The sequence below is a fragment of the Neoarius graeffei genome, chromosome 20, assembly GCF_027579695.1.
Source record: "Neoarius graeffei isolate fNeoGra1 chromosome 20, fNeoGra1.pri, whole genome shotgun sequence".
NCBI classification, from domain to species: domain Eukaryota; kingdom Metazoa; phylum Chordata; class Actinopteri; order Siluriformes; family Ariidae; genus Neoarius; species Neoarius graeffei.
In genome coordinates, this window is record NC_083588.1 from 34,506,516 (window position 1) to 34,567,997 (window position 61,482).

The 61,482-nt window shown below is 40.4% G+C and overlaps 1 protein-coding gene across 1 annotated transcript; it reads right to left on the bottom strand.

The window, feature by feature from the left end:
* Positions 1 to 29,233: 29,233 nt before the first annotated feature.
* On the bottom strand, positions 29,234 to 58,631 carry farsa (phenylalanyl-tRNA synthetase subunit alpha). The gene is made up of 13 exons (XM_060901568.1): positions 58,456 to 58,631; positions 57,873 to 58,010; positions 53,696 to 53,794; positions 53,457 to 53,575; positions 42,328 to 42,420; positions 39,269 to 39,397; positions 38,943 to 39,058; positions 38,784 to 38,868; positions 38,469 to 38,568; positions 37,628 to 37,796; positions 37,361 to 37,438; positions 33,701 to 33,815; positions 29,234 to 29,846 (listed from the first exon to the last, which is right to left on the bottom strand). Exons 1-13 carry the CDS (start codon positions 58,600 to 58,602, stop codon positions 29,741 to 29,743), a joined length of 1,494 nt encoding a protein of 497 aa, XP_060757551.1. The 5' UTR covers positions 58,603 to 58,631; the 3' UTR covers positions 29,234 to 29,740.
* Between the last annotated feature and the right edge of the window lie 2,851 nt (positions 58,632 to 61,482).

Consider the following 61,482-nt stretch of genomic DNA (forward strand, 5'->3'; position numbering starts at 1 on the left):
TTCAAATTAAAACAAAGTGTGAAGACTTGATTACTACTTTTGCAAACCACTAGTAAAGATAAACAAATATGTGCCAGGAATCAAGTGTTGATATAGTAGTGTGGATATAGTAGTGGGGATGGCCGTGCCAGGCTAGTAATCTCTACTACACAATGAGGCCTGCTGGTGGTCATATTTGTCTGGGTCATACAATTCTATGTGATATAGCTGACCCGACCCCGGCCCCCATCACAGTCAGGAACGACAATGTGGCCCCCAGAGAAAAAAGTTTGGTGACCCCTGATTTAGAGGAAGAGGAGAGAGAAGAAGGTATCCGAGTTGAAGACGCGTGTCTCAGACAGGTTTGTACATATGCACGCCAATGTGTGGCATTACTGGCATAATTATGAACTTATATAAAGTTTCTTAATCGTTTTAGCCTATAAGTGTTGTGAGAATATTTAATGCCATATCAAGAACTGTGTACTAGGCATGCTAAATCATTATAGGCCTACTGCCGTGCCACAGCCTCTATCTTCCCCAACAAGCAGCACAGGAGAGCACCTCCTTAGCACACATTTATTAAGGCGCATTTTTAGTTTGTTTACTGTATGTTATCATACTTTATGACTTTATTTGAAGCCATACTGGAAATGTTGTAAAATAAAGCAAGTAAGAGATAATATTACAAATGCAAGAAGAGCCATTAGCCACCATACCTATTGTTTATTTACAGGGTATTTATTTTTAATTATTTATGATGTATGTAATTGCTCAGTTAAAGTAAATAAAGCATGGTCACTTGTAATATCAAAGAACATGACCGTTTTGCTGTAGGCCTGCCTACCACTCAGAGCAGGTAAGATTCAGAATAAACACAAGAAACTTGTCCTCCAGGAAAAGGCATGTTGTTGTGACTGCGTAGATTTATTAAACCAACATGACTATTTGAATTCTTTCAAAGGTAAGATGTCCCGAAGGGTAAGACCAATGGCAGGACAAAAGTGGAATATTTTATTTTGACAGTCCAGCCAAGCCAGAAAAGGCAGACAGGACAGACAGAACAACAGACAGAAGAGCAACAAATGGCAGACAGAAGAGCAGGTCTATAGGGCTACAGGAGTCATCTGTAGTTTTCTAGTGTGGGGTCTTTAAGCCAAAACTTGGTGCTTTTGTTGGCCACAAGCTGAAGGCCTGGCAAGTCAGGGTGTGTAAGAATGTAGGTATGGCACAGCAGGCCACTCCAAAAATCCACCAGAATGCAGGAACATCTACTAAATCCAAAATCTCAAACCCCCCCCCCCCCCCCCCCCACACACACACACACACTGTCCATCTCCAGCTGGACGACCCACAAACAAAACACCAGAATGCAGGGGGAAAGTGAATATCAAACTGAATACAAAACTCCCACTTACTGCGTGGTGTGCGGAAAAATTTTGCCGTCGACCCCCCCCCAAAAAAAAAAAAAATCTCACTCCAAGGAATTTTGAAAAGTTGGCAGCCCTGCTGTAGCACATGTTTAGTCCTCAGAGCATTTTTTAAGGATTTTCCACTAGGAGACCAACTGGTCTGGGCAATACAATCACAGGCCCCAGAGTCCATGCGGCTGTACTGCTGTGGCATATTCTGTGATGCAAAATGGTTCACCAATCACCATACAGACAAACACACTACAGTGACTACACAGCTATCAAGAGCAATTACCAAGCACAAATGTTATGTCAAAGACACTCAAAGTTACACAGTAATGACATCGGATTCTGACATCAGCCATCTCAGTAACCACATTTTGTTCTAGTTTTGTTTTTCTTAACCAACATGATCTTGTGTGTATATCTTATAACATAGATTTTCATTTTCCTTGTTAAATGTATACTTACATGGTACTTGGTTAATTAATTGCAACTGATTGAACCAAATGATAAGACATAACTTGGTTTAAAATTTGGTCTCCCAGTGAAGCTGGTTTGGCATTGACTAGGAGACCAAATCTGGCCACTGGGAGACCATTTGGTCTCCCAGTAACTATGTTGAAAAATGCTCTGTATGGACACATTTTGGGCGGCACAGTGGTGTAATGGTTAGCGCTGTCACCTCACAGCAAGAAGGTCCGGGTTCGAGCCCCGTGGCCGGCAAGGGCCTTTCTGTGCGGAGTTTGTTGTCTGCGTGGGTTTCCTCCAGGTGCTCTGGTTTCTCCCACAGTCCAAAGACATGCAGGTTAGGTTAACTGGTGATTCTAAATTGACCGTAGGTGTGAGTGTGAATGGTTGTCTGTGTCTATGTGTCAGCCCTGTGATGACCTGGCGACTTGTACCCTGCCTTTCGCCCATAGTCAGCTGGGATAGGCTCCAGCTTGCCTGCGACCCTGTAGAACAGGATAAAGCGGCTACAGATAATGAGATGAGATGGACACATTTTGTTCTAGTCTCTGTAGTTCTGTGGTGAGTTTTACCTGTGTCTGATTACTGGCATTTCATTTATGTGTCTCATGTTCTTGCAGAAAAAAGCCAGTAACCAAAGACAGAGAGAGAGAGAGAGAGAGAGAGAGAACTGAGCAATCCAACTCTGTGTGTATATAGAGCAGAGTGAAGTGGAAGGAAAATTAAATGACACCTTGAGTTGTCAAGCCTCCCTCCTGTTTCCTCATTTCTCAAGAGCCTTTTGACTGGTATGAAAGTTTATTGGATAGCTTTCTAAAGGGGTTCTACTTGGATTCATCTATAAAAATTGAAATCCTCTCGTCGGATTTCCAGCTGAAGACTGGAAAAAGACCAGGTGATTTTTTTTTCTTTCTAATCTGTAACTTTCTGGTTTCAGTAAGTCTGTGTCCACAATAGCCTCAGATTCCTGTTCTTGGCTGACAGGACTGAAACCCAATGTGGGGTTCTGCTGTTGTAGCCTATTCACCTCAAGGTTCTATGTTTTGTGCATGCTGAGATGCTTTTCTGTAAAGAGGGTGGTACGGTGGTGCAGTGGTTAGCACTGTCACCAAACAGCAAGAAGGTTCTGGGTTCGAGCCTAGCAGCCGTTTGCATGTTCTCCCTGTGTCTGTGTGGGTTTCCTCCGGGTGTTTCTGGTTAGGTTAACATGGGGTAACTATTGCCTGAAGGTTGGGCTGAAGTGCCCTTGAGCAAGGCACCTAATCCCCAACTGCTCCCCAGGTGCTGTAGCATAGCTGCCCACTGCTCTGGGTATGTGTGTGTGCTCGTTGCTCACTTGTATGTGCATGTGTGTGTTCACTGCTTCAAATGGGTTAAATGCAGAGGAGGAACTTCACTGTGTGTTTAAAGTGCATATCCTGGACCAATTTCTTTTTTTATATATGAAAGTATGTCCCTTTACACACTCATCCAGAAGGGTAATTTTGCACAAGGCCATCTGTCTACAGCAGAAAAAAATAAAATAACAAAACGCGTCTGGAAAAATCCCAAGGGAGTCTGGAGCCAGATTCGTGACGTCACGTGCGGATCCACCAGCAGGCTGAGAGAGCTTGCATGGTTTCAGTGCACAGCCTGTGTAGACCAAGTTTAGCAGCTAGCGATTTTGCATTAAAATATGGAATTGTCACCTGAGCTTCTAAACCCATGGATTCATGCATCAATGCTCATCTATCTATTGCTACATAAATCATATTTTTTCTAATTACTATTATGTATTTATATATTTCTTCATTTAGAAGAGTACTGGCTACTGTAGGAGAAAGATTTCATAAGCTACACACATGGAATCGGCTAAGCAGGGTTGTATATACATTTAATGTGTCTGACAGCTCCCAAGATCTCAAGCCCTGACACGCATATCCCTTGATACATGTGAAGTAAGTGTATTATCGCCCAGCGCTTTCGTGTTGTTTACTTTTGTGTGTGTCAAGAAATAACATTATCCATGTACCACACAAACACAGGAACACCTAATTTAGAGTATAGTCTCTCTTATTTCTTACCCTGGCAACAGTCAACTTGTGAATTGCTGATTTTCTCGGCTCTGCTTGGTCCTCAGCTTCGAGGGCCTCAGTGGATGCAGCACTTCGCCTTCTGTCAGGGGAGACTAACACGGCTGGCTCCTTTGGTGACGCTGACACAGATGGAGACGGTGTTGCTTTGGGCATTCTGACAGATGGAACTGTGTCTTTTTTCAGATCAAGTTGCCTCGTGAAGCCCATTTCCCACTGCAAATAGTTCTCAAAGCCGTCGGGCCTTGTGAAGTGAGCACCACAAATAATGCTGTAGTCTGTAGCATGTAGCCAGTTTTTCCGGGTGCCTCGCACAAAGCGCTCCCATTTCTCTCTCATTGTCCGGTCTTTTGGAAAACGATGAGTACTAATCCCATCAAGACTGGTGTTGCTACACCCTCCTACGATACATCTGTTAACCATTTTAATAATTACGCAATAACGTTGAAAAAATTTGCAAAAAAAACACCAGGTCGTTTTCTCATAAACAAACCAGCGCTGACGTAGGATTCAGAAGGAGGCGTCCTGCACGTGATGTCACGAAAATCAATGTTTGCCGGGAAATCCAAATGCCAAGTTTTTTCAGAGGTGGACAAATTCACCTCAAATGGCTTGATTTCAACTGAATTTTTCTGGTGTTGCGCAAGGTAAAAAAATTGCAGAGAATGCAGAATGTGACAGATATTTGACCAAAGTTTAATATAAAATAGGAGAATTACATTGATCTTGCTCCTGAATTTACCCGTGATATGCACTTTAAGTCTGTGCTTGAGTGTAGGTGTGATAAATAAACGCTCCTTCTTCCATCCATCCATTATCTCTAGCTGCTTATCCTGGTCTACAGGGTCGCAGGCAAGCTGGAGCCTATCCCAGCTGACTATGGGCGAGAGGTGAGGTACACCCTGAACAAGTCGCCAGGTCATCGCAGGGCTGACACAGAGACAAACAACCATTCACACTCACATTCACACCTACCCTACGGTCAATTTAGAGCCACCAATTAGCCTAACCTGCATGCCTTTGGACTGTGGGGCAAACCGGAGCACCCGGAGGAAACCCACACAGACACGGGGAGAACATGCAAACTCCACACAGAAAGGCCCTCGCCGGCTGCTGGGCTCGAACCCAGGACCTTCTTGCTGTGAGGCGACAGTGCTAACCACTACACCACCGTGCTGCCCCGGCTCTTTCTTCTAGTTACTCATTATTTATGATAATTATTACTTCCAAAAACCATTGTCTGTGATCGTAGCTTGTTGCTGCATCCGCAAATGCAAGTTAAACCCGTATATACACAATATCCAGAAACACTGCCGCCTTCTCTGGACCTGAGCTCTTTCACGATTGACAAGTGGAAACTTGTCCTGTGGTCTGACAAATCAAAATTTTAAATTATTTTTGTAAATCTCTCCTTTTTAGCCACATTCTCCAGGCTAAAAAGGAGAGAGACCATCTGGCTTGTTATCAGCACACAGTTCAAAAGCCAGCATCTGTGATGGTATGAGGGTGCATTAGTGCTCATGGCATGGGCAGCTTGCACATCTGGGAAGGCATCATTAATGCTGAATGATATATACACATTTTGGAGCAACATGCTGCCATCCACAAGATGGCATTTTCAGGGAAGACCTTGATTATTTCAGCAAGACAATGCCAAACTACATTCTGTGTGTATTACAACTGAATACCTCTATAGTAAGAGTCTTTTTCTTCTGGCTGCTCCCATTAGAGGTCGCCATAGCAGATCATCTGTTATGATCCGCATGTTTGATTTGGCATAGGTTTTACACAGGATGGTCTTCCTGACGCAACCCTCCCCAATCTATCTAGGCTTGGGACCATCACTAAGTACACACTGGCTTGTGTAACCCCAGGGGCTGGGTGTTTTGGCTGTCGGCCATGAGGTTTGAACCTGGAACCCCTTTGCTATAAGGCGACAATGCTAACAACTGCACCACTGTGCCACCCATAGTAAAAGAGTCCAGGTGCAAAACTGGCTTACCTGCAGTCCAGACCTGTCTCCCATTGAAAACACTTGGTGCATTTTATGCAGCGCAAAATATGACAGAGGAGACCCTGAACTGTTGAGCAGCTGAAATCCTATATCAGGCAAGACTGAGGCAACATTTCATTTTCAAAACTACAGCAACTCATCTCCTCAGTTCCCAATCATTTACCGAGTGTTATTACATTTCTTTTGTTTAATTTAGTTAAGTAATAACAATCAAACATAACTCTGGCAAATGTGGTCTATTACTACACAGGTATTTTACAAGAAATTAAACTGTAATAAATGTTCAAACATACACACTTTTTGTAATGGCCATGTAACCTGAAACTGTGCTTCTAGGAATAAATTCTATGCAAGATTACAGCCGGGGCGGCACGGTGGTGTAGTGGTTAGCGCTGTCGCCTCACAGCAAGAAGGTCCTGGGTTCGAGCCCCATGGCTGGCAAGGGCCTTTCTGTGCGGAGTTTGCATGTTCTCCCCGTGTCCGCGTGGGTTTCCTCCGGGTGCTCCGGTTTCCCAAACAGTCCAAAGACATGCAGGTTAGGTTAACTGGTGACTCTAAATTGACCGTAGGTGTGAATGTGAGTGTGAATGGTTGTCTGTGTCTATGTGTCAGCCCTGTGATGACCTGGCGACTTGTCCAGGGTGTACCCCGCCTTTCGCCCGTAGTCAGCTGGGATAGGCTTCAGCTTGCCTGCGACCCTGTAGAAGGATAAAGCGGCTAGAGATAATGAGATGAGATGAGATTACAGCCTTCCAATAAAACTGAGCACACCAGTGAGTAAAAGATTTACCACATCACTACCATGAGTGGGGCGGCACGGTGGTGTAGTGGTTAGCATTGTCACCTCACAGCAAGAAGGTCCGGGTTCAAGCCCCGTGGCCGACAAGGGCCTTTCTGTGTGGAGTTTGCATGTTCTCCCCGTGTCCGCGTGGGTTTCCTCCGGGTGCTCCGGTTTCCCCCACAGTCCAAAGACATGCAGGTTAGGTTAACTGGTGACTCTAAATTGACCGTAGGTGTGAATGGTTGTCTGTGTCTATATGTCAGCCCTGTGATGACCTGGCGACTTGTCCAGGGTGTACCCCGCCTTTCGCCCGTAGTCAGCTGGGATAGGCTCCAGCTTGCCTGTGACCCTGTAGAACAGGATAAAGCGGCTAGAGATAATGAGATGAGATGAGACTACCGTGAGTATTAAAGTGGCCAAACAAATTATAATGGGCAATTTTGTTCTCTCTCAATCATATACAGCATACAGTAACTATTATGCTGTCATTCTTCTTTATTTTTGTTAAAGTGACAGATTGACCTGACCTGAGTGAGTTTTATAGCTAACCAACTAGCTGCATTCAAATGGAGTTTAAGCAATGACGCTCTGAAGCATGATGGTTTTATATAATTGCAGTGCATTAAGATATTTAAGTGGAGTTGGAAATTTCCAAAGGAAGAACCAACCCACTTATTAAATGCACTGCTGTCCCTGATGTGCATTTGTGGAATACAGTGAGCAGTAATCCCTAAATGGACAAAGTCCTTTGCTGCTGGATTTATATTAATGCACAGCACTAATAACAATGAGATACTGATTGTGCAAAACATAGATAATCCTCCCTGCTGTTTACACAAACTGCAAAACCATGCAAAGAAAGAGGAATGGTGAGGAAAACGGTATTTTGAGGTAAAAGGGAAATTGTAAGGCTCTGTCCCTTGTAGTCTCATAGTTATATAATGAAGATGATCACTCAACTTCAACCACACAGGCAAACACATCTGTTTATTCAAATAAAAATTCACATTGTACTGGTGGTTAATCAGGCCGACACATGCTAAAGTTTTCAAATGATGAACCAATTTAAAGAGGTGCTGATGATAAGATTTCGACTGCTTGCAATAGACAGGTGAAAAGACTGAAATATGCATGACAGACAAAGTCAAGCTAGAGACCAAATTTCACTGGAATGCAAAAATTAAAATAGAAAGCAACAGAAGGTACAGGAATAGAAGAGGGCAGGACACAGTCGGGATAGGATGACACAGAATGGAGGTCTGAATAGACAAAATCTAAGATTCACATAGCAATTTAAACCTCACTGTTGACACATATCAGATCCATTATTCAAAGTGTGCAAAACCTACTCTGTATGTGTATGAAGCCTTACTGTACATACCACTATACTGTTTCAAAAGAAAATGCTATATTTGTTTTCAATATTTGTTTAATTCTTGTTCAGGGTTGTGCTCATATTTCGCTTGGTGGGTTCTTAATACCCACCATATCATAGAAGAGTTGAGGTGGTTCAGGCACCTTGTTAGGATGCCCCCTGGACAAGGGAGGTTTTCTGGGCATGCCCCACTGGGAGGATACCCCGGGGCAGACCCAGGACATGCTGGAGAGATTACATCTCTCAGCTGGCCTGGGAGCACCTTGGTATTCCCCCGGAAGAGCTGGTGGAGGTGGCCAGGGAGAGGGAAGTCTGGGCTGCTCTGCTTAGGCTGCTACCCCCACGACCCGGATCTGGATAAGCGGTAGAAGATGGATGGATGGGTTTTTAATATTGCTCTCCTAAATTAAGTTCATTTAATACCTAGCTCCAGGAATAAAAAATAATTATATTTGTCAAAATAAAGATTAAACCAAACCATTTGAGGACAGGTGTCACAAACACTAGATTGAATGTTAATGCGAGAGGTTTAATATAACCTATAGGAATAAACAAAGAACAGGATGGTGAAACAAAGCAACAGTAACAAGAAATATCTCTGATAAACACATAGAGGAAGGTGTCTAGGAGGGCGAAAGACGCGCTCGCAGGAATGGGCAAGGCTTCACACTGAGCTGAAAGTGATATGTGCTTAAATAGTTCCATGTGTTAGAACTCAGGGTAGAAAAAGTAATGATCCATGACAATGCAGATCCGTGACAGAGGTACAGTATTGCAAGTAGTGTTGATGCTTCACAGCTCCAGGGGTTAGGGGTTTAGTTCTCAGCCCCAGGTATCTGAGGTTTCCTCAGGGTTCTCTAGTTCTCTTCATTGTCCAAAAAGCATATGGTGTGGTGGATTGGTGTATGTTGTGCTGTAACTGACTGGTGATCATTAAGTGGGTATTCAGGTCTTGCACCCTGTGTTCCTACAATATGGAGGTAAACACTTCTGTTTATTATTGGACTATTCATTCATCTTCAGTGTGCACATTATCCTGGTCAGGGTATCCAGAGCCGATCCTGAGCGTGAAGCAGAAATACACCCAAGGTGATACACCAGTCCATTGCAGGGCATAATATACATGATGTACACATGTTCACACACTCACTCATAACCAAGGAAAATTTAGAGAAGCCACTCCACCTACCTGCATATTTTGGGGGAATGGGGTTTTAAAAAATGGAGAAGGAAACCAATGTAGACGTGTGAAACATCCACAGAGACAAGCTGAGGCTAAAACTGAGGACATTGGAGCTGTGAGTTGGCAATTCTTACTGTTTACAGTCAAGAGACAGTGAAGGATCATATCCCCAAACACTTAGTCAGGTGCAAGAATATAGCATCTAATTTGCAAGCTTTAATTCAACATGATCATACGGAATGCACAGGCAGAATTATGACATTTAGAACAGGCATGCTCAGCTCCTGTCTTGAATGGCCAGAGTCCAGCCTAGATTAGCAAATTCCACTGTTCTAAAATTCTTCTAATTAACCCCCTGGTAATTAATAGTGTGCTTTTGAGGACAGCACGGTGGTGTAGCAGTTAGCACTGTCATCTCACAGCAAGAAGATTCTGGGTTCGAGCCCAGTGGCCAACAGGGACGTCTCTGTGTGGAGTTCGCATGTTCTCCCTGTGTCTGTGTGGGTTTCCTCCGGTTTCCCCCACAGCCCAAAGACATGCAGTTAGGTTAACTGGCTACTCGAAATTCTTCATAGGTGTGAATTTGTGTGTGAATGGTTGGTCCAGAAATGGGAGGGTTGCAGCAGGAAGGGCCTCCAACGTAAAACTATGCTCCAATTACTATGACATGTCAAAGACATGGCAGTGACTCCACACACATAAGTGGGACAAGCTGGAAGAAGAATTAATAGTGTGAATTCTACACTAAAATGTCTTAATTCTATTGCACGGGAGGGAGCTTTGTGCGAGTTGAAAAAGTAGATGTTTACATTACTGATTGCATTATTTTCTTGTCGTTTAACCACATGACAATTCAACAATGAAAAAAAATCGACTGTCTTAATTAATCATCTCATCTCATTATCTCTAGCCGCTTTATCCTGTTCTACAGGGTCGCAGGCAGGGCTTAATTTGAGCCGGAACATGACGGAACAAGATCCGGAACCTCCGTCGTCGGATCCAGCAGCTATTTTCATTTCATTCGGTGTTCCGGCAGCTATTTAAATGGATCAGATCACCTCCGTGACCATCACAAAGGGATAAAAATCAAACAATAAATTAAATAAATAAGTAAATAAAAATTTGTTTAGTGTTCGGTTTTGATTTTGATATCTGTTGTTGATTTCTCTCCTACACTCTAAAAAATAATGGGGCCAGTACCGGTTCTTCAGGGCGATGCCATAGAAGAACCTTTTTCAGGGCTTCAAAGAACCGTTCATGCAACAGTTCTTTAAAGAACCATTTAAACCATTTGTTTGAGCAGTGAAGACAGATTTGTGTAAACATAGCCTATGTGCATTGACCAGCAAATGGTAAGAGAATGCCAGGCTCTGAAGAACCATTTCCAATGTGAATTTCGTATAATGTAATGGTTCATCACAGAGTTTTGACTCTCCATGGAACCATCCAGAGATTTGAAGAACCACTGAAGCACCTTTATTTTTTAGAGTGTATGACATCCACAAAATCTATGTGAAAGGGGAAGGGGGGGGACATGGGGTGTATACTTCCGCTCAATACAAGGGCGTAGGTTTGGTCTAAGCTTTGGTAGGGACATTACAACTTACTCCCCCCCCCCCCCCCCATCCACCCATAACTTGATCATACATCACGTGTACACAACCACACTCATACTCAGCGGAACAGTTCAAGAACACTTTACTTATTCCTTTTCCAAATTCAGCATACATTTTGCATTTTGTCCTCTTATGCAGTTAAGAGAAAAACATTCCAGGTAAGATCAAAACTATTATTGGGATCTTCTGCACAGCAAACACAAATCCAGATTAGAACAAAGAAATAACTTCTTGCACTTCAGGTAAATGATGCAATCTCTACATTATTGGGATATTGTGCATTTAAGAGAAAAATATCCAGAAAAGAACAAATAAATAATATCTTGCACTATATAAAAATAAATAAATAAAAATCTCTGTATTATTGCAGTGTTTGTTGCATGCTTATGTGCATCTGTGTTTATCAACTGGCAAAACTAAATATGTAAACATAAATGCTTAGAACTTTTACACCCATCTAAATGCAGTGTAATCTGCAGATTTTTACAGGGGTATGAATATGTCTGTAATGTTATTTAAATACACCAAACACATTAGTAGACCTATTCTACATCACATTCAGTGTCACTGCTGACCTACTTATGCCTGTTCTTAACTTTACACCTCACCTGACCACCTGTAGGTTCTGCTTCCTCTGTCGAAACCTCCTCCTGGTTGGCACTACACTTCTTTGTGTCCTCATCTCATCTCATCTCATTATCTCTAGCCGCTTTATCCTTCTACAGGGTCGCAGGCAAGCTGGAGTCTATCCCAGCTGACTACGGGCGAAAGGCGGGGTACACCCTGGACAAGTCGCCAGGTCATCACAGGGCTGACACATAGACACAGACAACCATTCACACTCACATTCACACCTACGGTCAATTTAGAGTCACCAGTTAACCTAACCTGCATGTCTTTGGACTGTGGGGGAAACCGGAGCACCCGGAGGAAACCCACGCGGATACGGGGAGAACATGCAAACTCCGCACAGAAAGGCCCTCGCCGGCCCCGGGGCTCGAACCCAGGACCTTCTTGCTGTGAGGCGACAGCGCTAACCACTACACCACCGTGCCGCCCTTCTTTGTGTCCTATGTAATCAAACAAAATGTTCATGAAAAATATTCATTAACCCATTTTTAACAAACATGAGGACTAGAATATAGCCTACATGTTGCCATGATGTATTTAGCTCAGGTGAAAAGAAATTATGCTATGACTGAGTTCAAACTGGACAAAAAGAAAACTATAGTGACAAAAGCACACATTCTTAACCTGCACAAGGCTTGCATCTGTCTTCTGTTGTCTAATTTCATGCACAGAGTTTTCATTAATTAGCGACAACAACTGGCAAGCTTTATAGCCACCAGGCTACACTAGCACTAACTAACTAATTAAAACGGGAGCTATCAGCATCTTTCCATGACTTTCCATGACTTCCCGTGTTTATTGCATGTATCTGCCAGGGCTTTATTCTTTTGGCTACTACAGACAGTTAAAACTAGCACTCCAAAAAGACACGGGAGGGGAGGAGGAAATGTAACACTTAGCTAAGCCTTCACTGAACGCTGCAATAATTGTGTTGCGTGACACAGCTAAATATCAAACTTCTGGGCGCACTATACTTACTGTCGCGGTGGTGAAATAACTTCTAATGTCCCGTTTCTTTTTTTTGGTGGCAATGGCATTGTTGTCTCTTAAGCTTATAAAGTAGAACAGTGGTCAAATTCAGAACGACAAATGTATACAGTTTCGGGCCATTACGAGCCAGATGCGTTGCCGCTTTCAGCACCTGGACCGCTGCTTTCGCGTGAGGCTACCTGACTGACTGGCACCACTGATGACCATCGCTCTGTTGCAGCCAATGCGGCATGGGTCGTCATAGCTCCGAATACATCTCGGAACCTCTCATAAACAAAACGTTTAAATTAATGCTACCACTGCGTAGTATATTGAAATATTACATTAATAAATGTAGATTTTCGCTATATTAAAATAAAAGGGTAAATATTGGTAGGGACTATTTTGTATTCCCCAAATATTGATTGTGATATGTCCCTACCATCCTTATATAAATCTACGCCAGTGGCTCAATAGAACACCGGGGGTTTTGTAGCCGTTAGCTTGCGCTGTGGAAAAATTGGCAAAAAAAAAAAAAAAAAAAAAAAACAAGAAAGCTTACTAAAATGTTTCAAAGTCCCAGGACAGCCGGATCCTAAACGTTACCCTGCCTTCTACAGACATTTTACACAGGCAGCGCAGGATCCCACCCGTGATGGAGCAACCCGAGAGAGCTACAATGGGCTGCAAAGCGCCGGTGCATCCTGAACCTGCCAACCACCTGCGAACAATCCCAGTTACATAACAAATCCTTGACTATGTGAAGGGTGTAGGCGGATCGCTGCCCTGAAAAAAAAAAGTTACATGTCAACTCGTTATTACTTAAGAAAAGAATTAACCGTGTTACTTGAAAAAGAAAAAAATGGTTCACGTCACTTTTTAAAAACCCGTTATTTCTTACCCATTACTTGAATCGATTGCACTTATGGCTGCTACTTGAATCCTTGGAATATAGTAAAACTTGAATCCTTAAAATGAATTCTCCAACTTGTTTTGTAAACCCTTTATTTCTTAACTATTACTTGAATTGATTGCACTTATGTTTGCTGGCACTTATGTTTGCTGGCACTGCTTTTAAACTTGAAATATGCTTGAAATCCTAAGCTATGCTTTTAAATACCCTACTTAAATCCTTAAAATGAGTCATTTAACTCATGTCTTGTGTGATCTGATCTCCAATGGTGAAATAAACCGGTTGTGATATGAGTACAGTCTGTTATTTTAGAAGATAAATTTAATATATAATTTAATATATAGCCTAATAAAAAATATTTTATAACATAATATCACGACATATTACTGTCTGTAACTGTTCGTCACTAAAGCGTTTTCTAAGATCATAATGTCTGATTTTTTTTTTTTTTGCCAAGCGGGGCCACTGCCGGGTCGGTCGACACGTGGTAGGCCTATTGTTCAAATGCATTCTACGGTCTATTGGGCTGCGTTGTGGGTGCAAGTGCCAGGACCGTTTTATTTATTTACTTTCTTTATAATCTCAGTCAGATGCACAAGCAAGATTAAGTCTTTACTCTGCTGTGTTTTATTATGGCCATCAATATATTGTAACCTGTGTTTGATTTGTTAATTGTTGATCCAGTTGTTGCCTTAACGCAGGGGTCTGCAATGGCTCGGGAGCCAGATGTGGCTCTTTTGGTGACTGCATCTGGCTCGCAGATTAATCAGCTCACATTGAGATCAAGAAGTACACCTCCATTTAATGAAAAAGTCAGTTAGCTGTCCGCAAAGCAAAGCCTTTTGACAAAGAACATGGCAAAAAGGGAAAAAAGGTGACTGGTAGGCTACTGTACATTTCAACAGGAATGGACAGAGGAATTCGCCTTTGTGGGGTGAGAGGGTCCTGCTTTGTGTCCAATAGGCCTATACAATGACAAGATTGCATCAATGAAACAATGAAATAAAGCGGTACTTCGAAACACGCCAAGCTATGTTTGCGTCAAAATATTCAGCGGGGGACAGGAGGAAGACAGCATGTCAAGAGCCTCTTCATTATGAAAAAGAATATATTACACACAAATTGTTGGTCATACGTAAAAACGCATTTTAGTTGTATTCAGCGTCACTTTTTATATATGGCTCTCACGAAAATGTATTTGAAAATATTTGGCGTTCCGGGAGCTCCCACTTCACAAATTAAGCACTGGTCGCAGGCAAGCTGGAGCCTATCCCAGCTGACTACGGGCGAAAGGCAGGGTACACCCTGGACAAGTTGCCAGGTCATCACAGGGCTGACACATAGACACAGACAACCATTCACACTCACGGTCAATTTAGAGTCACCAGTTAACCTAACCTGCATGTCTTTGGACTGTGGGGGAAACCGGAGCACCCGGAGGAAACCCACGCGGACACGGGGAGAACATGCAAACTCCGCACAGAAATGCCCTCGCCAGCCACGGGGCTCAAACCCGGACCTTCTTGCTGTGAGGCGACGGCGCTAACCACTACACCACCGTGCCACCCGCGAGTCTGATCGCATATTGTAAATTTTTACATTGGAAATGTACAGTTTTCTCACCCAGGCCTCCCATGGCATCACACTGGAGTCCTTTGTGGTATTGTGGTCATCAGTCATACTTGAGGCCAATAGCACTACTGTATTACATGAAGTGCTAGTAGCACTGTTGTGTCTATATATTCCAGGACCATTTTGCTCAATGCCCACTTGCTGGCTCACTTTTCCCTTAGTGTTCAGGTACCTAATGTTTTAGTAATTAGGAATTGAATAGGTTGACACTTGTCAAGTCAAAGTTTAACAAATTACATGAAGGAATGAATGATAAAACTTCCTGTTCTATGTGATTTGAAAGAAAGATCTGGCTAACAGCAAGCACAGCTATTCTCTTTACCATGTATGCTATTTGGAAGAGACACAACACAATTAATGACTTGAAACATGTGACTTTAAAAATAGCAATCTGAAATTGTGTTTTCTGTCTTTTACGATGTGTTTTGTATTGTATTGCTTTCATACTGTAACCAGCTGTCGTTGTATAGAACTATACTTTACTTCATGTCAGATAACTGGTTTGCAGTGTGGTTTCCATATCCTGACTTAGTGTAAAGTCCCACCTATCTTACCAGTATTATTACAGCTCTTTACTTGAAATGGTCCTGAACCTAAAACTTTCAGCACGACAAAATCCACATGAAGGTTTCTGAGGTAGTCCCTTGTTTGTTATTTCAATTCCTATCATTCAGCATGATTGCCATCCTTCAGGCAGAGCTTTGAGCTGTTTAGTTTAAGGTAAAGGTATTTCACTGAGGCCTAGAAAGTAAGTGGAACAATCTATGGGCTGGTGGAAAGAGAAAGTGAATGAAATGGATAGAAAGGGAGACAGAATCCAAGAAAACGAGAATGGGATTTCCAGTAAAAGCCTCCAAACCCACTCATACCTCACCATTTGCCCTCAAGCTTTATTTTCGATGCCTTACTGTAATTCATCCATTATTTCCAGGTTTTAGTAAATGAGCCCAGCTCTACATGAGTCAGACCTGATTGTGTAGAAAAGCAAATAGTCTGCAAATTATTCCAAGCCCTGTATCTATGAAGATGTCTTCTGTATGAGTTGAGGTATTGAAGCAATACATTTAATGCCCATTTGTACTCTTTTGCAATATGTATAGCAATTGGGCCAGTGAAGGTTGGTACTACATTAAAATCAGCTATGTTAGCAAGTTTGAGAGACATGGTTCTCAAAGCATGGGTTGGGGACGTTCCAGTGGTTCATGATATATGTCCAAGAAGTCCCCTGGCTGTATTTTTTTTTTTAAATCACATAATGATGGTGGATATTAAATCCAGCCACTGGGGGTGCATAAGCGACCCCTAATCGGGAGCAGCCAGAAGAAGAAGAAGATGATGATGATGGTGGACATTAATTAGTTTCAAGGATGTCATGGTTATTATTTAGTTATCATAGTTGTAAGCCTAATTGACTGCTCATTTGAAATGAAAGGAGTTAAGGAGCTAAAACCCAATAAGTAAACAAGTAAAAATAACTTTAACTGCAATTTTAATAGAATCTACATCTGGATTAGTAGAGAGTTCAAGAATAAAAAGCTCTAATGGCTCAAATAAATTAATATAATGGTATTGTTTCATTGCTGAGTCATTGCTGGGTGTGTAGTTTCTGTCTTTTGGCAATGGAAAATATGAAGGTGGCAAATTGGCCTCATACCCTGCTGCATGAGCTTTTTTTTTTTTTTTTTTTTTTGGGGGGGGGGGGGGGTTTCAGTCAGTTGTGCATGTGCAAACAATGCCTGACAAATGTTGAACTGAACAGACAACTTAACAGAAGGTTTACTTATAATCAATCAATAACCTGTTGCTAAAATGAATTAAGCATCAATTTCAACCACCATTTATTTAATGTTCAGTTTTGTCCTCTGAGGGATTGCTTAGAAAGTTATTCTTCTGTACTAAAAGAAAAATTTCACTGTGTAGTTTTTGGCCAACATCAACAGTCAGACTTAATTAATTATAAAGAGATATGAAATGAATTCAGAACTCCCAAGTTTGATCGTACGCACAAGGAATTTGAGTGTCATGTGAACAGCGTTAATATGCCAAGCATAGTCGGACAATTCCAACTTCACTGATCTTTCTGAGCAAAGTGTTTTCACAGGAAATGGAATGTATCTAAACTTTTGCACTGACCTTAAACTTTGTTATACATTTACTGCTGAAAAAAAAGGCCAATTGTGGTCAAACCATGACTAAACCAGTGGAGTCGGGACCAGACATATGACAAAACCAAGAGTACGGTGTGAAGGGGAGGATTTCTTGTCGATGAAAAATATTTTAAGGCTGGAGAATGTCTTAGGGTTTGGTCTTTTTTTTTCTCACATTCTTTTTATCCTTTGGGAAATAATTATTTATAGCGCCTGGTGTGCTTTTGCTTTCAAGAGACTTCAGAAAGATTTAAATGCTAAAGATAAGTGTGTAAGAGCAGTCATAGCAGTGCATATTTTTATAGGCAAATTTTAAGTATACATGGCTGTGTGTGTTCCCTTTGACTACATGAACAATTTATTCCTCTGACTTCTGTTAAAGACGTGAAGAATAACTTCGGTTATCCAGAATCACTCAGTCTGCTTTCCAAACAATGAAGACATTGAGTTTTACACACATCCCTTTCCCCTCTATGTACATATAAATCTGTCCTATGTCTCAACACATGGTGATTGTGGACCATTTGAGCTGCTGAGTCTCAACAACCATCTCTCTCTCTCTCTCTCTCTGGTTATTCCAGACATTTTAGCCACTTTTATGTCCCGTTGCTGCTTAATTTCCCCGAGCAGAGTAATCAAATCAAATCAAGTTTATTTGTATAGCGCTTTTAACAATAAACATTGTCGCAAAGCAGCTTTACAGAATTTGAACGACTTAAAACATGAGCTAATTTTATCCCTAATCTATCCCCAATGAGCAAGCCTGTGGCGACAGTGGCAAGGAAAAACTCCCTCAGACGACATGAGGAAGAAACCTCGAGAGGAACCAGACTCAAAAGGGAACCCATCCTCATTTGGGTAACAACAGACAGCCTGACTATAATATTAACAGTTTTAACAGGTATAGCCCTCAACTGTCCTCATGGGGCCGTCCTTCACAGGAGTGGGGCGATAAAACTCCGACCAGACACAGGGCACCAGGATGGATCAAGCAGGTCCGAGGGGCAGAAGAGGCCAGCATCTCAATCCCAGGATCAACATGTAACTCAGAGGGACAGATTTGGGGGGGGGGGAAGAGAGAGAGAAAGAAAACACGTTGTTAGGTATGCCCTAAAAATGACAAGTATTAAATCTGTGTGGTAGGCTCGCAGAGACGAGAGTCTTTACATCAGGCATAACACACAACAATGGCATGTTAATATGGTAAAAAATATATCATGACCTGCTCTGGCTGGATGCTTGATTGGGTGATGGGAGCACACTCCTCAGCAATGATGAGATGCAGATGGGACCCTTAGGGCTGGCCAAGACAATTCAGTTACATTTCACCGGGTCTGGGACATGCGACAGAGTATGAGGTAAATCTGAGTCTGTCTACACTGACAAAATGTAGCATATAGAAAGCACCATGGGAAAGTTTGATTTTGTTAATATGCCATGCAGGCTTTGACTTAATTAAAGCTTTGACAAAGACAATGACATGAAACCACTGTCTGTCTCTGTCCTACTAAGAGCAGGCAAAAAAAAAAAAAAAAGTAAAAACTCTTCGATGAATTTCTTTGTTTTTTTTTTTAATTAGCACCCCCCCCCCCAATTTATAGTTTAGAGATAAGCTTTTCCTGTTCTCTTCTGAAGTAAAACAACAAAAGTTAGCAGATAGTGTCACAGGTGGAAGGCACTGGCTTAGACAGCGATACAGATAAGACCCTTTGTTTCGCTTCTACGCATCTCGCCAAAAAGTGGTTGTGCTAAACCCTCAGAGGAAGCTGTGAACAAATATGCTTTTCGCAAAGGCACATATGAAACATGTATCTATTTATCTGCACAGGCAGTGCGTGTTGCCAGTTTCCACATGCATTACTTCAGAGCCTGCTTTCAATTAGCAAACTCAACCTGCTGTGAGAAGGCGGGTTGCGTCATAAATAAGCTTGTGGCCAGAGCTGTGAGAGTGTTTGAGAGCTTCTGAAGGCCAAGGCTAAGCTAGTTTTAAAAACAAACAAACAAACAAACAAAAAAAAAAACGCATGACTGTGGTGGCCTATTATAACTTGTCTGTTTGCTTTGTTTTCTCTGACTGTCAAAAGTATTTCATGAAAACGTTTGGTGCAAATGAGTCTGAATGAGGTGCACTCTATCCGTCCAGACTACACTAGACGCCCTTTATAAAAAGAACAATACGTTTGTCATATTCATAATCTCATCTCATCATTATCTCTAGCTGCTTTAACAAAACCAAAAACCCTATGCCAAAGCGGCCCTGTGATGACCTGGTGACTTGTCCAGGGTGTACCCCGCCTTTCGCCCGTAGTCAGCTGGGATAGGCTCCAGCTTGCCTGCGACCCTGTAGAACAGGATAAAGTGGCTAGAGATAATGATGAGATGAGATGAGATTATGAATATGACAAAAGTATTGTTTTTTTTATAAAGGGCATCTAGTGTAGTCTGGACGGATAGAGTACACCTCATTCAGACTCATTTGCACCAAACGTTTTCATGAAATACTTCCAACACATTTTGTCCAGGGCGGCACGGTGGTGTAGTGGTTAGCGCTGTCGCCTCACAGCAAGAAGGTCCGGGTTCGAGCCCCGTGGCCGGCGAGGGCCTTTCTGTGTGGAGTTTGCATGTTCTCCCCGTGTCCGCGTGGGTTTCCTCCGGGTGCTCCGGTTTCCCCCACAGTCCAAAGACATGCAGGTTAGGTTAACTGGTGACTCTAAATTGACCGTAGGTGTGAATGGTTGTCTGTGTCTATGTGTCGGCCCTGCTGGCGACTTGTCCAGGGTGTACCCCTCCTTTCGCCTGTAGTCAGCTGGGATAGGCTCCAGCTTGCCTGCAACCCTGTAGAACAGGATAAAGCGGCTAGAGATAATGAGATGAGACATTTTGTCCATTTTTTTCCATAAAGAATAAATTAATAAGTCTGAATCATTTAGTTGACACTCAAACGGCATAATATCTTCAAAATGGGTCATGATTAGCTTCACCAGGCGCCACTTTTAGACGGATTAGAGTCACTAACAGATGCCTCGGTGAAAAGAGGCAAAAGCTCAGAGAGACGCCTTCCGCGGAATCCACAGCCTAATTAACGTTAGCGCCTTACCGAGGAACGCACGTGCTTCCCGAGTATCCACTGCACATGCGCAGTAGGGAAGCGCTCTGGGCGCGCGCAAGAGGCGCACCAGAGGACAAACAGCGTCCAACGGCAGCGACTCGCGCTCCTGAGTAGTTGTGTGGTAGAAGCTCCATTTATTTATTTACTTATTTTCAGACACGTTTGAAACAATTTTATCATTTAAAAAAGGATGGACATCATGCCCATTACATTCCAGGTATGTAAATGAACACATTTTACAGGTTCAGCAGGATCACTGAATTAATTTTTATTCTATATTGAAGTGGAATTCTTGGAGAAAAAAAAATTCTGACAATATCTGTAAATCTCTGTCTCTAGAGTATTGGACTCGCACATTGCAAGGAGTGAATTAGTGAAGGTGGGGGAAAAGCTCTTGGAAATAATTCAGCAGCTTCTGTGGAAAGAGAGTGAAAGGCTGAGACTGATGGCCCTGAACTTGACCAGTTTCAACATGACTGATGACCATGGACATGCCTATCAGTACTCCTTTCCTGCTGAGGACGTTTTATATGAGGAGTACAAGGCAACGAACCGGGATTTGATTCCTCTCCCCAAAGCTGTGCTCTATTTGTTAATGGCTGCTCTGGTGGTGGTCGCAGTGGCTTATGCTATAGTGGGACATCTGATCAAGGACCTGGCCAGTGATGTAGTAGGTAAGAAAACTATTGGATGATATGCAGTGCTGTCACCATGTCCAGGTTTTTATATACGGGGTGTCAAAGGGAGGGATATAGCACAGGGGAGATCAAATCTCATTAGATGCATAAGAAAGTTTATATACTGCTTGGGAACATATATGTACCATTTTGGCCCTACAAAGGTACACATAGTTACCTTGAAGTCCAATAATGAGCCCTAGGGGTACATTAGTGTAGACTGTACCTTAAGGGACAGAAATGGACTCCTACTGTACCCCTATTTCTGACAGTGTATCTTGTTTGTTTGGCAACATATTGACATTACTGTTTGGTGTTACAGTTCCTCTATATTTCCTAATGCTCATGGGATCTGGTCAAAATGGTTGGGTGTCTACATCTTCTTTCCAACCCCTCTGCTTGATGTGGATAGGGTTGAGCAGACAAGGTTAAGGGTCTTCCCCAAGGGGCCAACAGTGGCAGCCCGGTGGCACTAGGGCTCAAACACTCGACCTTCTGATCAGAAACCCAGCACCTTAACCATTGAACCACGACCACCCCAAATCTGGTCAAAACATTCATATTTAAATAAACACAATCAAGGTACAGTGGTGCTTGAAAGTTTGTGGATCCTATAGAATTTTCTATATTTCTGCATAAATATGACCTAAAACAATATCAGATTTTCACACAAGTCCTAAAAATAGATAAAGAGAACCCAGTTAAACAAATGAGACAAAAATATTATACTTGGCCATTTATTTATTGAGGAAAATGATCCAATATTACGTATCTGTGAGTGGCAAAAGTATGTGAACCTTTGCTTTCAGTATCTGGTGTGACCCCCTTGTGCAGCAATAACTGCAACTAAACGTTTCTGGTAACTGTTGATCAGTCCTGCACATCGGCTTGGAGGAATTTTAGCCCATTCCTCCATACAGAACCACTTCAACTCTGGGATGTTGGTGGGTTTCCTCACATTAACTGCTCGTTTCAGGTCCTTCCACAACATTTCGATTGGATTAAGGTCAGGACTTTGACTTGGCTATTCCAAAACATTAACTTTATTCTTCTTTAACCATTCTTTAGTAGAACGACTTGTGTGCTTAGGGTCGTTGTCCTGCTGCATGACCCACCTTCTCTTGAGATTCAGTTCATGGACAGATGTCCTGACATTTTCCTTTAGAATTCGCTGGTATAATTCAGAATTCATTGTTCCATCAATGATGGCAAGCTGTCCTGGCCCAGATGCAGCAAAACAGGCCCAAACCATGATACGACCACCACCATGTTTCATAGATGGGATAAGGTTCTTATGCTGGAATGCAGTGTTTTCCTTTCTCCAAACATAACGCTTCTCATTTAAACCAAAAAGTTCTATTTTGGTCTCATCTGTCCACAAAACATTTTTCCAATAGCCTTCTGGCTTGTCCACGTGATCTTTAGCAAACTGCAGACGAGAAGCAATGTTCTTTTTGGAGAGCAGTGGCTTTCTCCTTGCAACCCTGCCATGCACACCATTCAGTGTGTTTACATGCACATCCAAATCGAGCTACTGTCGGTAATCAAGCTAAGGGTCCCAGCAGGGGTGCCAGAGAAATCCAATCCTACGTGCACACAAGGAAATCGAGCTATTGTGTGAGGTACATTGTGCACCCGAGCCACAGGTGGCACTACACGCCCCATCGTGTTGGTACACTTCTGGTTGTCATCATGAAGAAGAGCTATTCAAGTGTATAAACAAAGTTATCAGTTCCGTGTTCACAAGAAGAACGACGACGAGGACAGCAACATCGAGATATATTATATTTCAACTCCTTAAGCTGAATGAGCATGAACTCTATCTCCTCATTGCTCCAGAAGTGCACATTTCTACTACTGTTGTCATGCCGACCGAGGCTGTTGTGTTTCCCGCTTGTGGTCTTGTCACTCGTCACTTCCGGAAGGGGCAGTGCTGAAGTAAGTAGCTCGACTACGTAGCTCGATAAGGTTTACATGCACTAAGTAGCTCGGCTACAATCGCATAATCTAGGTCGCATAGCTCGATTACGAGAAATCCAGTTCGGTTCGATTTCAGCCGAGCTAAGGTGTTTCCATGGCATTTAGAACTTCGATTTCAGTCGAGCTACGGCAGAAATTCGATTTTCTCTATGTGCATGTAAACGCACTGACTGTTGTTCAGTGTTCTCCTGATGGTGGACTCATGAACATTAACATTAGCCAATGTGAGAGGCCTTCAGTTGCTTAGAAGTTACCCTGGGGTCCTTTGTGACCTCGCCGACTATTACACGCCTTGCTCTTGGAGTGATCTTTGTTGGTCGACCACTCCTGGGGAGGATAACAATGGTCTTGCATTTCCTCAATTTGTACACAATCTGTCTGACTGTGGATTGGTGGAGTCCAAACTCTTTAGAGATGGTTTTGTAACCTTTTCCAGCCTGATGAGCATCAACAACGCTTTTTCTGAGGTCCTCAGAAATCTCCTTTGTTCGTGCCATGATACACTTCCACAAATGTGTGTTGTGAAGATCAGACTTTGATAGAGCCCCGTTCTTTAAATAAAACAGGGTGCCCACTCACACCTGATTGTCATCCCATTGATTGAAAACACCGGACTCTAATTTCACCTTCAAATTAACTGCTAATCCCAGAGGTTCACATACCTTTGCCATTCACAGATATGTAATATTGGATCATTTTCCTCAATAAATAAATGACCAAGTATAATATTTTTGTCTGATTTGTTTAACTGGGTTCTCTTTATCTACTTTTAGGACTCGTGTGAAAATCTGATGATGTTTTAGGTCATGTTTATGTAGAAATATAGAAAATTCTAAAGGGTTCACAAACTTTCAAACTCTACTGTAAACACGAAAGGTTGCAGCTGCCAGTCTTCCCACACACCTAAAGCTATGGAACAATCCTCTGTAAATAAATGTAAAAGATTATATTATATAATTTTCAACTGAAAATTCCCTGAAATAACACATTAACTCAAGTAAACAGTGTGATCATTTTTCACATTAAATAAAACCATGTCCTATATGTGTAAAAAAAAAAAAAAGTATCCTATATTACATTACAACATAAATTAATTGTGAGGGGGGAAAAAGATAAAATTGATCATATGTAAAAATCACATGTGAAATGAATGAATCATGTTTGAAGAACAAAAAATGAATCAGATGTAAAAAATATATATATAAATCATATGAAAATAAATCATGTCCAACATGTAAAAAGAAATGCATCTTGTAAAACTCCCCATGTGAGAAACATAACGTGAAGTGTGTGAAAAGCATGTGTGTGTCTTTTCTATAAAGCCTAATTTACAACCCCGATTCCAAAAAAGTTGGGACAAAGTACAAATTGTAAATAAAAACGGAATGCAGTAATTTACAAATCTCAAAAACTGATATTGTATTCACAATAGAACATAGACAAAGACAACATATCAAATGTCGAAAGTGAGACATTTTGAAATTTCACGCCAAATATTGGCTCATTTGAAATTTCATGACAGCAACACATCTCAAAAAAGTTGGGACAGGGGCAATAAGAGGCTGGAAAAGTTAAAGGTACAAAAAAGGAACAGCTGGAGGACCAAATTGCAACTCATTAGGTCAATTGGCAATAGGTCATTAACATGACTGGGTATAAAAAGAGCATCTTGGAGTGGCAGCGGCTCTCAGAAGTAACAATGAGAAGAGGATCACCAATCCCCCTAATTCTGCGCCGACAAATAGTGGCGCAATATCAGAAAGGAGTTTGACAGTGTAAAATTGCAAAGAGTTTGAACTAGGGATGTCCCGATCCGATCACGTGATCGGAAATCGGGCCCGATCACATGGTTTCAGACTCGATCGGAATCGGGCATTGCCTCCCGATCAGGGATCGGATATATATCTATACAATATATTCTCATTTTTAACACATCAATAGCTATGCGTTGGCACAGAGTGAGACCAGACCTCTTGTCTCAACACAGCAACATCAACGCGTGCAGCATGACATCACTTTGTAGCGGAGACGCTATTGGTTATTGCTGCCTGTTGCCGGCAAAGTTGAACACGGAAGCAGTTCGAAGCGGAAAGCAAAGCATGAGATCTTTTTTTTTTCGTTGGATGACAAAAGAAACGGGCTCAAACCTGAAAGGGTAGAAATGCTTGTTTTCATCAAGAAAAACGTTCATTTCCTTAATTGAAATTACTGTACACCACTGTGAGATGCGTTCTTAAAAGCAAATTACCGGCACTGTGGCACTTTATTTTTTTTTATTTGTTTACATTCCTGCCAGGTATTTTAAGGTTATTTTTTTTAATTTGTTATTTATTGTTCAAACTGCCTCACGTAAGTGCTCTGTTTGCTAACAGAGTTGTTGGATGTTAAAATAAGGTGTTAAATAAAAAATGAGGAACATCCTGGATCCGTTTCTTTCCTCGTCTTTATTTTTTATGGATTATAAGAAGTATCGGATCGGGACTCGGTATCGGCAGATACTCAAAATCAAATGATCGGTACCGGATCGGAGGGCAAAAAAACCTGATCGGGACATCCCTAGTTTGAACATATCATCATCTACAGTGCATAATATCAAAAGATTCAGAGAATCTGGAAGAATCTCTGTGCGCAAGGGTCAAGGCCGGAAAACCATACTGGATGCCCGTGATCTTCGGGCCCTTAGATGGCACTGCATCACATACAGGCATGCTTCTCTATTGGAAATCACAAAATGGGCTCAGGAATATTTCCAGAGAACATTATCTGTGAACACAATTCACCGTGCCATCCGCCGTTGCCAGCTAAAACTCTATAGTTCAAAGAAGAAGCTGTATCTAAAGCGCAGATGTCTTCTCTGGGCCAAGGCTCATTTAAAATGGACTGTGGCAAAGTGGAAAACTGTTCTGTGGTCAGACGAATCAAAATTTGAAGTTCTTTATGGAAATCAGGGACGCCGTGTCATTCAGACTAAAGAGGAGAAGGACGACCCAAGTTGTTATCAGCGCTCAGTTCAGCAGCCTGCATCTCTGATGGTATGGGGTTGCATTAGTGCGTGTGGCATGGGCAGCTTACACATCTGCAAAGACACCATCAATGCTGAAAGGTATATCCAGGTTCTAGAGCAATATATGCTTCCATCCAGATGACGTCTCTTTCAAGGAAGACCTTGCATTTTCCAACATGACAATGCCAAACCACATACTGCATCAATTACAGCATCATGGCTGCGTAGAAGAAGGGTCCGGGTACTGAACTGGCCAGCCTGCAGTCCAGATCTTTCACCCATAGAAAACATTTGGCGCATCATAAAATGGAAGATACGACAAAAAAGACCTAAGACAGTTGAGCAACTAGAATCCTACATTAGACAAGAATGGGTTAACATTCCTATCCCTAAACTTGAGCAACTTGTCTCCTCAGTCCCCAGACGTTTACAGACTGTTGTAAAGAGAAAAGGGGATGTCTCACAGTGGTAAACATGGCCTTGTCCCAACTTTTTTGAGATGTGGTGGTGTCATGAAATTTAAAATCACCTAATTTTTCTCTTTAAATGATACATTTTCTCAGTTTAAACATTTGATATGTCATCTATGTTCTATTCTGAATAAAATATGGAATTTTGAAACTTCCACATCATTGCATTCCGTTTTTATTTACAATTTGTACTTTGTCCCAACTTTTTTGGAATCGGGGTTGTAGTTACAGATTATCATTCAGAAAGAATAATTGTTAAAAAACATTCTACCATCTTACAATAAATGTATGGCTATGCCTGTATTATAAATATGATGGATTTAAGAATAAGTGACTGCAAACGAAAGCACTTTAAGTTCTTTCTCAAAGTCAGGTGAAGTCTGCCATGTTTAAGATTGAGTTTTGATTAGGTTCAGTGTTTGAAAGACTCTTGCTACAAGTATTAACAGTAAAGTATTGAGTATAACTTTCAAATGCAATTTCGCAATAACACATCTCTTTTTTTTTTTCCACTTAGACTGTGCACTTGGACCAAATGAGGATGACCTGGAGAAAGAGAATGATGGAAGAGGCACCAGCTCTAACCCTGTTGCATTGTCTCTCTCCCAAACCAATGCTTTCCACTTGTGGGACCAGGATGACGTAGTGCTCCCGCTGCCTCCGGAGGACAGCCCTCAGACAAGTCCCTTAGTGCTGCCTGCTCTCCCATACATCCCATCCTTCTTCCCTCATCGAGGACACTCGCAGATCACCTCCTCTGTCAGTAGCACCAACAGTTATGAGCAGCCCTACAGCCCTGAGTTTACCTGCTCTATTCCACAAGATCTGTAAAAGGCCATGGACAATATCAACACCAACACCTCTCACAACTAGTGTGCTTTAGGGAAGCGTGTAGCTGTAGAAGTTGAGCGATTCACATGCTGGATTGGAAGTTGATGGCTAAATTGTGATCAAGTTGCCTAAAACGGAATATCCCAATAGAAAGAGCAGAAAAATACTCTTTTGAACCATCACCTTAAACAAGTCAAAATAAATTGATTTATATCATGACTTGTTTTGTAAAACCTGTACCTATTCAAATACATTCACTGTACAACTATGGGGCATGTGACTATCACTTCAGTTGTACTTTTTTTTTTTTGCTGCTATTGTGCAAGATGATTTGTAGAAGATACACATCCATATGTTCCCAAATAAGTAATAAACTTTATCATATTCTGGTTATTATAAATAAGGAGTAACAAACTGGTTCAATTCAAGGCTTTTCCTCCGAATGACTTCTTTCTTGCGCTCTTGTTGATGTGTAACACGCCACCCCAAGTCTGACCTTTCAGTTCCAGCAGAAATGAAAACACCGAGGCAGCAAGTGTCAAATGGATGTCATTTGAAGATCTGAAACTACATGAACCTGGCGCATAACTCTGAGATTCTCAAATGGAAATCTTTGCACATCCATGAGCCTTGAGGATGGCAAGAACAGAAGTCTTCTAAAATGGAAAATGTACTTACATTTGATATTACTATAGACATGAAGTGTGTGTCAAGTTATGCAGATAATAATGTGATTCAATTCTGGCATTGGTTTGATAACCAGCTGTAACTTGACCAGTGTTTCAGTATTCAAACATTTCAAGTTCTGTAATTGGTTTATATAGAAAGTGTTTTTGCTCAAGTTGAACAGTTTTAATTAATTTGCTCTAGCAAGTACCTATAGAGTAACTAGCATCTGTTATACCACACAGTCCTCTATCATGTAAACACATCAATTTAGTATCAATTTATCATTCCACCCACCTGCTCAGGGACTACAGGCAGAAAATAGCAATATTTGCTAAAACCTGGTACAATGTTTTGTGCACTGTCCCTGTTTAAATCAATCAATAAATAATTATAATTGCAATAATAGAAACTGCACAAATACAATGGCTTTTAATCCACCCCAAATAAATAAAATTAAATTAAAAAATTGGTTACTCATTAGTCAGCACTCCCTTATCGTATGACGGCTGCCAACTGGGGAGCGCGAAGGCTAAAACATGCTTCTTCCAAAACACATGTGAAGGCAAGAAATCATACAGCTGTGTAACACACTGAGGAAAGGGCTGTCTGCTTCTTCTGCATACATAATATATCAGACAGCAACAACTGACTCGTGTCATTGTGATTGGCAACAGAGGTTGATAGTATGCCATCCCTCACACCCAAAGAGCACAGTTTAGGTTCCTCAGGTCCTGGGCATGGCTGGCTGTGCCATATTTTGGAATTCAGAATGATAGATACCACTCATGACGCTTTGAAGCATTTTTGTAATCATAGGAATGCAGACACAAAAGAATGGTGGTTTAAACAAGTTACTTTCAAAGGATGGATGAATTCAGAGTGAAGAATTCAGAGCGTGCATCACCTAAATTTGCAAAGTATTCAATTGCTAATGAACATCACCCACTGAGTAGGCACCTGCCCACACTCAACAGGATTTTGTTAACCCGAAATGGTCAGACCCATAGACCAATATAGTCAGGTATAGGGGAAAAATGCAAGTAAAATGTTTATTTTTTTTATGTCTATGAGAACTGTGTATGTTAAAACTATTGATGGATGTAGATGTTTAAGTCACATTAAGCCAAGCGACTGCTTGCATCTCTCAAGCCAACACGTCAACACACAGATTAAGCTTCGTCTGATGTTAAGACAGTGACTAATAGATTAAGTGGATATTTAAGCTTGTTAATTACACAAATAACCTATAAGTAGAATCTCATTCTCTCGCACACACACACACGACTTAAAAGCACAGACTCAATTTTTAAACATGTTTAATTTATCATTTTTACACTATGAATGCTTCCCTTTAAGCTGGTATACTTGCACTGTGAGGTGTGAAGGTAACAGAGTAGTAACATTTTTTTGTGAGACATGAGCCAGACGAAACGGTACTTAAGCACTAAGTCAGTAATAAAAGACATACAGATCAACTACTACCAGTCAGAATGCTAATTAACTAGGACTAATATTAGCTCTGAGTACATGTAGAGTTGACTGGAGTAGTTCATCTGTATGGGGAGAATATAAACTTATTTTATAGCCAACAACTTCAACTAAAATTGTGTCATAATTCTTCTACCCCCACACTCTGTCAAAACGTCTTTTCCCCAACTTAGACGCTATCATTAAGATACGGATAGTGGACCCCAGCACTGATGTGGACTGATCCAGGACACTTGAATGAATCCATGAGATTTGTGTAGGAGAGGCTTCTAAACAAACAGACAGGTTTTCTTTCCTGCGATTGTTCCTGAGTGTAGTTTAAGAGTCCAGGCGACACACTGGGCTGTCATACACCATCTGCAGGTTTACTTTGTGCCCCACAAGTTCACGGATGTTGTTGATGCCGTACTTGATCATAGTGGGCCTGTGGTGAACAGAGTGCATTCTGTAAGCTTCAATTTATACACACACACACACACACACACACACACACACACAATTTCTATATAGAAAACTTAAGTGTAGGCTACTAATCCCAGCCTGAAGCATTTAAAAAAGTAGGGCAAACAGGAGTGTGTGCGCGTGTATGTGTGTGCGCGCGCGCGTGCGTGCGTGTGTTGGGTGGGGGAGGCTGTGCAATCAAACACAGCTGGATACTGCCAAGCTGCCAGACACAAGCAGAGGTAAACACACTCCTTGATATCAGGTCAGGGTTTGAAGGGTAACCTGAACAGAAGGTGGTACAAGGTTTGGGGCATCTATGGAACACCCACCCCCAAACACAGCAGTGGGCAAAATCATAAGTTTATTATTTAGCCCATTGGACAAGTGAAAACTTCACTGTGTTTGCCCAGAGACACAATTAACTAGACTAAAAGACTAACGTAATTTAACTCAATATTACGACAAGTTACTTACATGCATTAATACATACTATGGAAAATAAGCGAGTATAGTATTGAATCCCTGAGAGAAGGCTTATTTATGAAGGCGTAGTTTATCAGATTCTCTCATCACATGTAAAAACAGTACTGGCATTTCTGGAGGGAGGCGGAAGCATTTAAAAAAAAAAAAAAAAAAAAAAAAACCTTGCGTGCCTCATTTGTATCCGTATTTGTACCTGTTCATTCCATATATTGTAGTTGTATTCATTTTATATTAGAGTTACATCCTTAAAGTGTAACTTCACCCCCAGCTCTGAGCCTAACTCCACCCACTTCATTTAATAAAAAATAAAAAAAAGTGGGCAAGCGACTGAGGGAGCAGGGAATAGTGTAAAATCCTGTGAATGATGAAATGATTAGACTCATTTAGCATATATTTGAAAATGAGCATGGTTTCACAGACTCCCACTCAAAGGCGAGGGCTGAGGGAGGTGGGCTCTACATCAGCGTTGGCCTTGCAAGGTTCAGTATGATTTAAACCAGTAAAATGGCGATTTTTTTTTTATAAAAAATGGTAATTTTGTCAAAACCAGCATTAATGTGTTTCATATAATTTTTATTTACAGCTCATATTTAAGTGTACAATACCTCTTTAATATGATCTACTGTTAGTTAGTGTGAACTAACTCTGAATAAAAACATAATAGCTCAGGTCACATATTCTGCTTTTCCTGGCTGCCCTGGCTAGCAATTTGTCTACCTCCATAACAGTTTTACAATCTCACACACTTCTAGTTTTTCTTTTCTTCTAGTTTACAGAGAAAAAAAAAACTACTAAGCTTTAAGAAAATTTTAAATGAAGCACTTCACAGTTATACTTTGTGTTTAAAAAAAAAGTATAACTGAAGTGCTTCATTTAAATTTTTCTTAAAGCTTAGTAGTTTTGTTTGTTTACTTACACACACACACACACACACACACACACACACACACACACACACACACACACACACACACCATTGTAAATACAATAGCGTGTTTAATAAAATCAATCCTAACAAAAGCAAAAAAACCAGATCAAGTCTCTTTGGCCCCGTTTATACCTGGTATCAACAGGCATCTTTATTGTCATTAGCCTAGCAGCAGACAGCTCTACTGTTCAATGTGATTTTCAGTAGGGATGTCCCGATCCGATCACGTGATCGGAAATCGGGCCCGATCACATGGTTTCAGACTCAATCGGAATCGGGCATTGCCTCCCGATCAGGGATCGGATATATATCTATATAATATATTCTCATTTTTAACACATCAATAGCTATGCGTTGGCACAGAGTGAGACCAGACCTCTTGTCTCAACATGGCAACATCAACGCGTGCGGCATGACATCACTTTGTAGCGGAGACGCTATTGGTTATTGGCTGCCTGTTGCCGGCAAAGTTGAACACGGAAGCAGTTTGAAGCGGAAAGCAAAGCATGAGATCATTTTTTTTTTTCGTTGGATGACAAAAGAAACGGGCTCAAACCTGAAAGGGTAGAAATGCTTGTTTTCATCAAGAAAAACGTTCATTTCCTTAATTGAAATTACTGTACACCACTGTGAGATGCGTTCTTAAAAGCAAATTACCGGCACTGTGGCACTTTATTTTTTTTTATTTGTTTACATTCCTGCCAGGTATTTTAAGGTTATTTTTTTAAATTTGTTATTTATTGTTCAAACTGCCTCACGTAAGTGCTCTGTTTGCTAACGGAATTGTTGGATGTTAAAATAAGGTGTTAAATAAAAAATGAGGAACATCCTGGATCCATTTCTTTCCTCGTCTTTATTATTTTTTATGGATTATAAGAAGTATCGGATCGGGACTCGGTATCGGCAGATACTCAAAATCAAATGATCGGTATCGGATCGGAGGGCAAAAAAACCTGATCGGGACATCCCTAATTTCCAGACTGTCTCAATGATTACGTATTTTCCAGCTAATGAGGCAGTTGATTAATTGGTCCTTTGTTGCCGTCTGAAATGCAAATCACATTCACATCACAAATGATGTGGTCATATGCATCCCAGACTCCTTCCAAATGTGGTTTGTGCAATTGGATCATAATGCGTCTTTAGCCCCTTTTACACATTCTATTCAAGGCGGGACTCTTACACCTTTATTCCACCTCACGTTCTGTGTAAACCGTCAGGTGGCATGGTGGTGCAGTGGTTAGCACTGTTACCTCACAACAAGAAGGTTCCGTGTTCGAATCTCATGGCCAAAGAGTTTGCATGGGTTTCCTCCAGGTGCTCCGGTTTCCCCAATAAGTCAAAGACATACAGATTAGGTAAAATACCCAGCCACTGGGTTTGTGCAAGACAGTGCATAGTTAGTGCCAGTCACAAGCCTGGATAGAATTGAAGGCCCAGTGCAAGATTAGCATGTGCTAAACTGGTTATTAACCTTCTGAAAATAAGTAATTTACAAATGCGGTCTCTGTGTTGTTCAGTCTCGGAGTCGGAACAAAGGCGGGACTGATGTCCGTTTAAGAGACAGGGGTGCAATTTTTGGACATTCTTCTTTCTGAGACCAACAAGAATTCAAACATCTCCATCCACAGTGTCTAAGGTCCGCACACACTTCCATCTCAAATTGCTTCCTATTTCTTTTCACTTTCTCCTCCAACATATTTCTGATTGCACAGCAACTTCATTGGTGTTTGAAGAGTGGAACAAATCTATACAGCCAACAAAAGCACCTCAACACACAGTTCACCCACTGTTGTTTTGAAAGCAACGTCAGTAGGCTCGAGGTATTCATATTTCTGACATGCAGCATGTTATACGTCACTCGAGACGCTGACGCTCGGTTATTTCCAGTCACACGTCTGGTCGTGTAACATCAGCATGCTGCGTAAAAATCACACACTGGCGCAACATTATTTGGTTCGGTTTATACAACAAAAGCTGGAATGTTGTGGGGTCGCCTTTATGGCAATACTGCAGAATATTTGTGTAAAAAGGGCTTTTGAGATGCATTAGATCCCGTTAACATTGATACTTAGTGCTGAACACTTAGGATCTATTACCCAGGATGCATATCAATACCAGTTGTAAACTTTGCATGTAAGCATTTCCTGTTTCAAAAATAAATTAATTTTTCCAAATGAAATTCTAATCTTTGCCATTTGTAACAGGACCTGATATCCAGTACGTTTTCTCCAACATCAGATCCACTAATTTTTGCTGGCATCAGCCCGACACGGATACTGGGATTCAGTTTCAGATGTGTGCCATCTTTAGTTAGAACTTGTGTGCATGCGTACACACACACATATATAATTTTACGTCACTAGAAGTGACTATGGGATATTGATAAGGTATATAATCCAGTTACTGGGTGGGAGACTCACCGCTCCAAAGACAGCCCCCAGGCAATGACAGACACGTCCTCTGGTAAACCCATAGGCAGCAGCATCTCAGGTCTGAAGACCCCAGAATTCCCAACCTCTACCCATTTCTTCAGCCCTAATTGTGAGAGAGAGAGAGAGAGAGAGAGAGAGAGAGAGAGAGAGAGAAATAGATTTCTGCAGGACCTACTGGGATGGAGCTTGCAGTGGTTGAAGCTTCACAGAATGACCTTCGCTGTGTCCTTTAAAAGCCCACGTCAAACTAACAAACAATTACAAGAACACGTTTTATATCAGCATTACTACACAACAGTCAAATTGGGTCGTTTCTGTATATCATACTTTTACATGAGTGTCAAGGAAAAAATGTTGAGGGAGTAGGGCTGTGCGATATGGGAAAAAATGAATATCCCGATACATTTTCTCCATTTCACGATATACATCTCGATATATTTAAATCTCCTCTAAAGGACCCCATGAAATCTAACTTTTACTCTTTACTATTTTCACTACAATCCCTGCAGATTAAATAACATTCTTGGTTAACTTTACAGGTGGTTTTCAACAACACATTTTAAATTTTCATGTTGGTGATTAATCACAATTGAATTGAAATAAGACTATTTTTATTCAACAAAGATGTGGCACAAACTGCAAAAACAATCTTGAAAATTGCAACAAAGGGGCAACACAATACAGAGCTGCTCAGAGCTCAAATCAATATCAAATAAAATCAGTGCAAGCTCAACACTGAGAAAGACATTTAGCCTAAATAAGAAAAGGGCTCAATCATTAAATTATTTTAAAAAATAGATCTCCAAACTATTAACCTGACTACTGAGAACCACTGGAACATTCACAATAGAGAGAGAGATTGAGAGAGATCTGCAAAACATAATTTTTCTCTTTGCACACTGAATGTTTTCTGGCTCTGCCTCTCAGATGTGTATAATTCCGGTATTGACTTCTCTGTAAAATGTCTGCGACCAGGCAACTCATATTTGGGATCGAATGTGTTTGGCAATTTTTGGAAGCCTGGTTTTTCCACTATACTAATTGGGATCATGTCTTTGGCAATGAAGTTAGTGATTGCATCCATTATAGCTCTCCATCTCTGACTCGTTTTCTCATATGGGGTGGCTTTGGAGAACGAGGCCACTATGGTCATTTGTTTAGCTTGTGGCCAAGTAGTTCAGAGTTTAAGAGACTCTTCATACTGTACCGGGTGAGTTCAGGTGATGGAACATATATTTGTAGTGCTGCTGCCTTTCATGATGACAGGTTATTTTGCACACTTTACAAACTGGCATTTGCTGTTCCACGTCCTCCTCGCGATATCCAAAAAAATGCCAGATGATTGACCCCTTACTAGTTCTTTTAGGAACCAATTCGTCCGCTTCCATTTTTAAATTTGTCGCTGAAATTGACAGAGCTTACACAGTAGCCTATGCAGCACCAGTGATTGCACAAACCAAGTCAGCGCTGTAAACTGAAACTAGGAAATCTTCCCGCAAGTTCCTTTCAGCACAGAGATGTCGCCCGGGATTGGCTGGCGAGTGCGTGACGTTTTATATATATATATATATATATATATATATATATATATATATATATATATATATATATATATATATATATATATAGTGATTCCACGCTTATGGGTACTGAAATGGGGACATGAACTTATTTTTAAAAATTCACCTAAAACCATTTCTTTTTTTTTTTTACCATCAGGTCACAAAACATGTAATCTTTAATGAATGATATGTTAAAAGATAACTTTAATTTTCTGAGATGTAATAAAAACATATTTATATGCCAAAGTCAGAACGTAACAGAAGTGTTGTGGACATATATATTCTCAATTTTAACAATGTAGAATTACTTTTTGAAACATAGGAAGGTGATGTTTTAGCAAATATAATTAATAAACATGTGTAGTAGAATAAACATACACATTCTTTCAATAAGATTAACATGGTATATAGCTAGATTGTAATTAATTTGTAACAGACGCGAGATGGACAATCGTAACAGAAGTAATGTAACAGACATCATTTTGGAACTCATAGGCTTGACTTTGGCATATAAATATGTTTTTATTACATCTCAGAAAATTAAAGTTATCTTTTAACATATCATTCATTAAAGATTACATGTTTTGTGGCCTGATGGTAAAAAAAGAAATGGTTTTAGGTGAATTTTTAAAAATAAGTTCATGTCCCCATTTCAGTACCCATAAGTGTGGAATCACATACATATATATATATATATATATATATATATATATATATATATATATATATATATATATTTGTTACCCTTAGGCAGCCTCTCACGTTACTGCCTGAGGGACAGGGAGAAAACCATCGGAAAATGTTTTAAACAAACGCAACAAACACGAAACAAACGCAAGTCGGAAGATGACCATAAAATACTTGATAGTTAAGATATAATAATTTTATGTATCTCACACAGAATTTTCGGAGCTATATCGAGTATACGCGATATATCGCACAGCCCTATGAGGGAGTGTATTTTTTTTTTTACATCCTTTTTAATGGCATCTTGCTAACAACAATCAGTGAAGGCTTGAAGCATGAAATTGCTTGCCTTTCTGCACCTGATTTAAATGTTAATCGGTTTTATGTAATAAAGCAAAAGGGGAAAAATAAAAAAAACAACCAATCTCAACTTGTTCATATTGCCATGTTATTTTTACCACACAAGGAAATCTCTGAACCAGATCACAGTTTGCTTCACTGGTTCCTGCGGTGTGGACAAAACAACTCGAACTCATTGAGGAAGCGTAGATTTTGTTTAGGAGATTTCTGAGACCATTTAGTTTTGGTGTATTTGTGGAAACATGCCTAATACACAGTGAGAAAAAACTGACTACAATTATTAGTCAGAATAGGACCAAAATTGGTTCATTTGCTATTTAAAACAAACAAACAAAAAAACAAAACAACAAAAAAAAACCTTAGACTATGGGGCATTTGGGTCGACAGAGGGTCTGAAAATGTCCTAGAAAAAAAAATTTCATTGTTCAGAAGTACAGTGATAGAGAAAGGTAAACAAACCATTGACATGTACTCATTTTTAGAAGAAAAAAAAAAACCCCACAGGAATGAACCAAGTGTGAAAAATCAAACAGTTACTTCAAAATAAATTAAATAATTATAAACACTAGGTTCCTTTTGTTATAATGCATTTTATATTGTTCTCTTCCCATACTGTATTTATGTTCCTTTTCTCTTTTTTTGTGACCAGACTGAGAACATTTCCTGCAGCACTTCAGCTCTGACTTTGGCTCAGTTTGCATCTCGGACATCAGTTTAGCAGCTTGTATCTTTATTAAAAAAAATAAATAAAATAAATTTAAAAAATAAAATATTTTAAAAAAGGGTTTGTGTTTATACATCACACACAATATATATAATAAAATTCTCCCAGCCGAAAATGCATAGCGCATTCATTTCACGTCCTGTAACTGGGTCGATTCAGTGTCAAATTGCTTTTTCACTGCAATTTGATAAGAGTACACTTGGAAACAGACTGTGATACCCTCTCCACCATCAGATCGGTCAGCACCAGTATCTGAGTCAAATAAACTAAGCACTGTGTAAAAGCGGAGAAAAAGATGCTTCCAGTCTTGCTTACCTTCATGATAGCTGAACACCTCCATGCTGGGCTCAGTGTAAGGATTATAAGCTGGCTTGAAACGCAATTTCGTGATTCCTATTTAAAAAACAAAAAACAAACAAACAAAAAAAAAAACCCACAGGGGGCATGGTATTTTAAATAATATGTTTGGGGGGAAAAAATCCCTGCAACTCTGCAAATAATAAAATAAATTTCCAGGAATCTCATTATTTTTTAAACAGTGGCCATTCAGCTTGTTGGAGAGGGATGGACAATAGAACCAACCCAGTTTGGTGAAGAACTGATGCAGAACCCCCATCAGGTCTCCCAGCGTCAGGCCATAATCAGCCACCACACCTTCGATCTGATGGAACTCTGCCAGGTGAGTGGCATCCAGCGTCTCATTGCGAAACACGCGGTCTATAGAGAAGTACTTCACTGGTGTGAACTTCTCCTGAATGACAGGGAAACACACACACACACACACACACACACACACACACACGCTGAGTGAGAGGTATAATACTGTACCAAAACCATTATAACAATGTAATTTTATACCAATACAGATAATGTTTTAAATCTTTTTTAAACAAAATAACAAGGCAAAAATCACTAAACATCATGTGAAAAAAATTTGAACAGATTTTCAGACCCAATAATTTGAATTTATCGTCTTAGTCAAAAATACAGTGTTGCAAGCAGACACAGTTTTAAGAACTGTGCCAAGTCAGGAATAACACATGATCTGTGACAATGCTATTATAAGTCAATAAAGTTGATCATTTTCTTATAACGGCCGATAACGTTTTAATTCATTGTATACTACGGCAACAACACGCCACCCTTTTAAACTGCTTCTAGTTACATTCAATGCTACATCCCTGAAACAAGTTAGTATCCATGACCACTTAATTTATAGTGTCCATGGCACTACTGTCAGAGCCATGCTGTTACAGATTAATCAACACCTTCTAACCAATCAGAATTAAGGATTCAACAATGCTGTGTACTAACATATTTCACACAGCCTACTCGGTTTTAACCTTTCCCTTAATCATGTGAGTGTTTTGAAGAACTGATAAACCTAAATATGTGTGGTGATGGTGTGTGTGTGTGTGTTTACCTGCTGTGCTAGTTTGTAGAGCATGCGTGCGCTCACAGCTGTTGTGTGTGTACGGAGGATGTTCTTCTGAGCTTCTTCAATCTTCCAGTCATACTTGTACCTGGCACATTGTAATATTGCGAGAACAATGAAGCAACATCAAAATCCACTGAAAACTGATAAAGTGGAGTAGAGGTTGAACCTCATTCCAATTAATTAATTAATTAATTACAGGTCGCAATATTCTGCACAAACCAACAGTACTGATTGCATTTTTTTTTTGGTGAGAGTGGAAAGGTCAGGTTATGGTATTGATCTGTAAAGAACACATCTCACCCCTGTGAGCCATATCCTCCCTCAGAATGGACCTTTTTCACCCTTTCTAGGTAGTCTTGGGGAAATTTATGAGCCACTGCCGGATCTGAAAACACAGTGATTTAGCTAAATCATCATCATCACGACTTGTGCCGAAAAAGATCTGAATAGGAATCATACCAGACAGGAAGAAGGTGTCATGCTGATCTCTAGCTGGGTGCTGCTGAGGCTGGAACAGAGAGTCAAAGTTCCAGAAAGAGCTCTCGATAAAGTTATTGGTGGGCATCTCCGTGAACCTACAGACAGCCAACAGCAGTTTCTTACATAAAAAGCACTTACTTAAAATAATAATAATAACAATAATAATAAATAAATACTAGCAAACCAATCATAGCTAATTCTAACTTTTTTGGATGAAAAGTGTGAACTTTAACACAGTATGTGTACATCAGGAATCAACATCACAAACTGTAAATGGTTAGGTTTAAATCTGAAGTGGAACTGACCCCATCTCCAGGAAGATCTGTCTGAACTGCGTCCGCACCTTCATCAGAGGGTGCAAATGACCACAGTCTGGAGCAACACCCATTGCCTCAAAGTTATATGGCTTGAACTTCTTCTCCTTCCAACTTCCACTAATGAGAGAGAGAGAGAGAGAGAGAGAGAGAGAGAGAGAGAGAGAGAGAGAGAGAGGGGTATGCATTTTTGACCCATAAGCTCAAATCAGATCAGCTGTAAGTGACAACTGGAAACAAAAGCTACCAAAGCTTTTTTTTTTTTCTCCCCCCCCCGGACACCGTAATAATTCAGTCCAACCACCGTGTGCTGAAATGGGCTGACCTGGATATGCTTATGGTCAACTAAACACAGAGGCGTTCTGGGGTGAAATTAGCTTGCATATAACAACAATCTTAAATATGAAAGCAGAGTTACAAAATGTTCAGGCCAGATCACAAGGAGAAAGAACAAGAAAAGAACAAGAGACAAGGAGAAAAAAAAAAAAACCTTTTACTAGAAAAATAAATATACTTTAAATCTTGACAATTCTTAAAAGTGAACAAAACATTTATGCCAAATTCAAAGCAAAATAAAAATGTGAAAAACAGGCAGAAGGAGAAAAGAAAATGAGTGGATTTAAAACACTTTAAAAAAAATAAAATAAAAAGTGTCCTCTCCAAAAGTATTGGAACGGCAAGGCCAATTCTTTTATTTTTGCTATACACTGAAGACATTTGTTTTTGAGATCAAAAGAGGAATACGAGACAATAGATCAGAATTACAGCTTTCATTTCTAACCTGAAGAATATCTGTTCCTATACTTTTGATCACCCTAACATTGGGTGGTCCAAGTTGTTTAACACATTTAGATGTAAATATGAGGACATGAAAACTCAAATTCTGATCTATTGCCTCATTCATCCTTTGATCACAAATCCAAATGTCTTCAGTGTGCAGCAAAAATAAAAGAATTGGCCTTGCTGCCCCAATACTTATGGAGAAGACTATATACACAGTTATAAGACAAGAATTATTAGAAATGGATTATATGTTGTGTGAAAATAACCTGTATGCATTGTTATGATTTGCACAAAAACTTTTTTTTTAATTTTTTTTATTAAATACGTCACCATTTCATTAAAGTTTACCATCATGCATAATGCAGAAATACAGTTAATCATAACTTTAGCCTTACTGCTAATGCTTTGATTCTAGCTAGTGCTGGATGTTATGATGATATCATGACACATAAGCTTTTCAAAGATAGACTGAATATAGATGATATCTTTTTGTTAAATGTTTTCATAATTACAAACTGACAGGAAGCACTCATTGTGATGTAAATGTTTTGGACTTAATCTTTAAAACTAACATTTTTACAAATTTGGTTAAACAATAAAATTAATAAATAATAATAAATAAAAATCGCCTTTTCCAGAAAGTCCAGAAATTTCTATAAATTAAAAATGTTTATAATTAACCATTATAAATTTGCTTATTCATGTTAAATTTTACCATTTCGAACAGTTTTTCTTACTGTATTGTTTTTCCATTTGTGAGCAAACCTATATACCAGGATTCGTACATCATAAGCATTATTACAGTGGAGCGCTGTTTTAACACGGTAGCTGGAATCCAAAGAATCCGACTGTCTTATGAGTGAATCTGTGTTATAACGGGATGGAAAGTCTTGCATGGCTCGAGTAAAACATTCTATGAGCTTTATTTCTTAGAGAAACCAGTTCCCCCAAGATATCTCATCTCATTATCTATAGCTGCTTTATCCTGTTCTACAGGGTCGCAGGCAAGCTGGAGCCTATCCCAGCTGACTACGGGCGAAAGGCGGGGTACACCCTGGACAAGTCGCCAGGTCATCACAGGGCTGACACATAGACACAGACAACCATTCACACTCACATTCACACCCACGGTCAATTTAGAGTCACCAGTTAACCTAACCTGCATGTCTTTGGACTGTGGGGGAAACCGGAGCCCCCCCAAGATATCCAACAAAGAAATCCCAAGAACTACGATCGTTTTTGCCATGCTGATAACTTTTTTTTTTAAATTGCTGTCAATATAACAAATAACATGTAACAAAATATTTTGCTGCCTGTCACATCCACGTGCGTTTGCATCTGCACACTTTGAACTCTTTTCTGCGCTCTGAGTAGCGCACACCTCAAAGACTGATTACATACATCTGTCCTGGATTAGAGCGATGGATACTTATATTATTTAAATAGTTTTATTTACATGTATACACACATATAAAAATGTATTCTTTACAAAACTTTTTTTTTCTAAAGCAACATCCCATGTTTGCATTGCAAGGTATTAAAAATACAAGTGTTGGTCTGCTCTGAACAATTGTAAGCATAATTCTATACAGCATAGTAGCACTGCTGAGTTAATTACAAGTCATTATAAAATTACAATAGCAGTGAGAAGAATATGAACAAATCATGTAATAATTAACTGCATATCATAAGTAAACGAGAAGCGTTTAAAGAATAGAACAAATGATTGTTGCACATTAAGCACAGTTCAGGCATAGCGCATAACACAGCACATTTTAGTCCTTGGTTTTACTGGAAAAAAAGTCTGTAACTTTCGTTTGTTGAAATCTTGTGCAGACCTGTAGTTGGACAAATTGAAGCAGGTTTCCTGGACGCGTGACATTCACCGCAGACGTATTGCTGCATTCGAACCATCTGAACGTATTTTCAAGTAAATCATCTTCCGAGTCTGAGACTGCTGAGATCCCGAATGCAACTGCATAAAGTTATATTCTGGGAGCCATGAGCTGACTGTGTTACAACAGTTTTCGTGTAATAGTGATCCATATTGTAATGCTGCTCCACTGTTTATAACTCCAACTGTCTAAAATGGTCTAGAACAGCTTAGTTCAGGATTTGAAATGATTTGAAGCATGTGGAAAAATCTAGGATGCATCTCTAATGGGGATGTTTTATTTTTATTTTAATGTTGTAAACAGTAGAAAGAATGCACCTGTAATAAACACTAACATGGTGGGGAAACAGGACCCTGATGGTGAACAGCTCACCTAGAAATCATCTCTGGAGTAAGTTCAGTCTCCTGTTTGGTGATGGTGGTGCTGAAGTTGCTGCCTTTGGTGATCCAGTAAGACTTAACTGTCCTGAAAAACCACAGAATTCAAACATAAGCACACGAAGCAGGCCAATACAGATCAGTGTTTCTAATCTAAGGGTTAATTACTCATTCTCAGAGACATTCATGGTGGTCAGGGGCTGGTTCATGCTTGTTCAGAGAATCTTGGCAGATGACCAATTCAGTTCTTAACAGAATGAGCAAGTTCATTCTGAGGTATAGTACCTACTGATCAGGTATGCCCACAAAAACATGAGGAACATTTCCCACTGAAGCAAAATGGTCCACAGCTACATCAAAAATGTCCTAAAGCTCATTCTCATCATCTCATTATCTCTAGCCGCTTTATCCTGTTCTACAGGGTCACAGGCAAGCTGGAGCCTATCCCAGCTGACTATGGGCGAAAGGCGGGGTACACCCTGGACAAGTCGCCAGGTCATCACAGGGCTGACACATAGACACAGACAACCATTCACACTCACACTCACACCAACAGTCAATTTAGAGTCACCGGTTAACCTAACCCGCATGTCTTTGGACTGTGGGGGAAACCGGAGCACCCGGAGGAAACCCACGCGGACACGGGGAGAACATGCAAACTCCACACAGAAAGGCCCTCGCCGGCCACGGGGATCGAACCCGGACCCTCTTGCTGTGAGGCGACAGCGCTAACCACTACACCACCGTGCCGCCCTGTCCTAAAGCTATTAAACTAATTACAGTGCATCCCAGGATGTACACAAATCTCAGCCTTCATTACTATGAGAGGACTTTAGCTTAAAAGACCAAACAAGACGCAGTGAGCAGTAATGCCATAGACAAACTGGATCAAAAGGGCAATCTGCACTCTGCGGTGCATCCATTTGTGATATTAAATTCACTAGAACCAGGCAAAGCCGTGCAGCTGGACCAACGACAGCTAGCCCCAAAACACACAAACAAAACACAATGGCTTTTTCCTTCCTACCAGAACGGAGCTACCTTCACCGTGCCCTTAAACTGAATGTAGAGATTTTGTCTCACTCTCTAAATGAAAACCATATTACAGCAGAAATAATGGGATAAGATGGTATTCTTAGTCTGTGACCTAGTGAACAAGTATCAGAAGGTATTTATTGATGGAGACTTCAAAGCAGAGTCGCTCGGGATAAGGGCATCTGCCAAATGCCAGAGATATAAATAAATAAGGATGTGCAGTGTAGCCAACTTGAGGGAGATTGTACGATGGTGTATTATTATATATCTGTCTCAGAAACTGGGTACTGTGGGGGTACCGCACTAAATATACTCAGAGTCAATAAACTATACGGTTTTGAATGGTGATGTCGGTTTTAATTTGAAATAAAATGATGAAAGAAATGATCCAGACAAAACTTAAATCTTTGATGTGAACATTCAGAATTTGGCAAAAATTCTGCAAATTTGTGGAAAAATGGCAGCTTGATCTGGGACATGACAAATGGTTGACTACATCGCATTCCCTTAAAAAGGTCGTAGTCCACTGAAAAGTCTACAGTTATCACTAACTGTATTTTAAGTTGTAACTTTATACACCTAAGAATTGGTGCGCTCACAGAATAATCATAACTGTAATAAAACATCACACAAAATATTTGATCACCGTTGTAACTCCATTTTCCGCATAGCCAAAACCAATACGATCGTGTGTTTTGATCTAAATGGAAAGCCCTAGGGTTAAGGTCACTACCTCACCAAAAGTAGTAACTTAAAATCACTACGCCATATAAAAATTTAGTTACACGTCTGCGATTTTGTTTTTTAAAATGAAAGCTGAAAGTTAGGTATAGAATATGTTTCTTACAGAATGTTACGATGGTAGCTGGTCTTGTATGAATTTCTGAGCTATAAAATGAGTCGTGGTCTATTTTTTACCGTAGCGTGTTATTTGTGTGCGGGGAAGGACACACATTAACAATTTGCATGTGTAGAATGGAATTTTCCACTCCAACAGTTAGAAGTTGATCGTGCTTCCATTTGCGGTCTTTGTTACGCGGGTGATCTGTTCAGACGTAATCACTGAAAAGGCGAGTTTTGACAGTTTTATTTTGTTTTAGTCTTGCAGTATAAGGCAATAAAACGTTTCTTTTTCATCTTACTTTCATATTTCATAACGTTTGCGTATTTTTGGCCAATATTTTGCAACCATGGTCAATTTAGATCGAACTTTTGATAGAATCTATGGCCAGTCATTTTGCCCCGCCCCCGCCTCACGCTCCGTCCGGTAGTGATGTCCCGTTGCTCGTGTGCCGCAGCAGAGACCCGCGCGACCTTCAGCTGGTACAGTCGCTGTTCTTTTACCACCGCCGTTATTCTCATCTTTCCGGTGTGTCCCTGATTTTTCCATTGTGTCCCATTTCGCCATATCAAATACATTTTGGGTATCAGATTATTCATATTTAAGTGAATAATCAATTCAGTCATCATAACTTGGCATTTTTAACCCAAGCAATCAAAAAGAGGAAATTTATTCAATATTTTCACTCATCTGTGAAGGAGGGGCTTTAATTCTTCATGATGTAATTGTTTTATATGTAAATCAATTTTACAAAAGCATTTGAATTGTAATAAAAAAAAATTTCCACAGTGGAGGCCAGATAAAGCAAGATACTATCTTTATTCTTATTAAACATGACAAAAGAAACATTGAGTGTTCAGTAAATGCAAAAAAAAAAAAGTAAAATTAGAAAATTTTTTTTTTGACCATAATGTCCCAAATGAGAGACCAGTTTCTGAGACGGACCCATATAACAAACAAACCACACACACACACACACACACACACGTTATTTACCAGCTGGGAGGTCCGTATCGTGAAATACCATGACCGAGGTCTTGAAAGTACTGACTGAGGTCCTCTGGGCCGAGGTCAGTATTCTTTCTTTTATATATATCAGGGCTTTACATTAGCACCTGCCAAATGCGGGTAAAATTTGGCTTTGGCGGGTAATAACTTTAGTCCCACTAGCCACTTTGGCGGGTGGTTTATTCTGTGGTATGACAATATATTTTAATTGTAGTTTTCTCTGAAGGCATCCGATATAATAAACGCATTGCAATGTAATATTATGCGCCTACAACTCCCATGAGCACCTGCATAAACATTCTGACAACGTTAGAATTGTTTAGAACGTTCGTTAACGTCTCAGATAAAATCAGTGATACAGTAACCTGTGGTTAATGAATGAAGCAACAAAGTTGCTGATGACTGACAAGTGCACTATGTGGCGGCGTATAGCTGGAGTTTCAAACCCTGCTGCTCAGGGAAAAAGGGGCAGAGATGAGCAGAGCCGGAGCAGCATTTTAAAATCACCGAGGTCCGTGATGCGCAAAGCGCGCACTGAGAAATGTTTGGCATATTTAAATGAGAGGGTGAATTACACTTCACACAAGAGATCTATTCCTGAAATTACTTTTAATGGTGTTTGAACTGAATATAATCAGTTTTGGAAAAAATCATGTATGTGGCAAGAGTAAGAATAATTTAAGCTTGTTTAATGGTTTGATCTGGCCCAAGCAATAAGGACAAAAGATACCTAACCATGTAGCCTATGGAACTAAGATACATTAAAGGAACAGTCCACCGTACTTCCATAATGAAATATGCTCTTATCTGAATTGAGACGAGCTGCTCCGTACCTGTCCGAGCTTTGCGCGACCTCCCAGTCAGTCAGACGCAGTCAGACGCGCTGTCACTCCTGTTAGCAATGTAGCTAGGCTCAGTATGGCCAATGGTATTTTTTGGGGCTGTAGTTAGATGCGACCAAACTCTTCCGCGTTTTTCCTGTTTACATAGGTTTATATGACCAGTGATATGAAACAAGTTCAGTTACACAAATTGAAACGTAGCGATTTTCTATGCTATGGAAAGTCCGCACTATAATGACAGGCGTACTAACACCTTCTGCGCGCTTCGGCAGCGCATTGATATCTGAGCTCCGTATCAATGCGCTGCCGAAGCGCGCAGAAGGTGTTAGTACGCCTGTCATTATAGTGCGGACTTTCCATAGCATAGAAAATCGCTACGTTTCAATTTGTGTAACTGAACTTGTTTCATGTCACTGGTCATATAAACCTATGTAAACAGGAAAAACGCGGAAGAGTTTGGTCGCATCTAACTACAGCCCCAAAAAATACCATTGGCCATACTGAGCCTAGCTACATTGCTAACAGGAGTGACAGCGCGTCTGACTGCGTCTGACTGACTGGGAGGTCGCGCAAAGCTTGGACAGGTACGGAGCAGCTCGTCTCAATTCAGATAAGAGCATATTTCATTATGGAAGTACGGTGGACTGTTCCTTTAACAATCTGGCATCTGTTACACCTACACACACAAAAAAAAAAATTCTGGGGGAAAAAAAAAAAAAAAAAAAAATCAGTACACACCACTATGTTTTAGGCAAAGTTATCCAAGCCAAACATAAGTTGAAACTTTCCACTCAACTTCTCAACTTATGGCCTGCTGGAAGCCTCAGGTCATGAAGACCATTTTTCATGGACCATTCAGACTCATCTGGTGATGAATGTAATGAGGACATTTAATGTCTCTCTCTACACATGTTCACACACACACACACACACACACACACACACACACACAATTAATAGATAATACATAATATACATAATACTTGCATATCAAAACATCAAATGTTTTTCAATGATAAATGTTTTGAATTGGACTTTTAATATTAGAATCAGTTCAGCTGTACTGAATGTTATTTTTCATATTATACGATATTTCATATTGTAAGGGGCTTGAATTTGAGTTCAATAAACAGAATACTCTGTTTATATTTTTGTCTGAATTGGTTGCATGTTTTCATATAGGGAGCTACCTTAACAGCACTGAATACTTGAGTGCTACTGTAGAGATACATTATACGCTGCCATTCATAATTAAATCTAGATCTTCTGAACTTTAACGTATCATGGTGAAGAAAAAAACTGCGATTTCCTGGCAACAAAGTTGTGGCTAGTGAAAAGGCTGAATGGCTAGTGACTCGGGAAAACCACTAGCCACAGTGGCCGGTGAGCAAAAAAGTTAATATAAAGCCCTTAAACACACACTAATTACATATATGTATATATATTCTGAGAAAACAAACCTCTCAGAATTTGTGAATAAATTCAGAAACATTTGATTTAAAAAAAAAAAAAAAACTCAGATATTCTGAGATTATGGTCACATGCTGCGTTCATGTACTATGGGAAGATGATATTTTCCAGTTGGGAAGTGGTATTTACCAGTGTGTTGTGTTCACATGCTTTTGTTGTTGTTGACAAATTAAAGATGGTGGACCAGATTCAGAATCAGGCCTGTTATTTGGCTAAAACAATTATAGATTGCCTAGTTCATCAGCTGGAGCAGGAATACGAGTTATCAAAAGTCAAAAGGTAAATAATGCTGAATATTTCCGGATCATGACAAGTAGAGATTTTCTTAACACATTGAATGCCACGCTCGCCGCCATGTTGAAAGGTTAAAGTTCATCTCATCTCGGCAACTCGTGTATCAAAATTTTCTACGAGTTGCCCAGTGGAAAATACCACAAGAGGGGGCGTTCATGTGTGCTTTCCATGTCGGCATTTGGTATTTACCATAATTTCCATAGCACATGAATGCACCAACAAATTTACAAGAAGAGAAAAATTCTGGCAAAGAGTGTTTTTTGTCAAGGAACCAGATTGCTTCATTTTGCAAGGCTGGATCAACATCACACCACAGATGCCACGGCTGAGTCAAGAGTTATAGGAAATGCAGCCTTTCCTCCTCGATTGTGCAATATAACAAAGCGCTGAGAGATTTTCAACTACATTTCTCAGAATGCAATACAGCCAGGTGGCTGGGAAGCATGAGAGTTATTTTTTTCTCGTAAAGTCATGACTTCTTCATCTTGGAATTTGAGTCCCCCCCCCTTCCAAAATTATAACTTTATAATCTTGGAAAATATCCAAGTCTTTTTCTCATAAAACGTATGCCTTTAATGTAAGAAATCCTGATTTTTTTTTTTTTTTACCACCCGGAATATTACCCCCTGCCTCAGCAGCTTTTTTTTTGCTGTTGGTTTTTTAAACCTACAATGTCCCTAATATGCCACTAAGACCATAACCCCAAACCTGCTGAAAAGGAATGAAGCAGTAAATTTGTAGGTTTTGTATTCAGGATGGCATTTGTTTTTGGCTGCACACAACACAACCCCCACAGTCAGCATCGGAAAGTTAATGAAAATGAACTAATTTAAAGAATCTATTCAACTAAAATGAGTAAATTATATCTTCAAATGCATAAACAAATATAAACAAGAGTGCTCTGAGAGCACAATATCTCCCGCTGGCAACTATGCCATAACTCTGGTAAAATGCGACCGAATTGAACAAAATTGCAATATGCGTATTACCGACATATAACAAAGAATCCTGTCAGGTTTCGTAAAATTCCTCCAAAAATTGAGAGAGGAGTTGATTTCAGAAGGTGAGCACCCTTCCTGGGACAGACAGACGGACATCACCACAACATAATCCCCCTTCGGGCCTTTCAGCCAGCGGGGGATAACAATTGTAAGGGAAGTTGATTTCAGAAAGCAAGCAGACCTTGATGAAATTGCCAAAGTACAAGTTTGTTAATAATCAAGGGCATAACTCTGGTAAAATTTGCCCAAATTAAACGAAATTTCAATACGTGTCATATAACAAAGCCTTTTGACAAGTTTGGTGAAATTCCTCCACAAACTGTGAGAGGAGTTGATTTCAGAAGAACGTACACCCTCATGAAATTGTCAAAGTACAGGTTATTTAATCAAGGGTCAAAACGCTAGTAAAATTTTCACAAACGAAATTAAATCGCAATGTGTATTACTGTCATAGAACAATGCCTTTTACCAGGCTTGGTGAAATTCCTCCAACAATTGTGAGAGGAGTTGATTTTAGAAGGAAAAAAAACCTCATGAAATTCTTAAATTATAATTTTGTTAATCAAGGGCTGTAACTCTAGTAAAATGTGACTGAATTTAACAAAATTACAATATGTGTATTACCGACATATAACAAAGAATCCTGCCAAGTTTCGTGAAATTCCTCCAAAAATTGTGAGAGGAGTTGATTTCAGAAGGTGAGCACCCTTCCCAGGACGGAAGGACGGACATCCCCACGACATAATCCCCCTTTGGGCCTTTCGGCCAGCGGGGGATAAAAACTCTGAATGCAGGCTCCCAAGTGGCACAACAGAAAAAAAAAGTGTTCACATCATCAGCAGAAGATACGAGTGCAACTACAAATCTCAACAATCTTACAGCTATGGCTATACTCTGACGGTCACTCCTCAGTCAATTACAGCAACACTAGCTATTCGCAGGCGTCTGTGAGCTCATGCAGGCAGAAGAGGGCAGCTGGCACTTTCCTCAGAGTCTGCTCGGCTGCCCTGTGATGCAGCAGGAGCAGTAGTTCAAAAAAAATAAAAATAAATAAAAATAAAAAGATGCAGTGCTGGCTTCATGCGTCTCTCATGAAACGTTAGCCCACACCGTCCCTGGTCGTTAGCTGCTGTGTGATAAAGGACAGCTAGCTAGTGGATGGGAATGGGCAAGTCTGAGTGCATTTAAATAAGCTGCACATGGGTTATATGGGCTATTTTTGAACTGCTATTACTCCTTGAGGGTTTTTTTTTTTTTTAAACCAGCAGATTGAGGGTAGGTCTTTTAGCATACAACCCCAATTCCAAAAAAGTTGTGACGCTGTGTAAACTGTAAATAAAAACAGAATGCAGTAATTTGCAAATCATGGAAACCCTATATTTAATTGAAAATAGTATAAAGACAACATATCAAATGTTGAAATTGAGAAATTTTGCTTTTTGAAAAACGTGTGTCCATTTTGAATTTGATGTCAGCAACACATTTCAAAAAAGTTGGGACAGAGGCATGTTTTCCACTGTGTTACATCATCCCCAATTTTTAACAACACTGTAAATGCTTGGAAATTGAGGAGACCAATTGCTGTAGTTTTGAAAGAGAAATGTTGCGCCATTCTTGCCTGCTATACACTTTCAGTTGCTCAACAGTTCAGGGTCTCGTTTGTCATATTTTGCGCTTCATAATGAGCCAAATATTTTAAATGGGAGACAGGTGTGGACTGCAGGCAGGCCAGTTTAGCACCCGGACTCTCTTACTATAGAGCCATGCAGTTTTAATATGTGCAGAAAGCGGTTTGGCATTGTCTTGCTGAAAGAAGGAAAGCCTTCCCTGAAAACGATTTTGTCTAGATGGCAGCATATTGCTCTGAAACGTGTATATATCATTCAGCATTAATGATGCCTTCCCAGATGTACAAGCTATCCACGTCATGTGCACTAATGCACCCTCATACTATCACAGATGCTGGCTTTTGAACTGTGCACTGATAACAAGCTGGGTGGTTCCTCTCCTCTTTAGCTTGCAGGACGTGGTGTCCATGATTTCTAAAAAGAATTTCTACTTTTGATTCATCAGACCTCGAGACAATTTTCCACTTCACCTCAGTCCATCGTAAAAGAGCTCAGGCCCAGAGAAGGTGGCGGTGTTTCTGGATATTGTTTCTATCTGGTTTTAACTTGCATTTGTGGATGCAGTAATCATGAATTGTTTTCAGAGACGATGGTTTTCTGAAGTGTTCTTGAGCCCATACAGTGATTTCCAATACAGACACGCATCTGCTTTTAATGCAGTGTCGCCTGAGGGCCTGAAGATCACAGGCATCCAATGTCAGTTTTCAGCCTTGTTCCTTGCATACAGAGATTTCTCCAGATTCTCAGAATATTTTAATGATATTATGTCCCAGAGATGATGTGATCCCCAAATTCTTTGCAATTTTACATTGAGGAACATTATTCTGAAATTGTTACACTGTTTGCCCATGCAGACTTTCACAGAGCGGTGAACCCCTCCCCATCTTTACTTCTGAGAGACTCCGCCTCTCTGGGATGCTCTTTTTATACCCAATCATGTTACTGACCTGTTGCCAATTAACCAAATTAGTTTTTTTTTTTAGCATTACACAACTTTTTCAGTCTTTTGTTGCCCCGTCCCAACTTTTCTGAAACCTATTGCTGACATCAAATTCAAAATGTGCATATCTTTTTCAAAAAACAATAAAAGTTCTCAGTTTCAACATTTGATATGTTGTCTTTGTTCGATTTTCAATGAAATGTAGGGTTTCCATGATTTGCAAATCTTCACATTCTGTCCTTATTTATGTTTTACACAGTGTCCCAACTTTTTTGGAATTGGGGTTGTATACTGGATTAATTAAACCAGTGTTTTGCAAGCCAGAAAGGTGAGCTGGACTGTTGTCCTATAACGCAAGGATCAAGCCCAGTGCTTGTGGACTGTGATTAAAATGTAACAAAGTAAGAAGTGAAATGGTGTAAAATCAATAGAAATAAAGCACTGTAACTATGGTATATGCAGATATAATAAATGTAGGTGTATTCATTCTACTTTATGAATAAGCTTGCGCATTAGGAAAGTACTTACTAATCTTCATAGAAATATTATTTGACAATATTTGCAATAGTAGGAGCCCTTTTTAAGATCTTGATGAAACCACCGTTTGTGAAAACTGCTTAGTAATAATACAGCATGCTTAAAACGTACATTACTTATTACAACACTGCTAAAAATGCCATTTGGCCATTCTAATTTTGAAGGTTAATACAGTACAAGGTCTTACAGTAGTACATCACTTGCTCACATTAACTACTGTATCAGCTGGTTTGATGCTTCAGAACATTAGTGCCATCTGCTGGCTCAAAGACATGAACATGCAAATGATAAAATAACACCTCACACTTCCAATATTGCCATAATTTACAATTATGGCAGCTAAAGCTACTAAGAACATCTTGTCGGGAAACTCCATTTCTGTTTCCGGTTGAGAGTGCGTAGTGCGCATTCTGGCTGCTGCTTCTCACCAGAGCTATTTATTTATTTTTGTGTAGTTTGATGTTTGTTTTTGTTTGAGTGTTTTTGTCTGCCGGTTGTGGTGTAGCTCCAGACCCAGTTTTGGGCGTCGGTTCCCTCCAGGCCTTGGTTCGCTATGGGCGATGTCTGTGCTCCTAGCTATGGACTGCAGTGAGCTCATTGCTCATTTTAACATCGTGGTTGGCCAGCGCTCTGTGCAGCAGTGCTTTAGTGCTTGGCGTGATGTCCCAAGCGACGCTGCTTGGTGGCGTCGCAGTGGCTGTGCAGGTGGTTTGGTACATACCAGCGCTCTGCATGGTGGTACGTCTGTGCTCGCTTTGTGGATTCAAGGTGTGGTGTTCTGAGTGATGTTGCCCGGCGGCGTCTGTGCTGGCAGTGTGGGGCTTGTTTTCGTGTGCCTTTTGGTGGGACTGTGGCTGCTACACTACTGGAATGACATCCTGACCTCTATTTGGTGGACTTTTTTTTTTTTCTCTCTTCTCCCTATAATTGCAAAGCGAACTTGGGTTTTGAGAAAGGCGCTATATAAATTTAAATTATTATACTTATTATTCATCCATCCATTATCTGTAGCCGCTTATCCTGTTCTATAGGGTCGCAGGCAAGCTGGAGCCTATCCCAGCTGACTATGGGCGAGAGGCGGGGTACACCCTGGACAAGTCGCCAGGTCATCACAGGGCTGACACATCGAGACAAACAACCATTCACACTCACATTCACACCTACGGTCAATTTAGAGCCACCAATTAACCTAACCTGCATGTCTTTGGACTGTGGGGGAAACCAGAGCACCCAGAGGAAACCCACGCAGACACGGGGAGAACATGCAAACTTCTATTACTATTATTAGATCTAAAAGTCCAAGCTTTAACAATGCACAAGCCTAGTGACTGATTTATTAAACAGATATACTCATTGGAATGAACTGATCAGACCTTGCTTTAGATTTTTTTCCCCCCAACAAAAGGTTCCAGGGTCAAAAACATCACAGAACTGTCGAGAGAGAGAGAGAGAGAGAGAGAGAGAGAGAGAGAGAGAGAGAGAGAGAGAGCTGTTGTCTCTAAAAGCTGATCGTATCAGCTGCACTTACACCTCTGTGAGCAGTTTCCGTTTCTTCAGTTCGTTCCTCTCTTTCTCCTCCAGTTGAGAAGACTGGCCCTTCTGCACTAGCTGTAGTTTCTGTCTCACCGTGTCCTCGATGCTCTCCACCTAGAACACGCACAAAGCACCATTACAACACAGCCTATAATCTCCACCCACACTCTACTGACTCGGAATTTTAAGTAACTGCTGTCAGAGATGCTTGTATTTGTGCCAAAACAAACCCACCGTTCTGAACACTCTGGGGCCTCCCTCATGACCTTTATCCACACGGATCCATTTGTTGGACATGGCCTTGCTGAAGCCCACTTTCCCACTGGCTAGTTTCTGTACCAAAGGGAATACACTTGAGTAATGGAACATGTAAGGAATAAATAAAGATGAGGTAAAAATTGTTGAACTTGCTGTATGTCGTTCTGGATAAGTGTCTCTGATAAATGCCTGTAATGCAATACATTATATGGACATGAGCGTTTTAGTGGGAAATACACCACTCATACTTTTCATACGAGCTACATCCGGGACATGGAGAACCAAAACCGTGACATAAATCTCTATGTCACTCGTGAGGAAATCGACGAATTGTTTTTGATAAACTTGGGTACTTTTTGTTTGTGAATGTGTTTATATAATAAAAATCACGTTTGCTTGAAGATCTGAAGTTTACCTTTTCGTGTTGAAAAACTCGAATTTTTCCATATGAACTACATCACGGATCTGAGTGACATATTTAAATAATATTGGCTGGCTTTCTTTCGTGATATATCTGATATATTCCATTCAGCTAGCATGATATTGAACGAGTTGAAGAGGAATTCAATATCATGCTAGCTGAATGGAATACATCTGATAGACCACAAAAAAAGCCAGCCAATATTATTATTATTCATACACATTCGATGGAACAATTATAGGTTTTACAAAAAGTTAAGAACGGGGGGAATTCTTTCTAAATCTTCCGTTTTTCAGGAAGCAAAACCTGGCGGCCATGTTTGTTTACAAATTGTCACAGTCACTCACTAGCATGGAAGTTTTACATCACCAACATGTCTCTTATCCAGTTTTTCAATGTGTTGGTATGTTTTCTCTTGTAAATATGCGTGAAGAACATCTAATGAAGTTCTGGTAGCCCTTCAGGTGTTCAACACGTCTTTCTCTTTCCTGGCGAGAAAAAAAAAAAATGCTTGTGCATGCACAGCAGAAAACGCTCATATTGGATGTTTGCATCAGCTCTAACATGTGACGTCATGTCTTGAAAACCATGCAACATCATAAACCATATTCAACACTCATTCTCCATTGGGTAGAGTGGCGTAATACACATAGGATAAGCGATATACTAATAATATTGCATGCTATCAAACCAAATGAATGAAACCCGCTAGAAGGGAATAGAATACATGTTTTTATCCCATCGAAAAAGTGTCCTGTATGTATAATAATTCCCGATATTTCACTCCAATGACGTCACTCCTAGTGTTTTCCCACTGATTTGATGCACGCTGTCAAAATGGCAAACTGGTTCAAAATTACAATTCTTCTGATCAACTTGTGTATTTTTTTTTGTGGATGTGTCTATACAATATAAAGAACATTATATGATGGCGGGAAGATATAAAGTCCATCTTCTCATGTTGAAAAAAAATTTACACTTGTTTGCTTCGCTCACTCATGAATTTGTTCACCACTCGAACATAAACTTCATATCATCGTGCAACCGCGTAATATCCTCCATGTAATGTAATGTAAACCATGGTTGGTGGATGGGATGTGGCTCAGTGGATTAATTTCCTGTAACAGCACATCACAAACTGTTTTAGTCCTCGTCAACCACAGCAATTCTCCAATTATTACAATCTGTAATGTATAAATGCATGATGCACCATACTTTTAACTATTTATAGTTCCATTTGATGTTATGAAACCATGAGAAGTTAGTGCTTGTTATCACTGTTACAGCAGCTATAAACAGTCATTCCCTCACCAGCTTCTCTTTTTCTCTCTCTTGAAGTTAATAAGACAAAAATGCAGCTAAAGAAAAGCTGAAAAGCACAAAGTACTCTGTTCAGAAGACTTTTCTGCAGTGGCAGACATACTAATACCATAGGTACAAAGCACCCAAGACTTCTTCCCTAAACATCTCCTTGCACAAAGTTTCATGAACAATTATACCCGTTTCTTTGTTACATGTGGGTTTTTTTTTATTTGCTTTATTTTTATTACACTTTTACAAGTCTCTCTGTTTATGACGGAGTGCATTAATATAATCTTGTCAGAGCTGCTACTATAGAAAATTAGGATAAATATACAGGTGGTTATAGAAAATTGCAGAAGCTGATTGGTCGAGAAATTCAGACTATTTCTCGATAATCACCTCATGCGACTCGGCAAAACGGCGGCCAATCGTTTTGTCACTGTAAGTGAGGAAGAATTACAAATTATGAAAGAAAATGCTGTTCCTAAACTCACTAAAGATGCTACGAAATTTGGTCTAAAATTATTCAAAGGTAAGGTGGAATTGTGATTTAGGCTATTTGATCTATTTCAAAACAAAGTATTTTGTGAGTTGGCATCGATTAGTGATAACTCTGTGCCACACTGTTATTACACTTGCATGGCACTTTTGAAGACTGAAATTTTTTTAAATAAAATAAAAATATATAAATAATAATAATAAAACAACCGGTGTATTTATACTAAAACAATTATCCATCTCAGGCTCAGTGAATAATAACAGTCAACAATGCCTTTAGCAAATTACTGTTAATCAATCAACACTTTGAAACCAATCAGAGCTGTTGTATAACTGTATTTATTCCACTTTGTTTTAAAATGGCACACTTAGAAAAGTAAAGGTTTGCCGCTCTTTACACATCGTGTAGTTTATTTCTGTATTCTACATACACTACATGGCCAAAAGTATGCAGACACAACCATTACTCCCAAATGTGGACCTTCCCTAAACCATTGCCACAAAGTTGGAAGCACAGGATTGTATAGGATGTCTCTATACACTGTGGCATTACAATTTCCCTGCACTGGAACAAAGAGGCCCAAACGTGTTCCAGCATGACAATGCTCCTGTGCACAAAGCAAGCTCCATGAAGACATGCCCTGTGTCCGAAATCGTTCACTCGCTCACTACTCCCTACATAGGGAGTTACTATGTAGAGGACTATATAGTGAACTCATTGGTAAAATGAAAAAATGCTTTCAGACACTAGTCCGTCGTGCTGGTATTTATGTCATTACCGTCGCACAATTAAAATGTGCCAGATCAGCCGGCTGATGGGTTTTCAAAATAATAAATCCATGCATGTATTTTTGTGCTAAATACATATTATACTGAGCGTATTTCCCACAATCAATACAAAGTGCCTGCATCTTTCAGTTTTTTTAAATCAAGGCTGAACACTTTCTTCTTTACCGCTGCCTTTTATTAAATCAAATCTGAGACTTTTAATTTGATTTCTTTCAGCGCGACTGCAATGCATGATGGGATATATTGCTTTGGTTAGTGACCATCGGTTGTACACTACTTTTCGTGACGCATTGTGGGATACTTTAAGTGCACCATACAGGGTGTAAATAATCCTCACTAAGGTTTCAGACAGTACTACAAAATAGCGTCCCTACTATATAGTGCCCTATATAGTGAGTAGGGAGCGATTTCGGACACAGGGATGGTTTGCAAAGTTTGGAGTGGAAGAAATGTGTGCCACACAATCAGTTCCTGACCTCACTAATGTTCTTGTGGCTGAATGAACAAATCCCCACAGCCACCCTCCAAAATCTAGTGTAAAGCCTTCCCAGAAGAGTGGAGGATATAACAGCAAAGGGGGGGACTAAATCTGGACTGGGATGCTCAACAAGCACATGTGGCTGTGATGGTCAGGTGTCCACAAACTTTTGAGCATATAGTGCATATTACATTGCAGTGTGTGTTGTGGAATGTGTACGGTCAATGTATTTGGCTGCTACATACACATCTCATCTCATTATCCCTAGCCGCTTTATCCTGTTCTACAGGGCCGCAGACAAGCTGGAGCCTATCCCAGCTGACTACGGGCGAAAGGCGGGGTACACCCTGAACAAGTCGCCAGGTCATCACAGGGCTGACACATAGACACAGACAACCATTCACACTCACATTCACACCTACGGTCAATTTAGAGTCACCAGTTAACCTAACCTGCATGTCTTTGAACTGTGGGGGAAACCGGACATGGGGAGAACATGCAAACTCCACACAGAAAGGCCCTCGCCGGCCACGGAGCTCGAACCCGGACCTTCTTGCTGTGAGGCGACAGCGCTAACCACTACACCACCGTGCCGCCCGCTACATACACGTAGGTATGCAAATAGCTATCTGGCAGTGGTGGTTCATTCATTCATGTTTGCTCACCATGAGCTGGCTCTGAGGCATTCCCTCTTCAGGGATGGCATTAAACACCCGGGCTTCATGGCTTCCCTGCTCAGCGATCTCACATCCCTCTCCGGTCAGCTCCCAGTGTTTGGAGGAGCGCTGCTCTGCATCAATCACCTGGAAATACATTCGATCACACAAAACATAACAGGCCTGTGCACGATAACACATTATACACTGCAGCAGGCTACCTGGCATAATAGATGAATAACAAGTGGATTAATAATCAAGCTGGAGAAGGGAAATAAACCACTACCCAGGACACAAACCCATCTCTGAGTGAGCAGCTCTCCCACCAGCTGCAGTACACATACAGCACACAGAGCCATTAGACAGGCTGAGCTGGTAAACTGCTCATTAGTGTTGGATACTGTGTTATTACTCCACATACAGGTTCACAGTTATAGACAGTGTTCGTGCTTTCCCGGAAGTGAGTACAATTCTTCCCATAAAACGCAATTATTTAATCAAGACATTTACGCAGCTATTGCATCAGTCCAAGCGGAGTGAATGAGAGCATGCTAATGCTAAGCTTCCCCTGAGAGCTGCTTTAAAAACTCACCTCTCCGAGAGCCTGGAGACTCTTTACAGCCCCAACAACGACCTGATGGTCCACTGAGAGACTGTCCGCCACATCCTGACTGTCAATACCACCGTCAACCTTTTCCACTAGTCGCAAGAGGGATTCTAACACACCGGTATCCGCCATGCTTAAAACCTCCACTGCTTGTCTGAGGGCGGAGAGACCGGATGTGACGTCGACAGCACACACTTCCCAAACCGTGACTTCGTCTTCTTCTTTGTTCTAAAGTTATTTCCACCAACATGGTTGTGTGGTAATTTTAAAAATAAATACATAAATAAATAATCATTTTATATATGTGTGTGTGTGTTTCCCCCTCATCTAACTCCAGTTGTGATGCCATTTCTTATTATTAATGTGAAGCTGAATACACAACCTCTGCATTCACTGTCCACTTTATTAGGAACACCTGCACATTCATGCAGTTATCAGGCAATCATGTGGCAGCAGCACCATGGGGGGAAATCATGCCCAAACAGGTCAACGGCTTCAGTTAATGTTCACGTCAAACATCAGAATGAAGAAAAATGTCATCTCTGGTTGTTGGTACCAGATGGGCTGGTTTGAGTATTTCAGAAACTGCTGAGAGTTTCACACAGAACAGTACCTAGACTCTTGAGTTTACACAGAATAGTCTCATCTCATTATCTCTAGCCGCTTTATCCTGTTCTACAGGGTCGCAGGCAAGCTGGAGCCTATCCCAGCTGACTACGGGCGAAAGGCGGGGTACACCCTGGACAAGTCGCCAGGTCATCACAGGGCTGACACACAGACACAGACAACCATTCACACTCACATTCACACCTACGGTCAATTTAGAGTCACCAGTTAACCTAACCTGCATGTCTTTGGACTGTGGGGGAAACCGGAGCACCCGGAGGAAACCCACGCGGACACGGGGAGAACATGCAAACTCTGCACAGAAAGGCCCTCACCGGCCACGGGGCTCGAACCCGGACCTTCTTGCTGTGAGGCAACAGCGCTAACCACTACACCACCGTGCCGCCCCATACACAGAATAGTGTGAAAAACAATTGAGTGAGTGAGTGAAATGTCTGCAGGCTGAAACACCTTGTTAATGAGTGAGATGAGAGGAGAATGGCCAGACTGGTCTGAGCTGATAGGAAGTCTATAGTTTCACAAATATTTACTCTTTACAACAGTGGTGAGCAGAAAAGCATCTCAGAATGCACATCAAACCTTGAGGTGGATGGGTTACAACAGCAAAAGACCACATCAGGTTCCACTCCTACCTGTCAAAAATAAGAATCTGAGGCTATCATGGGCACAGACTCACCAAAACTAGATTGAAGACTGGGAAAATACCAGGTGATTTTTTTCCCTAATCTTCAACTGCTAACTCCAGTTGAACCACCACTTTGTGTTCATAGGTGAAGAAAGGAGCTTAACCGATAGATATCTTGCTCACTTCTTCCAGCTTGTCCCACTTATATGTGTGAGTCACCATACTGATCCACATGTCATATTAATTAGAGCACAGTTTTACGCACGCCAGATGCTCTTCCTGACACAACCCTCCCATTCCCAGGCTTGGGAAACAACCATTCACACTTCTGGACAATTTAGAGTAGCTAGTTAACCTAACTGCATGTCTTTGGACTGTGGGGGAAACCAGAGCACCTAGAGGAAACCCACACAGGCACAAGGAGAACATGCAAACTCTATACAGAAAGGCCCCCCATCAGCCACTGGGCTTGAACCCAAAACCTTCTTGCTGTGAAGTGACAGTGCTAACCACTGTGCCACCCTTAACTGATAGATATCTAATCTTGACCAATTTTGAGAAACTGTACATAATACACCTTTAAGCTGTCTTAGTTGGTTGACTATTGGATAACAGGGTGTGTTTAATCAGTTATGTATTTTTACATTTTAGCCTTGTTGTCATCTGGTGGTATTTTGATTACAACCACACCCTTGAGTATAGTTTAGTGCTGTGATTGGACAGTGATTATGTTTCAGTGTGGCACAACTGCAATGCACTGATGAAATTGAAATGCAATCCAACAAATTACCTTCATTTCTGAAGGTCAGCAGTGAATTCTTAGAAAAGCATTTCCCTGCAGATTGTGTTTCACTGGAGAGACAAAATGAGGTAAGATCAATGCAATGAAAAATTTGCTTTTTAATGTATAACATTTTCTGTATGTCACTAATGAAAAGCAATATGGTTTGGGCATTTCATTTCACTTTTTAAAGTGGTGTGATTGCTTTTTTTATTTTAAAAGGAATTTCAGTCAAATGCATTGCAGCAGTGTGGATTTAAATGTAGATTGTCTGACACATTAAAGTGATAAAGTGACACAGGTGCAATGCAATAAAGGTTTTGCTTTTCAGTGTGGTAACTTTTGTGCATTTCACTGAAAAACAATATCTTCTGTGTATTTGTGTATGGCACAGAGTCTTCTCCATACCCAGGCATTGAGCTGTCAAACTTTTAGGTAAGGGGCCACATTGTACTTAAATAATTATATAGTATAAAGAATATAAATTTATAAACAGTGTAATAGAACAAACAAACACATAATTACAAATTAACAGGCATCAAATCCAATGATAAAAGCGCAACAGTTTTCCAACAAGTCAATTTCTATCTATCTATCTATCTATCTATCTATCTATCTATCTATCTATCTATCTATCTATCTATCTATCTATCTACAGTGGTGCTTGAAAGTTTGTGAACCCTTTAGAATTTTCTATGTTTCTGCATAAATATGACCTAAAACATCATCAGATTTTCACACAAGTCCTAAAAGTAGATAAAGAGAACCCAGTTAAACAAATGAGACAAAAATATTATACTTGGTCATTTATTTATTGAGGAAAATGATCCAATATTACATATCTGTGAGTGGCAAAAGTATGTGAACATTTGCTTTCAGTATCTGGTGTGACCCCCTTGTGCAGCAATAACTGCAACTAAACGTTTCTGGTAACTGTTGATCAGTCCTGCACACCGGCTTGGAGGAATTTTAGCCCATT

Coding starts and splice junctions, on each gene's coding strand:
- farsa (XM_060901568.1), bottom strand. CDS start 58,602: ATGGCGGATACCGGTGTGTTAGAATCCCTCTTGCGACTAGTGGAAAAG. Junction 42,421..53,456: donor CGGAAACTGCTCACAGAGGT/GTAAGTGCAGCT, acceptor GTGGTTTTTCAG/GACAGTTAAGTCTTACTGGA. Junction 39,059..39,268: donor CAGATCTTCCTGGAGATGGG/GTCAGTTCCACT, acceptor GGCTGTCTGTAG/GTTCACGGAGATGCCCACCA.